The sequence below is a fragment of the Mixophyes fleayi genome, unplaced genomic scaffold, assembly GCF_038048845.1.
Source record: "Mixophyes fleayi isolate aMixFle1 unplaced genomic scaffold, aMixFle1.hap1 Scaffold_28, whole genome shotgun sequence".
In the NCBI taxonomy this organism is placed as follows: Eukaryota; Metazoa; Chordata; class Amphibia; order Anura; family Limnodynastidae; genus Mixophyes; species Mixophyes fleayi.
In genome coordinates, this window is record NW_027446866.1 from 1036012 (window position 1) to 1108100 (window position 72089).

At 39.8% G+C, this 72089-nt stretch overlaps 3 protein-coding genes and 1 non-coding gene across 4 annotated transcripts in view; 3 read left to right on the forward strand and 1 right to left on the reverse strand.

The window, feature by feature from the left end:
- The window catches only part of LOC142126975 (ubiquitin-associated protein 2-like), a 4523-nt gene extending 4132 nt beyond the window's left edge, over positions 1 to 391 (forward strand). The window contains exons 6-7 of the mRNA XM_075194299.1: positions 155 to 222; positions 305 to 391. Of these exons, the coding sequence (XP_075050400.1) occupies positions 155 to 222; positions 305 to 391 (155 nt within the window). The remainder of the gene's footprint in view (positions 1 to 154; positions 223 to 304) is intronic.
- Positions 392 to 8374: 7983 nt separating this feature from the next.
- On the forward strand, positions 8375 to 8483 carry TRNAL-CAA (transfer RNA leucine (anticodon CAA)). The gene is made up of 2 exons: positions 8375 to 8412; positions 8438 to 8483. It is a non-coding gene; the product is annotated as a tRNA-Leu (tRNA).
- Positions 8484 to 23606: 15123 nt separating this feature from the next.
- LOC142126976 (E3 ubiquitin/ISG15 ligase TRIM25-like) lies at positions 23607 to 24545 on the forward strand. Its single transcript, XM_075194300.1, has one exon. The coding sequence runs from the start codon at positions 23607 to 23609 to the stop codon at positions 24543 to 24545; it is 939 nt and encodes a 312-aa protein (XP_075050401.1).
- Positions 24546 to 35425: 10880 nt separating this feature from the next.
- LOC142126978 (protein FAM135A-like) lies at positions 35426 to 39100 on the reverse strand. Its single transcript, XM_075194301.1, has 4 exons — positions 37399 to 39100; positions 36700 to 36797; positions 36165 to 36316; positions 35426 to 35556 (listed from the first exon to the last, which is right to left on the reverse strand). Exons 1-4 carry the CDS (start codon positions 37495 to 37497, stop codon positions 35426 to 35428), a joined length of 480 nt encoding a protein of 159 aa, XP_075050402.1. The 5' UTR covers positions 37498 to 39100.
- Between the last annotated feature and the right edge of the window lie 32989 nt (positions 39101 to 72089).

Below are 72089 nucleotides of genomic sequence, written 5' to 3' on the forward strand. Positions count from 1 at the left end.
AGGTGTCCTCCTAAAGTGTCTTTGTAAAGAATTTAACATGTACAATACAAATTGGTTTTAGCTGGAATTAGGCGGTTATTTTCGCCCTTAATGAAACATTAAAAACTACTCCCAGTGTCGGTGCAGAAACTAGATTTCTCTTTCCTCTGTGCAGGGGTGTCTGTGAGCTCCAGTAACAGCGGAGTGCCCGACATCAGTGGCTCGGTGTACAACAAGACTCAGGTAAGTATTTGTGTGTCGATCACGCCGTAACTTTCTCGGGTCTGGGGATAAACTAATCTCCGTGTTCTGTTCTGTCTTCCAGGCGTTTGACAAGCAGGGATTCCATGCAGCTACACCACCTCCCTTCAGCCTCCCGTCGGCATTTAGCCTGCCAACGTTTTCATATTGACAGGTTAACTGCTGTCCTTTCCTGTGTCACAATTTAGTACCCAACCCGTTTGAACAGAGCTTAAAAATAACTCAAAATCCTCATACATAGACATTAGAAGAAACACCGGCTAAAGACTTAATGGTTAGAAAATGTGCAAGTAATCCTGCCTTCCTTTTAACATCCATCTTCTTGTATGTTCTCAGGGCCATTCCTCTTGTGCAGTCCATTTTAGAGAGTAAATTCTTGCCTTCTTACTCCCTATCTGCTCCTGCTCTGCCCGCTCTAACTGATCGGTGTAACAATGCACTTTATACAAATGTTGCTGTGGCGGATCCAGGGACGATCAGGGCAGTCGCCCCCTCCCCCTAGCAGGGGCTTGCTGCCTGCGGCTGCACAGTATGTGCAGGTCCGTTCAGCAGAGACAGGCAGGAGGAGTGTGCTGCCCGGCTGCTCTGATTGTTTTTTAAAAACAATCGTAGTGGCCGGGCAGCACACTCTCCCTGCCTGTCTCTGCCGAACGGACCTGCACATAGTGTGCAGCCGTAGGCAGCCTTAGCTGTCAGAAAGGGGTGGGGACTAAATCGCCCCCGGTAAAATTATTTTCTAGATCCGCCCCTGAAATGTTGTACCCCAACTTTAAGGGGATGAAAACCAATGGTTTTTTTTAATTGTTAGACTCATAAATTGATTTGTAGAGATCTTCTCTATTTAAAATTGTTTTACACAATGCTTTTTACAGAGGATGTAAAATATTCCCAAATCATTTATTAATAGACTTTTTGTGTAACCAGCAGTTTTGCAGTCTATCCAGTTTGTTATAAAGGGCATATATCTAGTTGAGAATTGCCTGAGAATGTAATTTCCATTTAGCAACATGAAAAATGTGACAACACACTGTATTCATATCTACTGTACAAAGGTTCACTGGGCATGAACAAGACATCCTTCAGATGACCTGTCTGTCACACTGCTATTTGCACATACATGCTGTATAAGTGTGGTTGTGTAATCTAGATGATCATTTTAGATTAACACAAAAAGATAGTGCAGTGAAATAAAAGTGTTCAGAGATGGCATGAATGTGTGGCTACGCTGACGATGTTACGGTTGTCTTGTCGAGTTCCGCAGAAGCTGAGGAGGTAACAACTCTGGTCTGCAGGTATTCCGAGGCCAGTGGCTCGTTAGTAAACCAGGAAAAGAGTAAAGTTTTCTGTATGGGGGAGGAGGGTTGTGAATGCAACCTTCCAGACAGTCTTCCCCGGGCTAGTGAGAAGATCAAAATTTTAGGGATTCATTTCGGCCCTGGCGATTATGCCAAGCAAAATTGGGAGTTAAGGCTGGAGGAAGCTTCCCGGAAGGTAGAGAGCTGGAAGAGGTGGAAACACTCTCTCCGAGAAAGGGTGGACCTGGTCAAGACCTTCCTGATCCCGGTATTCCTGTATATCAGCTATGTGTGCCTCTTGCCAGAGTCTTTATGGTCTAGGGTTTATGCAGTTTTCTTCCAGTTACTCTAGGGGAATAGGCTGAACCTGGTCAAGCGGGCTGTGACCTACCGACTGAGGAAGGATGATGGCCTGGGTATGATTAACCCAGTGCTCTTCTTTATGTCAACTTTTCTGAAGTTACACCTGAGTAGTCTCCTAGTTGAGACCCCTCCTCAGTGGGTGGGGGGCTTCAAGTTATGGGTGGATCCCTTCCTCAGTGCATTGTATGGGGGGGCGCTGTGAAAAGTTTCAGGGTCCGACATGGGTATCTCCCGACCTACGTTTCCTTGGGATTGAAGGTGACAAGACGTTGGGGCCTGGGGGCGGGGGAAGTCGGGAGCTCTAATGTCTCCAACACTGTGCAGGGTCCATTGTAATTTTAATCTGCATCTGACAACAACACTAAGAGTAACTGTCATGACTGTAGACACAACTAAAGTTTAACCATTCCAAAAATGTACACATTGCCAACTCTATCATTATGGTCAGTTGAAGTGACAGTGCTTGTACAATAAATACAAGCAAGCCTGTGTATGCTGGAAAAATGCCCTTTAGAGAAACTTAATTATTAAATAAAACAAATACATTTTTATTATAAAACTTTCTTTATATAAATCTGGTTCCAATATTTAGGTACAAGCTTCATTGTTCTTCTTTGTAGCCCAAAACGGTCTACCATAGCTGTCGTCTCCTAATTAGTAGATTAGTACATGCCTTTGAGACCACAATATATATTAAAAACCCTGAACTTTTATGATTCGCACCAATAAATGTACCTGGACTGCGTAGAGGAGTGGGTCACCACAATATATTAAAAACCCTGAACTTTTATGAATCGCACCAATAAATGTACCTGGACTGCGTAGAGGAGTGGGTCACCACAATATATATTAAAAACCCTGAACTTTTATGATTCGCACCAATAAATGTATCTGGACTGCGTAGAGGAGTGGGTCACCACAATATATATAATAAGAAAACCATCAACTTGTATGATTCGCACCAATAAATGTACCTGGACTGCGTAGAGGAGTGGGTCACCACAATATATATTAAAAACCCTGAACTTTTATGAATCGCACCAATAAATGTACTTGGACTGCGTAGAGGAGTGGGTCACCACAATATATATTAAAAACCCTGAACTTTTATGAATCGCACCAATAAATGTACCTGGACCGCGTAGAGGAGTGGGTCACCACAATATATATTAAAAACCCTGAACTTTTATGATTCGCACCAATAAATGTACCTGGACTGCGTAGAGGAGTGGGTCACCACAATATATTAAAAACCCTGAACTTTTATGAATCGCACCAATAAATGTACCTGGACTGCGTAGAGGAGTGGGTCACCACAATATATATAATAAGAAAACCATCAACTTGTATGATTCGCACCAATAAATGTACCTGGACTGCGTAGAGGAGTGGGTCACCACAATATATATTAAAAACCCTGAACTTTTATGATTCGCACCAATAAATGTACCTGGACTGCGTAGAGGAGTGGGTCACCACAATATATTAAAAACCCTGAACTTTTATGAATCGCACCAATAAATGTACCTGGACTGCGTAGAGCAAAGGTCTGAATTTAAAAAGGTCCCATTATGCTATCCAGGGACTTCCTTAGCAAGCTGCTGCTTTCTATGAATGCAGATAAGAGAATTCTGAGAATAACCCTTTTGCCTTTTATACCTGTTATGCAAATCTGTGCCCAGAATTCCCAAGTGTCGAGCAGAATAAAACAAAGAGCTCCTTGCATTGTAGGAATACCGCATGCTGCAGGACTCGTTAACAACGTCCTTTTGTCTGAGCGGAGCTGAAACTTTCTATGGAGAAAGTCGGTTTCGTGTTTACTGAATCAGACCCCATTGACAAAATACATGTATACCAACAGTCTGCTGTGACTCTGCGTTCTGAGAATCAGCCCTCTCTAACAGCGTCCCAGGCATTTGGTTAGGTTATACCCCTATTGATTTTCTCTTCTTGGCCCAGATCAAGTTTATTTCTGACCGAGTAGAGAAGACTCCCCGTCAAGGTAGGCTACCGCCGTCCTCTGGCCAAAATGCAGGCAGCAGAAAAGCCCAGGACGAAATGTCCCCAGATTAGCCACCCAGGGGTGCCTGAAAATCACCCGGGGGGCTGTATTCACTGTGACAGATTAGGGCACAAAGCAGTGTACCCCTACTTTTTGTGCTTGCACATGTCTCCTTTGGGTTGAGTGGGAAGTATCTATCTGGACCTGGGTTAACACACAGGTTGCCTAGTGGGTAGACTCTGGTATGATAATTGCTTGCATTCGTGCATATTTATGGCAAACCTAATTAGCAAGGATTGATAGAATACTGACTTCAGGTAGCAGCTGAAAATGAATACACTGATAGATGCTGTGTAATGGGCCCAAAGCTGGTACAGGAAAATATCAAACCATGGATGCATGCAGAAAGGGGGGAGGTGGAGGTGTTTCTGTTCATCAGTCTCACAGTGGCTTCCTGGCTTATGTATGGTTCCTAACCATTGCCAGCACTCTATCTTCAGACAGCTAGAAGCAGTTGTGTACCCACCCACCTAGCTTGATAGGTGCCTGTCTGTCTGTTGTCATTGTGTGAAGGAAGCCGCTCCAGTTAGTGACGCAAGGCATGATGGGACAGACAGTTCTTTGCGTGAGAGCAGTTCACAGAGCCTAGTGATGAGAGCAGCTTGATATACAAGTCTCCCAGCCCTCGATGGGGAAGAGCAAATGAGCAAATGGTTTGTCATACATAAAATACAGTTTCTTGTTCAGTGCAAGTTGCTGGATGTATTTGCCACAATAAAAGTGCTGAATAAGATCATCATCATCATTTATTTATATAGCGCCACTGATTCCGCAGCGCTGTACAGAGAACTCACTCACATCAGTTCCTGCCCGATTGGAGCTTACAGTCTAAATTCCCTAACACACACACACACACACACTCACTCACACACAGACAGAAACACAGACTAGGGTCAATTTTGAAAGCAGCCAATTAACCTACCAGTATGTTTTTGGGAGTGTGGGAGGAAACCGGAGCACCCGGAGGAAACCCCATACAAACTCCACACAGATAAGGCCATGGTCGGGAATTGAACTCACGACCCCAGTGCTGAGAAGCAGAAGTGCTAACCACTGAGCCACCGTGGTTCAACAGTATAAAAATGATTCTGCAATGTCCGCTTACTTTTGCTTCCTTGAGCGCATAAAGTCGTAATACAATACCAGAAAAACTGCATTGTGATTGATAATATGTTGACACAATGCATAATACCACATTTTATATTCTACAATAGTGGTCATAGACTTGGGTGACAGCATGCCGACAGAGCGGAGTGGCTTAGTGCAAAGGGGATAAGTCTTAACATTTTGCAAGAGGGGTATAATTGCAAGACAACTGGGGGTGGGAGAGTCAAAACTTGCCCGTGTTTTTGAAGAAGTTTTGCAGCAAAGCCCTGGTATTCGTACACAGTCTGATTTCATATGAGTAACACTGTAATGTAAAATCCAGCTTCAAGGTACCAACAGTCTTGAAAATCAATTGTTCTTTGACTAATTCAAATCATGTTTCAGAGGGCAAAACAAGGCAATGCCATATTATGTCCGAGCAATGGCGGTCTATTTATAAATGCAGCTCTGAGCCACTTTAAACTCCGCCGAACGCTGTAACCAATAGGCCCTTTAAAAAGCATATGTTAAATATTAAGTGCAGATTTTCGGATTTGCACTAAATGCTCTAATAGGGGGATTACTCTTTGTTCCCGGTACATTACGTTTTCTCTGTATTTCATCTGAATTGAAACATGTCTCCGCTGTCTGTCAGGAGCCACTTAAATGGAAGGTGTAGGTCTCTAAAAAGCCAAATTCAAGGCCTGGATTTAAATAGCAATATTTACCATGTGTGCCGTTCAGCACTGCCGAGCGTTAGTAAATCTCAAACATGGGATGTGGGGGTCACAGGAGATTACAGTCACAAGTGCTGGAGGAGAGGGCTGTCTCTCTGCTTCCTATCACACTATGCTCTTCACAATCTCTCTGATGAAGTCACCGCAATGTCTGATTAATTACGTATACACCAGCTCTGTTACCTGTAATCTCAGAGATTCCGCAGACCGTAGATTCTAAGAAATGAGCGGGTGGCGTTTGAGCGGAACACGTCTGATTAGAATCTTTTGTTGCATAGAGATATTTCAAAATTGACAACAGGTAGTTATGAAAATAGTATCATACTGCTCGCAGCATTAATGACAGGAGTTTAGGGTCTCGCACTAACCTAGATTGCAGGCTGTTTTAGTATGAAGAGCTACTGGTACAATTTGCAAATATACTGTACGTGTAAAAGTTTAAGGAACTTATCAGAACTAACGCTTTTTGGGATTGGGAGTAGTATCCGTGGTTGCACGTCTTACTTCCTGTTAGTTGTGCCATTAAAGAACAATACAGAAGACCATTTTATACTAAACTTACTGCTTCCTAAGCAAGGATAATAGTTTGTAGTGAGGTAGATAACAAAGTGGTCATACGTTGTAATACTGCAGACAGGGGACACCAAGAGGGGGGGTGGAGCAGGTATGTCTGGGAGACTCCTGAAATCCGGGTCCGTCTGCCGAACTCCCGGGAGAGCAGGCAAGTCTCCCGCATCCGGCAAATACCTGGGCAAAATAGCGCGATTGGCAGTGAATCGCGTCATTTCGGCCCCGCATCAAAACAACATTCTCACCGCGGGGGTGGAGCCAAAATGACGCCATTGACATGCCCCGCCCCTCACACCCTCTGTCCGGGATCTCCAGTGCTACAGTGCCCAAAAGTAGGCAAGTATGGGTAACAGGGCCTGGGGAGCCTGGGCTGCCTGTGTAATGAGAGGAGTCACCAACCTGGTGTGGCCCCACCCTCTTCAGTGGCTATGGAAGGGGCCCCAAGAAGTTGCTGCATTGGGACCCGGAAAAAAAATAAATATATATATATATATATATATATATATCTATATCTATCTCCCTCTCTCCCTCCCTCCCTCGACTTTAAACAAGAAAATAACCATTTTAAAGTAACTCCCTAATTTTGCTCACCCCCAAAGAACTGCTGCCCTTGACACCTGCCTCTGGTCGCCTCATTGTAGGCACATCCATGTTTGTGGGGTTGCATTCGCTCCCGAACGTTGGTTCAGCAAACAAAATGGCCATCCGCACAAAGTGGTGCAGCTGCCTCCTGGAAAACTGATAGCCTGCGTTTTTTCATTTGCAGTGGCTCAGCAAATAAAATGGCTGCCTCCACTGTGTGTGGAGGGATGGGTGCACCTCTACATTAAACAACTTGCCTAGTATTGTATCATATATAATGTTTTTCCTTTATGCCACTGGTTTTGAATTTATTTTCTTGGCAAAGAAAGGTATATTTAACAAAATATATACATAAAAAGTACATATACCTATATAATATAATATGTGTATACCTGCTACCCAACAGTCCCTATTTTGGCAACGCTGTCCAGACTCTTGGGGATAGATTTATCAAACCTTCTAACATGGAAAAGTAGAGGTGTTGCCCATAGCAACCAATCAGATTCTAGCTATCATGTTCTAGAATGTACTAGATAAATGAGAGCTAGAACGTGATTGGTTGCTATGGGCAACACCTTCACTTTTCCAAAAAAATCTAGCCCTTGTAATCAGAGTAGCATAGTGTGAATGTGGGCGTGGTTTGTACAGATCATGGTGTGTATATTTCCGATTTAAATATATTGCAAAGATCAATTACAGCCAATGGAAACAAGTCGGGCGGTATAATCAGGACGCCAATTAGTAATATTGGGTCTGATTGTTCCAATTACATAAGTATCAGACTCGTGGAGCCTTTATTGCAGTCTGTAATTCAAGTTAAAAAACACTGGTTCGTAGAAAATTCAACATTGTATAAAATTCAGTGTTTCCCTGTGAAGTTCCCTCCAATGTCCCACTGGCACTCGTAGACCCCGAGCCTGAACCTATATAATTAGATGTAGATAAGAACCATGTGAGGTGGAATAAACGTCTATAAATGTCTGTGTCCTTCTGTTTCAGAATCCGTGGATGATTTCATCTTAAACTAATGAAAATTTTCCTTACAACTGCGAAAGATGCAAGGTTGCGTTTTCATAAACTGAAGTTGAGTTGTCTGTAAAAATGGAGTTTGAAGTAGACATTTTTTGAAACACTATCTTTTTGTTAGTAAATAATCAAAAATAGTGAAGAAAAGTTTGATAGGCATGGAGGACAGACTCAGAATCTTGGTCTACTTTTCCATAGTGAGACACCATATCTGTTAGAACAACGGGTCTGTCCTGAGACTAGGTTGAACCCTTAGTACAACGTGGATGCATGAAATACAGACATCCAAGATCGTGTTTTTATTGTTAGTTTTCAAATTCTATATTATGTTTGGCTTTCATAAACTACCAACATTATTATATTTAATAGAATTTACAATATTGTGGAATAGGTTTACATCACAAGAAGAACTTGTCAGGATGGCCGAGCGGTCTAAGGCGCCAGACTCAAGAGTAATGTTTTCCTCTAAATGGGTTTTCTGGTCTCCGTATGGAGGCGTGGGTTCATATCCCACTTCTGACAATTTTGTTCTTTTTCTTAAGTTAAAAAAACACATTCCTCAATGGATAAGTTGTACAGTCAGCTAAGACTGGATGTAAAAGACAGCATTCAGAAGATAGGTTTTCTTTCAATCTTTGCATAGTCTGCCATTAAAATATCAACTTGATCTTATCCTAACATTGTGCAGTTTAGCGAACTAACGAAAATAATTCAACCAAACTTTAAAAAAATATGCACAATGTTAGGATAAGATCAAGTTGATAATTTAACATGCAGTTAAACGCCATGGTACGGTATGTAATTACGTCATATGAACTAGGTGTCATGTGCACTACGTACATACGGTACATGCGGAATGGAGTATGGTATACAACTTGGTTTCCATCCTGGGTGTAATAGTATCTCAGGGAAAGAAAATTGAAAATTATACTCGCTGTTAATTTCCTTTCCCTGAGATACTCCATGGCAGCCCTATATTTTGCCACACTTGTTCTGACCGTTCTGTTAAAGGACGGCTTGGGAAGTTGCGAAAGACACTGAGGAAGAGGAGGAGCTGCCTTATATAGAGGCCAGGTGGGACAACATTCTTCCTGTCTACACTAGCTGATTATGGATTAACCCATTGTAAGGGCTGCCATGGAGTATTTCAAGGAAAGGAAATTTAACAGTGAGTAATATTCTCAATTTTTTTCTTAGTAGCTATCACATCTTCTGGTAATCGTGAAACAGGAATTGATAAGTAGCATAGAAGGTCAGCTTTAAGGGCCTGTTACTACTTACAGGTATTGTGACCCCTTCAAATATTGAATTCATTATGTTAGTTCTAAAACACAGTGCCCATTAAAGGATTGCAGGACAATTTTGTAAAAGTTAGGAACAGAACCTGTATGCTGCATCGCATGTTGTGAACATAGAGGTGGTTTAGCCAAGTATGGGATGCTGCCTCACTAAATTAAAAGGGGTATATTATTATATAGCAACACTACTTACTACTGCTAAAACAAGTACTTACAAAACAAAAAGAAAATCCTACATTTTAGTTCAGCTATAAATTGCATTAAGAAACGAATGCTAACAAAGCATGCAAACAGCAACGTATCAAAATAGATGATCTCTATGGATAGGTTGAGGTCACATTCACATTATATAGTATGCCTTAGTTTATTTGAAGAGTATGTAATATTAGCCTAGATGTGTATCATCTATTTTGAAATATAGTCATAAAATACAGTTGCCTTTGGACTAATATACTGTACAGGTTTGCAGCTAGACCTCAATTCATGCATATACAAAGCTGAGCCTATTCTTCCAGATAACAAGTAACCTTCTGATGGCTAGTGTACAAAACAGATCCCTCTCTGGTGACCAGTATGCAAATTGTACCCATCTGTTATGGCTAGTGTTCAGACAGAGTTGTTTACTGGTGGCAAAATAAGCCTGGTGACCTCTAAAACCACAGTTGGTAAATCAATCCTCTCTGGTGGGATAAGGGCATCTCTATCTAGGGGGTAAATGTATTATGGTCGGATTTTTTTCAACTCCCCGGAAATCGGCGAGTTGACAGCTAAAATTTAAAGCGGCGCTGGCTTGTGAAGGCAAACCTGCCTTTACAAGCAAGCACCGTTTTAAATTTTAGCTGTCAACTCGCCAACTTCCGGCGAGTTGAAAAAATCGGACCATAATACATTTACCCCTTGGTGTTTTGCTGGTTGATAGTGCTCATATTGCCCTCTTACGCTGAATCCGGGCCACTAACCACAATCTAGTGTGTGGAAAGTAATTTGTCGCTGTTTGCCAGTAGTAGGATGTACACAGAAGGTGCATATTTAACGAGACGGATTGTTTGATGCCCTATGACTACCATTTTTTTTATCGTTACCTAGTTAGATGTGTTTTTTATGTTGGGCAGGTATGGTGATGTACTGAATAGATGAAATAAAGTGTTTGCAAATATAAGGGTAGATGTATGTAGGTAATTTTGCTTATTTAATCAAATATGATTGTCAGGGGCGGATCTAGAATTTTATTTTACAGGTGGCGATTTAGGGTGGGTGATATAGTCCCCTCTCCCTTTTTGATGGATAAGGCTGCCTGCGGCTGCACACTATGTGCATGTCTGTTCGGCAGAGACAGGCAGGGAGTGTGCGCTGCCCGGCTGCTAAACACAATCTGAGGAGCTGGGCAGCACACCCTGCCTGTCTCTGCCGAATGGACATGCACATAGTGTGCAGCTGCCGGCAGCAAGCCCCTGCTAGGCGGATCCCTGGATCCGCCACTGGATTTTTATATACATATGTATTGGGTTTTTTGTTTTTTTTTCATTCAAGCAAAATTAGTTGTTTGATTTACATGTAATTGTTTTGTGTTGAATTGCATGTTTATTACTGAGGTATCTGGTGTTTAAGTATTCTGTCTGCAAACAGTTAATTTGGTTTTTGGTATATGTCAAGAGGTTTCAACAAGCCTGCTGACTGGAGGTAAAAATTGAAGTTTAAGTGGAGTCAAAAGTGGTCTGTGGTTTGAAAATATACACATTTTATTTCAGGAATTTACCCCTTTTTATTTCTTTGTAATGGCATAAATATCTGCAAAATCATACTCTTCCAATACTAACACACCCCAGCCTGCTGCTTTATTTAAAATCCAAATTACTCATGCCCATTCAATGCAAGCTCCTCTCAAACATTCTAATATTTCTCCTCCTCCATTTTAATGTTTAAGCTCTCATGCATGCTCTGTCATGTACATACAGTATGTCTATGCTTTTTAAACTGTTCACTACTTCACCTACGGTTTATCCATACTTGTCAACTTCTTCTAGTTGGCGTCCGGGAGCTGCCGGGGGGAGGTTGGCGGGCGGGGCTCCAAAAATCGCGTCATTTTGCACGCGCCTCCTGTGACGTAATGACACAAACGCATCATTTTATAGTGGGGCCAAATGCAGTGATTCCCGGAGAATCGCATATTGGACCGAATTCTGCCCACTTCACAAGGAAGTGGGCAGATGCGGGAAACTGCCATACTCTCGGGAGTCCAGGAGACCCACCCGGAATCCGAAAGTCTCCCGGACATTCCGGGAGAGTTGGCAAGTATGGGTTTATCTTTGTGATATGTTGGACTTCAACACTGCAGATTTTTGCAGACCTCTTATACATATACAATAATATTTATTCCAAATATAGTAGCAAGGTTTTGAGACCTCCTTCAAGCTTTGAGTTTACAATTAATTTTTGATTAGTTACAGGGGGAAGTCACAGCCTGCTATACAGATCTCTAACGGGCTGTTAACAAGATTTATGACATCCTGTAATTGACGTGGAAAAATATTTATGGGCAGGATTTCCACCCCCCATTGCACCCAAGTACCTTGCACCAGACATAGTTTAACGCAGAAGTTGGCCTTTACAACTCATTTGCATGTGAACTTCTGAGCATAAAGTAGAAATATCACGTGAAGGACACATTCTCTCATGAGGCGGCAATGGGAAATTCGCATCGAATCGTCAAAAAAGACACCTGAAAATAGTTTCTTTACATTTTATTTCCATGTATGTCTCTAGCTGCTTCCATGAGATATATAGCTATCTCTGTTTAGAAAGAGTGACTACTTCCATAATTGTGAACAGTGTTTTTTTTATCCTTTCAAAACACAGAAGGCATTTGCTAAGTTACTCTTCCTCTAGATTAGATGACATATAATTATGGCAAGCTGGAAATCATTGTCCCTCAAGATTAAAACTAAAGATGAAATAAAGTATCAAGTTTATGGAATTCCATGGCTAAGCATTGGGACTCGACTGATGGCCATTCTCTGGTTCTGCAAAACCCTCGATCTTTGTTTAATAGACTTTCCATCTTGTAATACACTTCTTGTATTATGTTTATATACACTTTATTAAAATCTAAATTTAAAATTGGGGAAAATCATGTATATGACAGTTCAAGACTAAATGAAAAATATTTCAAATGTGTAGTTTTTAATTCTTTATCTAAATGACAAAATATTAAGAATAGGTATTTTGGTGTAACACTTTAATTCTTAATGTTTATGAGCACTTTAGCATTTTCATGCATTGGTGATTTCAAATGTAGAAAATTAGTACTGTTTTTAAATGAGGCGCAAATAATAGTTCAAATCTGTACTAAAACTATTATAATTTGAAATTTTACGTCCTTAGTGACCAAATTTCCCCACACTAAAATGTTTAGTTTTGGGTGTAGGAAGGTAAGATTAAATGTACTTGCCTCAGTTTGCTGTATTCTAGCTGATACCCTGGTGGTTGTCAGTCCTACATGGATGGATGTTTTTCAAATTCCTAGCAGTGTTGTCCCGTTGCCTCCCCTTCAGCTTCCCATTGGGATGAATGAGGTTATGCATTTGATAGTTTCGAGTGCTACACTTTACCTTATTTTTAGCTTTCCCTTGGAAGCCTTTTCTTAGTAGTCCCCATACATCCATATGAATGTGTATAGTGTGGCTCCAATTAAGTTCGTATTATATTGTGTTGGTGGTTTTTTTTGTTGCTGTTTTTTAATGTACTTTCCGTATTTTCTTGTCTTTAGTACTTAATCCTTCTATGTAACCATTGTAAACTACAGTACAATTACTGTATTTATAGTGTTGATTTAAGCTCCTACATAGGACATGTCGCAAGCATGTAGAGTATAACGTGCTACCTTCATGATAAATCATATAATTTCGATAGGGTGTGGACCCCGTGGTTTTTACTAGAAAGCCTCAGCTGTCTATCCAGTACGGCTTCCCCTCCCACAGATGGAATATAGCTCTTAGGCTGCCTCCGGATCCCCTAGGCTGGATACGGCGTGCTGCTGGTGAGTAACGTTTGTATGCTATTTATCTTTTTTGGTAGATAATGCAATAGTGTGGCCAAGCTTTTCCTAGCAATGTTCCAAGTTTACTTATTTACTTATTAGCGTTATTGTTAACAGTACTCGTGCCTCTCTACCTCCCATCCCTCCTTCCTTTTTCCCACTCCCCTCGCCCCCATCCCCCACCGATATAAATGTATAAAATACAGAGGAGTCACGTTGAATACTAATACTTTTATGTCAAAAATGTTGATAGTATTTTTCCTGTTGTTTCCTCTTTAAATAAAGAGTTTTAAAAAAAAAAAGACAAACCATGGCAGGTAATTTCATGACAAAATATTAAAAAAACTATAGAAAAAAAAAAGTAGAGTGAGGTATACTACTGTTACGCTCAAGAGTACACTCAGTCTAGATTATCACAGGCCAAGCAAGACGCGGAGTCTAAGAGCCCCCTGATCTTCACCAAGAACCACCGCAAGGTGGGATGGGTTTGCTGCTAGGAGACTGCAGGTCATGGCCCTTGGTTCGGTCTCTAGACGTGAGGGGGATAGGTGAAAAAGGCAATTCAGAATATAAATAAAGTAGTACCTTAGGAGGGATGATGTGTAGCAATGCTCGGTACAGCTGGCACTCTGCAGAGGGGTGATTCAGAATGAATAGTCAGGACACCAGCTGGGTACGGTACACAGGTCAGATAGCTGAATAACTGAGGGAGAATCCAAGGAGACTAACAGCAGGCAAGTCGGGTCGGGTACACAGGAAAATGATCAGCACACAGAATGTTCATAGGGACAGACAGAACTTAACTGGAGTCAGAGGAAACTAACATGTTGATCTGACACAGGTTAACGTCAGAGCCACTCTTTAATTAAAACTTCCCGCCGTGGGATCCCCAATGTGGAGTCATGTGACAGTCCCCCAACCAGAACCCAGAAGTGAGTGGCTGACAGAACAGGAGCGTGGAGGGGTTAGAATCCTTACAACTCCATGGTGAAATGTTTAAGCGGAGGTCTGGTAAGCTTTTATGAAAAGGTGGGTTTTCAACGACCGTTTGAAGCTACACAGGCTAGGGGATAGTCTGATAGAATGAGGAATATCGTTCTAGTGGGGGTTGGGCAGCATGGGAGAAATCTTGGATGCAGGAGTTAGATCTGGTTAACAAAGGAGAGGAAAAGCCTCTGTTAGACTCAATAACACCCATGTTTTTGCATTATATTAGTAGAATTCATAACATTTTTCTTTAAAATGAAAGTCTGTGTGGGCTCATCTTTTGCAAAAATTGTTAAAACTTATTGTACCATATAAACTTAAAAACTAGCATATCTGTGTCTTGACAGAAATTATACCTAAGCATCCATTTGAATCTCTAACTGACCTTCTCTGAAAATACTTGGTAATCTTGAAGACCATGCCCAGATTCTACAATAGAGCAAAATAAATAGTACTCGCACTGGGGAGAGAACTTTCCTCATAACAAATAACCCTTAATATAATAAATATGAGTACTATCACTCAATACGTGTTAAATTATTATTGGAGGGGGTGCATCACCAACTCAAACAACAGATCAAGGAGGAGGAAGAGAAACAGAAGTTGGAGTTCAATGAACATGAGGATACTCCAGTTCATAAATCATGATAGTGGTAACATATAACATATAACAGGGCCGTAGCCTTTATTGAAAAAAATATATATGTTAAAAAAAAATTCTTTAGGGCGAAATATATGGATAAAAACAAATAATGAAGAGATGGACAGAAAATATGTTAAAATAAAAGAACAATTCAGTGACTGCCGCTTATTGGTATCTCGAGAGGCAACAGTAATTATAAATGGGACTAGATTGTTCACATTTATAAATCGAAATAGTGACAACTCTATAAGTTAAGGATGACACTAATTTAGAGGCAGAGATTGTATCATTTTGGGTGAGAGTATGAATACTCTAATCTTTAAAGCTCTCAGCCCTGAGTATTCCCCAGACTGAAATTATTATAACTTACTACTGTTCCCATTACTCCTTTCTGACCAACGTCTTGATCTGGTTAACCTGATCTATGGTAAGACAGTCGCTAATTGTCCACAGCTTGTATGATCTCTGGCAAAAATTGTAAGTGCAATTGTTATTTCTGTTTCTCCTGTTAAAGCAAACAGTTGGTCTATGTGACCAGTGCCGGTCCTCCACCCTCACTGCTCTTTACTTTAGCAGATGGAAGGCGGGGGCGTCATCCTCTGCTCCTCAGTGGGAGTGTATCGCTTGTCTGTGACATCACAGCTAAGCACCATACTCTCAGCCAATCACAGACATGGAGTAGCAGCAGCTGGCAGCTTCACAAGTAAAAGCTTCCAGCTGCTTCGGTGGGCAGAGCTCCATGTGGGGGCATCACATGGGCATTCAAAACACTGAATGAGTGACATTATGCCACTCATAGAGTGCTGTAGGCACCTCCTATCCGTTAGGAAGTCTAGTTTCACCTTATGGTAGTGCCGGACATTTGTTTCTTCAGTCTAGCGCTATCCACCATCAATATATTAATCTGTTTTCACCAATATGGAGATGAATCTGTAAGGTAACTCCCTGAAAGGAGTTGTTATACACTATTTTCACACTCGGTGTGCTCATCATAGTCCCCCTGGGTTGAAAATAGAATCATTACAACTAAACAACTCTACTGACTTTCTCTCTTCTCCCCACCCAATACATACTTTTCTCTATTCTGGACATGGTAGCACATATTCACTAATGTCACACCCCTTAAACATAATTACACAACAAATATATAGCGCTGCATCCCACCATTCAAGCGCTCTTATGTGTAATCTGCCACTTGTGCAGTTTATATTACTGAACACTTATCGTCTTGACTTGTAATTTGGCCATGATTGCTATTTGTAGCTGCTTTGTCCTTGTACCTACTTGAAGATTAGTTTCTGTAGCACAACTGTTACATTGGTGACCACATATTCGTAGAGAATTTCAGAGATTTTACTGTAAGGCTACCAAAAAATTTCAAAGTCTCAATTGCACGATATTAACCTTTTGTTATATTTTCATTCCACGTTTCCGACCGCATATTTAAAATTGGTGATAAATTTTAAATTGCTATATGGCAATTATATACCGTCAGTTCTACTTTAGTGAGAACTTGAGCACCGGCACAATGACTGACTGCATATGATGTTACAGGATTAGATGGAAGCTCTGCTGAGGCAGCAAAATGGTTTCACCTCAAGCAGCTTATAGTGACACAAATCCATAACTCTTACAGATCTGTCTATACAGAAGTACTGTGCACAGATAGTCCTTTGTACCTGCTTTAACTGTCATCATCTGATATATCTCATTTTACTACGTGGGAATAATGTGTCTGCATATGGGACACATGTATAAGACGGTTATAATATATAACCCAGTCATATGTTTTCTGCTTCTAGCAGACAAAATAATAATAGATGTTTAATCATGGCCTATATATATGGTGGCTTCACTACATTTTGTTTATCTACTTAGATTGTTTATATCTGTAACCAATCAGCCCTAATCATTCTTCCTTTATAGCAATTGATAGTTTTATATATCTATATATTATAGTTATAATTATATATAGTTATACTGGGTTCATGCATAGTCTTACTTTAATAAGAAATTATCATTCATGAGTTAGGGAGCATGGTGGCACAGTGGTTAGCAGTGTTGCCTCACATCACTGCAGTCATGGGTTCAATTCCAACCAGGGCCCCCATCTGGGTAGAGTTTGTATGGGTTTCCTCTAGGTACCTCTCACAGTCCAAAGACGTTCTGGTAGGTACTAACCTGGTTTCTGTCAAAATTGTCCCTAATGTGTAGTATAGAGCATTTATAATGGAAGCTCCAATAGGGCAGGGACTGATTTGATTGATTAGACATTCTCTGTACAGTGCTGCATAATGTGATTGACACTATATAAATACTAGTAATGGTTTGGTTTTATTTGTCTTAATTCATTTTAAACTACTTTCTACAGATCCTCTCTTCTTTGCAGTATTCCAGTCGCATTTCAGTCATTCCAACCATATGATTTGAATGTTCAGTAAAAAGATAATTGGCACTGGCTGTGCACACATGGTGTATGTATCTAAGTAAATAAATGCTATGTAATCGTGTCTTACAATTATTTTCAACTACAGCCACTAAAATTAATGAAAAAAATGTTTATAGGCTGCACAGAGGTAATATTTAGCGATTCATTTATATAAGGGGTTCAAAGGTGCAAGCACAGAAAATAACACACATCAATAAACATATCCCTATTACCTGTGTGGGGGAAGAGCCTGTTCTTAGCTAGCACCAGGCACACGGATAGTTAGTTGTGTGTGTGTGTTCTGTTTCCGAGATAACTATTAAGCCATTAACAAGGAGCAGAAAGTGGTGCAGACAGCACATGTTCTGTAACCTATAGCAACCAGATACTTGGTTTTATATCTGGTCACTCCAGGTTTGAGCCACTGTTAATTATTTAATAAGAATGGTGCATTATGTACACACATTTGCTGTAACCCACAACAACTAATACAACTAGTACAGTGCGGGAAATAAAAGCAGATCTTTAAATGGTTGTTGTGAGTTAAAATTTGTTTATGCACATAGCACCATAGTCCATTATTTGCAATGTATACTGTGTCCTATGTCTATTAAAAAAGAACTGTTTAAAACTTCCAAGTTTACTACTGAACAATGATTGAAATACTTCTTAGAGAATTATTAAACCATGCTGTGTTTTGTTGGGGTGAGAACAGGACAAGAATATTCTAAAAGGAGCTACTTTCTAAAAGTGTGTATGTTTTATTAGTAAATTATACAGAAGAAAGAACAAGATAACTGAACAACAGGATAGTGACAATTCCCTGAAGAACAATCTATGTAAAACTATGTAAGGGGGTCTGGTGCACAAATCACCAGTAAAATTAGAAAAACATTGTTTTATAATGTGATTTGTGGAATGTCCTTTGAAAAGACAGGACTGTGAGAATTTGCCAGACATTAGTAGGCTGGGAATGTCAAATGCGTGAGGTATTGGGAAGGTGAGTGGGATGGACAATACATTTCCTATAAACTGGTCATAATGGGCAACAGTGGTTACATTTGGTTGAGAAACAGAGGAGTAGAGGAATGTAAAAAAAAGGGTCCTTCTGTACCTGAAACATAACATTAATCTTTAAAGCGAACTGATCCAACTTGCATATGTATTTGTTCTGTTTTTAAGTATGATTTTTTTTTTAATGTATGACCTATTGTCCAGCGCTGCAGAGTTTTGTGATACCTTATAAACAGAGCCGTAGCTTAGAATTATAGCGCCTGGGGCGAGAAAGACAAATGCCGCCCCCCTAGCCCTCAATTTTAACCAAATGAACTTTGCGCCTCCCTTCAGCGTTGCGCCCTGGGCGGTCGCCCCTGTCACACAGCCCTAGTTACGGCCCTGCTTATAAATAGCTGATGATGATGATCCCATACTGATAGTGATCTTACAACCTTACAATAAAATTATGGAAAATTCAGCACATAAGTGTAAGAAAGGTTAAATAACTTATACCATAATGAACTGCACGTGGTAATGAAACTGAAAAAACAAAATGATAAACCATGACTAGATAGTAAATCTCCACATAAACTGTTGAAGTCAAGCCTGTGTTGACCATCTGCTTGAGCTGTATTATGACCAAATTACTTTGAGCAGAAAAGAATGCAGCTCAAACAGAAATCACGTATCCCTATGGTGATCGCAAAGGCCATTGTAATCACCATAAGGATCTATGATCCCTTTTTATAAAATTCTATTTGAGCTATACTCTGTTCACCCATTAATTTTGTGATTATCAGAGTGCTAGTATGTTTTACATGAATGATATGAAACTTTTATAAGGTGCAGGGGCATACATGACAAAAGGTCATGTGTCTGTCTTTAATAACTCTGGATGAAGGTCAACATTTGTAGCTCTATTCATAAATGCCATGAAATCAGCGGCTAATTGACAAACTGCTATGGTACTGTCACCAAAATGAGCTTGAGGCCTGAGAATTTTCCTACTAAAACTGATGTATCATTTTCAGACATGCCTATTAATCTACCAATAGTTGACCACTATTTGCCTTTGTGTTCTTATCCGGCTCTTGTGTGATCAAGACGCACAGCCTGACTGGAAAACGGCGGTCGTGGATCCATTTAGCCCCACACATAGCTGGACAAATTGGGAACTGGTTCTGTTGCTTTGGTCAAATGACACGACCAGCCCCTGTATGACCAGAATAAGGCTATATTTTGGGACACTATTTTTGCAGAAAAACAAACAAAAAACAAGTAGATCAGACCAGAGCTATTGTGAAAGGCAAAAAAGCTGCTATTTGCTTATGCCATCGACTTGACATAATGCTACATTAAAATCACAAACCATTGTTTTGCAATGGAGATCTTGGTATCATCACTTACCCTATGCAAACAGTTTTCACATATCCAGCCACAGTAATGTCTGGTGCTCTGTGCTCACCCCCCTCATCGGCTCTCCTCTGGGACTAAACTGATCTACACCTCCTCAAGGCTCTGGATTTATTAGGCTCAGAAGTAATAGGATTACAGTGCTCTATCTCAAATGGTAATCTGATAGGCCATCTGGGGAGATGGAGAGTGCAGCACTGTGAACAGATATGACCCTTCCCTGTGCTCTACAAGTTGCCAGCACTGTGTTTCTTACAGTGTTACTGATCCTGGATGTTTTCAGTATTTACTTACATTAACAGCATTATAACGTTAAAGGAGAATCACAAACTCATAGATCACTGATATATCATAGTTCATATGTTGTAACATGTCCATTGTTGCAATTCAATTAGGATATCCTGTTTCAGTTGGCTACCCAAATCCCTTGGATTACTGAGCTTGTCAATGCATCATTCACACTAGTGGAAGTAAATCACTGCATAGGCCATATGTACTTTATTATTATTTATTATTATCTTTCATTTATATAACGCCAGCCTGCTCCACAGCATTTTCTGATTGGGAATAAACACAGTAATAAAACAAACTGAGAACCCTGTTTGCAAGCTCAGAATCTATAGGAAAATAGGAGTTTGATACATGAGGTTGAGTGCCACCGATAGAATACTGGTCCAGTCAGTCTGAAATGGGAAAAAGTGCATAGTGAGGCAATATAAGTCATTTTGTTTGGACTTTGGTTTTGTGTCCCTTCTGTTTCATTGTATATATTGGTATTTTTCTGTATACAAAATGTACCACTCTGCAAAATATTGATGTCCCCAAACACTGTTTACACCATCGTTATATAGTACCCAACCCGTGGTATCGCTGACAATATCAGGAAGTTATATAAATAAAGAAATGGAAGTTGCTCAATCAATTTATAGGCTATAGCAGGTGCGTGAAAGGGTGGGGTTATCCTAAAAGGAACAAACACACAGAGATCTCCCAGCACACTGCTATAGCCAGCAACAGATCTGCTATTTCTACTGTAGATAAAAATGCAAAAGTCTCAGTTGCACACATTTGCAAATGTATGTTAAAGCCACCCGCCTCTCCACGGCGCTTTTGCTAATAGGGTGGTCCTAACGCTAAACAATAAGAGTCCCATATATTTGGGCCATACATATGTGTTTTTAAATTGAGAGCCAACTTACCAAAGAGGCACCCCAGAAGCCTCCAACTAGCAATCCAATGTCAGCACCCCCTCTCAGCTACTGACATATCAGGAAGTTGTCACGAAAAATGTTGCAAAATCATTACATCATCTACCAACTGGTCTGTTTTCATAAAACAGAAAAAATCTGGCCATTCAGTCTGGAGACTCATCTAATGCTGACGTACAGAGGATAAAATCTATTCTTGTTAGGCCATCCCTGTGTGGGATCAAATCAGGGCCATCTTTTCCATTGGGCACAATGGGCAGCTGCCCAGGGGCCCCACGGGCAAGGGGGCCCCATAGGCACGGCTCTTAATGAGAGTAAATAATCCTGCAAAAGGAAAAAACCTGCAAAAAAACCCTTCAAGGGTCACTGAGCAAGTACATCTATCTATCTCTATATATCTATATCTATGGGCCCCGGTGCACTGCTTTGCCCGGGGGCCCATGTTGTTAAGATGGCCCTGGATCAAATTGTACAATACAACTGTCTCTCAGTTACTCAAACCAAAAAGCAAGATCGGCCGGTTGGGTGGCTTACTGATGCTATTAATAAAGGAATATTATAATAATAATACAAAGAAATGCTTCCAAACTGCAACTAGCCTCTGTTTCTAAGAACTTCACATGCCATACATTTGTAGTGATTTCTTAAGGGCATTGGGCCCACATTTGGATTGGAAGCCTCATGGGAAAAAATCAATCACATTAATATCAGATCATTTTAAAGGTGCCATCCCACACAGAATTTTTTTTTTGTAAAGAGCACGTTTTGTACTTTTATAACATGAAGCTGATGTGATCATTTTCAAGGCTATCCTCCTATAAGTCTGATTTAGATGGCTGCCACTGCACAAAATCTATCTCACGAATGCAAGGATTTGGCTTCTGCTTCCTCTCCAGAGTCTCTGAGTGACAGCCAGTCAGTTACTGACTTCCTCAGTGGTCAGGTGGTGCAGAGGAAAAAGGGGGGATGTGCCTGCTGAGAAAGGTGATGTTCTAAAGCCTGCTCACTACATGTTATGTGACTGTGGTTGCCATGATAATTGCAGAACAATAAGCAAAATGTAAATTGCTAATTGCAGTTTGAATCAAATCTCAAAAGAAAAATAGACAAAGTAGTGCGTCTTCTTACAGGTAGCCGGAATGATTTATATTCACTACTGGTACATGTTCTATCTATCCAACCATTCTTTTGTGTCTCTACCTGTAGCAATTCCTCCTATCCACTCCCAATATATTTTGGAGATCCACAAGGCACTGTTCTCATGCCTCTGCTATTCTCACTGTACACTTGTTCTCTTGGTAAAACTAATTTTCTAATTTGGTCTATAGTATCATCACTACTGATGACACCCAAATCTACTACTCCTCAACTGATCTCTTTCTGCTATTTCCACATGGATTTCCCAAATCTGATAAACAGAACTTATCATCTACTCATCTCACAGACTCACCACCTTCCCTCACATCTCCTTCACTGTCAACAACACTACAATTTCCTCAGTTTCCCAAGCTCACTGCCTTGGTATCACCCTTGACTCCACCCTCTGCTTTTCTTCTCACATCCTGTCTCTCCCAGTCCTGTTGCATCCACCTTCAAAATACTGTTAAGCTGTGCCCTTTTCTTATTAAACATGCAACCAAAACTATTATATATTCTCTCATCCTCTCCTGCCTCAAGTACTGCAACCTCCTCCTGAATGGCATTCCAATAACAGACGGGAAGGGATCCCTGTGCTAATTTAGATTAGCACCGGCAGGTCAGTGGTGCGGAGTCTAATGAGCTCTCAGGTGTTCACCAAGAACCACCACAAGCGGAATGGGCTTTGCTGCCGAGAGCTCGCAGGTCGCGGTCCACTGGTCTGCCTGTAGAGGTAGGGTTGCGGAAGAAGGACTGACAGGTGACCAATAGATGACAACAAAGAGATTGGTCAGACAGCCGGGTCCGGTACACAAACTGACATGGAAGTACAGAGTCAGCAGGCGAAATGGAGTTAGGACAAGCCAGGGTCTGGTACACAATCTGACAATGGATAACTGAATCAGCAGGCAGGAGCAAGGTCTGGACTAGGTGGGTCTGGTAATACAATCTGGCAGCGGAGTACAGGAACAACAGGCTGAATCAAGGTCAGGGTAGCCAAGGTCTGTAACTCTAAAGCAGATAAAACTGAGACAGCGAGTAGTCAGCAAGCCAAGATCGGTGCACTACCGCAGGAGAGTAGGGAAGGTCAGACAGGCTGGAACTGGTACACAAGGATCAATCAGGATACAAGCAAGGCATCCAGAAACAAAGATACACACAAGTTGCTCTGAAACTGAACGAGTGTCAGAGCAAGGTTTATATACACAATGAATTCAAATTCCCTGCCCCGACATGCGGTCTTGTGACCGCCGATACCTGGAAGCACCTTCCGATGCAGAGAATAAGGAAGGCGCTGGAGCGAAGAGAGGCAAGTGTAACAATTCCGCTCATTCTCCTGTCTCCAATTCAATTTGTCCTAAATGGCAGTTCTAAATCGATTGCACCACTCTGAAAATGCCTACACTAGATTCTCAAATCCTCCAGAATCCAATTATTCAGAGACCAGATGCTAAATACAAATGGCCTTTCACTTTCATATCTCTCTTCTGCTGTCAGCGATGGCGTCTGCTGATCTGAGACAGGAGCTGGACTGTTCCATCTGCCTGAACATTTATACAGATACTGTAACACTGAGATGTGGACACAACTTCTGCCGGGTCTGTATTGATCGTGTGCTGGATACACAGGAGGGGTCTGGAGTTTATACCTGTCCTGAATGCAGAGCAGAGTGTCAGGAGCGTCCTGCACTGATAAGGAACATAACTCTGTGTAACATAGTGGGGAGTTTCCTGTCTACTCGGCCAGATCAGGAGGTGACTGGGATCTTCTGTACTTACTGTATTCACTCTCCTGTACCTGCTGCTAAATCCTGTCTGCATTGTGAAGCTTCTCTGGGTGATAATCACCTGAGAGTACACAGCAAGTCAGCAGAACACGTCTTATCTGATCCCACCACTTCCCTGGGGAGCAGGAAATGCTCCGTCCATAAGAAGATCCTGGAGTATTACTGCTCTGAGGATGCTGCCTGTATCTGTGTGTCCTGCTGTCTGATCGGGGAACACAGAGGACATCAGATGGAGTCACTGAATGAGGCCTCTGAGAAGAAGAAGGAGAAACTGAGAAATGTTCTGCAGAAACTGACCACAAAGAGAGAGGAGGCTGAGAAAAGAGTTCAGAGACTGCAGGAGCGCAGGAGAGAAGATCAGGAAAAAGCAGTTGGTGTAAAAGAGACAGTCACTGCCCTGTTTAGAGACATCAGGAGACAGCTGGATGACCTAGAGAAGAGAGTCCTGAGTGAGATCTCCAGGCAGGAAGAGAGCGTTTCACTCTCAGTCTCTGATCTGATCCAGCAGCTGGAAATAAAGAAGGACGAGCTGTCCAGGAAGATGCGTCACATTGAGGAGCTGTGTAACATGTCTGATCCAGTGACTGTCTTACAGGAACCAGACACAGGTCCGCCAAGCTCTGGTGGTTGCAAGAGAATTTTAAAGACATAATGCACAAATTAAAAGCTTTAAAAACTGGAAAAAAATTTAGGTCACTAGGGGGTATATTTACTAAGCTGCGGGTTTGAAAAAGTGGGGATGTTGCCTATAGCAACCAATCAGATTCTAGCTTTCATTTATTTAGTACTTTCTACAAAATGACAGCTAGAATCTGATTGGTTGCTATAGGCAACATCCCCACTTTTTCAAACCCGCAGCTTAGTAAATCTAGCCCTAGGAGTGAAGAGTGTCCCATATCCCCCCCCCCCCCAAGCAATCGCCCATTTCTCTCATCTATTTAATTTCATAAATGTTATACACAGTGCATTTAGCAAATTTCCTTGTTGGTCTATAAATCTTGTTTATTTATCATTTTCCAAGTGCACATGCAAATTTGCATTTAGTTTTGTGCAGTGTAAAGTCTAAGCAGAAAATATTGCTGTCTTGAAAGGACCAGCAATGATGTGTCTGCACTAGATCAGGATGGGATACTGATCAAACATAAGAGCTTGTACATGAACTGGGTGGAGTAATGAGGTTACATTGGAATAGAAGGGAAATACATCTAGTTTTTAAAGAATCATTTACACCACCATAACCTTTTCCAAACGTTCATATTGTGCAAAAGACGATTTTCCATTAATCAATATGTGATTACACAAGGAACATGGAAAATTCAGTACCAAAAAAAAAATAAAAAAAAATAAGTTAAATTCCATCTTCCTCTCAAACTACAGCCAGGTTTTCTATAACCTCACAGCATAGCAGCCCCCAGGATAGGCCTTCCTCTTCTAATATCCATACTAATTACAGTGGGGGTTCATTATCCCTTACGATATGCAACTTTTCCTAAAGAAAACTAAACTGCCATGATAATGTCGGTTGTTCCTGGTCTTTTTTCACCAAATATTTCGAGACCATTCACACTCCCATGTCGCCTTCTTAGGGGTCTATTTATTAAAACAGTGCGGTGACAAGTACTATGCATCGCTGCAAATTGCAGCCATGCATAATGAAGTATAAATGTAATTTAACATGCTCAGACTGCTCTGGGAGCCTCGGTGAAGTCCCCCTCCAGCACGAGCTGTTTTTACTATTTACTGGCAGTCTAGCACTGCTGGTGAGAGGAGGAAGCACTTCCATGGGTGAGTGGTCCAGAGAAGATGGAGAGGCTTCAGCTGGTTCCCATTGAAAATGACAGGTTACACCATCCCAAGATGAGAAAATCAGAGCTTTTCAAAGAATAAATTGCAGAGCTTCACAGTCCCCATATTAATATATGGGGACTGTGTTAAGAAACATTAATGGATTACGGCAGGAGAAATCTTTAAGATTTCCCATAAACTCTTCATAAATTGCAAGATGGCCATTTTAAAGAGAAAACTGCTGTTTTCTCCATTTTAACGGCTGATCGCACTTTAATAAATAGATCCTGCAATGTTACATAAGAACCAAATTTCTGACATTTTCAATGTATTTCTCCCTCTTCTCTTTCCTGTACCATTTTCCTATACTAACAGGCTCCCAAATTCCTTAGTCCCATCCTATAGCATTGTTTTTTTTCATATAAAATTGTTAACTTTACATATATTAAACTTAAATGCTCTTTAATAATTAAACTATATTCAGATTCTATTTATAATTCCCTCAGCAATGTCCAGTTAGACTTTATGTATCTAGCATTTGAATGCATGTACCCAACCCTCTTGCTCCTTACCACTCTACGTTTTTCTCTGTAATCCTTCCACATTTCCATTGTCTCCTCACTATAGATTCAATAACACTTAAAAAGAAAACTGAGATGACTTGAACCCAAGCCCCCCCACTGAGTGATTGATGTTCCTGTCATTTTTAGTTAAAGCTCTTATCAGCATATTGCAACCTGAGTCCTAACTGACATAGGGTTGTTCTTGTACCTGACTCCAGAGCTAATTCTGCTGCCCAGTTCTTCTGAGCTCTGCTTTTAATACTGCTGTATTGGAAGTTGCTGGCTGCTGCAGTTCCGAGGCCCACTCTCCAGAATCCAGTCGCCTCTCCTGGAATCCTATCCATCTTGTCCCCTCTCTCCTGGGAATAGGCTTATTTTTTTGTTTTAGTGTTTAAAACAAAAAGATAAACGCTAAATTGCAGAAAACCTAATTATAAGTGATGGCAATTGAACTTACCATTTACGCATACGTTATACATATATTAACATTACTTGTTTATTATACGGCTACAAACAAGTTTCATCGGTCATCACTCACTGTAAAGCATAACAGTGATCAGTAACACTTATACATACTAGGGAGCAGGGCCAAAACTAGGGTGGTGCAGCTTGTAGCATCATCCAGGGCACAAAGCTGAGAGGGAACGCCAGCTCAAATCTGAGAGGGGTCTAGTTCAGGGACACTGTCACAGTTTATAATGGGCTTTTTATACTTAGTTATATCCTTCTTTCTGAGTACAATTAAAAATGCTGGGGTATACAGAGCGCTATAGCAGCTTTTTAAATTCCGCCCTAAAAACCCAAACTCTATACCTGGGCTGCCAAGGACCCCTCAGTATTTACAAATTAAGCCCCTAGGAGAGAACCAGGAATACAGAACAAGAGGGAGATGAGAAAACAAAATTCTCCAACAAACAACCAGGTCGCATGCCATAACGCCCAGGAAGCACCCACCTTGTAGAATATGCCCTCCCATTTTTTGGTTGGAGGCTTAACTTCCCCAAAGTAAGCCTGATGAATTAATAAATGAATCCACCTAGAAATGGTCTGCTTAGAATATTATCAACCTCTCTTGTAGGCATCATAGAGGACCTTAATTGAAAGGAGCTCATTCCCCCTGTAGCCAAATAAATTATCTTGTTCACCTCATGGCCAAACAAACCCTCTCCCGTGAAGGACAGGGACTGCAGAGTCCTTTTGGACTCTACGTCTGCCTCCCAGTCCCTAAGCCAGAGGGCATGACATGCAGAGACCGCTGAGGCAGAGATTTTTCCCCAATGAGCCTGTATACATTGAAGCCCTCCCCTAGGTGTTTGGAGGACTTTTATATATGCTCCATTTGAGCAAGCAATTCAGATATGGGTCTACCAGACTACAGATCATCTGCCAACTGTTCCAACCACTTCTCCACTGCCTTACTGACCCAAGTCGATATTAAGATGGGCCTAAGTGAGGCCGCATTGAAAAATCAATTTAAGGATGGCCTCAATTTTCCTATCCGTGCTATCCCTCAGGATAGCAGCATTCCAATGGGAATGGCGGTGGTCTTTGACAGGCGGGTTAGGGGAGCATCTACCTTAGCCAGAAATTCACATTTCACCTGGTCTGTGCTAGAGAGTGGCTAAAGGGGCTGCAACCGATTGATTAAAACCTGTGATCAGGCCTGGTCCATGTCTCACATAAACAGTCGTTGAACTGAGGAGAAGAGTGAAAGAAAACTGTTTCTTCCTCCTCCTTAACAGAGATTTATTGGGAATCTCTTTCCTCTGTCCTGAATAATTAATGCTTGGCAGATAGTTTGAATTGAAGCCTCCATTACCTGCTTCCTGCTGGAGTCCTCGTCGGAGCACAAGGAAACCTCAAGGTAAAAATCTTCAGTCACCATGATTGAAGGACAGACGGAAGCCGATGCTTATGTGGCTGAAGGTGGCAGCAGCGGAATCAAACTTTCTTTCAAAGGAGGAAGAAACCTGCACTAATCGAACCAAACCTTGCGTACAGACCAGATTGTTGTTTTCTGCAGGGGAGGAACCCAAAGGTCCTTGTTCCCAAAGCTCCCTAGAACATGCAATGATCTGTGAGAGCCCCACATTAGCCAGGGCCAAAAATTTTACCCAGGCTGCATATGTCATATCGGTGGGGTCGTCCCCAGAGGCCCTGTAAGCGCTCCCCTTCTCAGACATACAGAGGACAAAGGAAAGAAAGCGAGAATAGCTGCAGTGCACAAGCAAAGGCTATATGTGAATCTGCAAGACAGAGAATGAACAGGAAAAGGGAATAAACCCCAGGAAAAATAGCACCCACAATGTTCACCCACTACTTCCATGTAGAGAAGGGGGTAGAAGGGGAGCTGCTAATGCTTGTGCCTTGCCAGTGTGAAAAGCCAGGCGGAAACATATATAAACAAGGTGTAATTAGGATTAAACAGAAAAACAATTCAGAGCAAAGTGTTGTCTTCACTGTTTATTGTAACTATAGATATATAATGTCTTTGTGAAAAATCATATGATGCTTTGTCCCAGAGCCAGTATTTTAACTCTTTGATCTGTGAAAACTCTGGCTCTGTGAGAAAGCAGCATAAGACTTTTCACGAACGACATTACACATATTTGGTTAAATTGGTGTTTCGAAAGTGGAGGAATTGTGTTTTGGCAATATGCAAGTGTAGGTATTTTTCTTTTACTATACAGTTATTTGTGGTCACAACAGAAAGTGGAAACTAACTATATTATATTTTTTGGGGAATTGGGGCTGATTCGAAGCTCAGTGACGAACTTGCTTTTTGCTGTGAATTACAATGGCTCTTTTTAGTGCATTGTCTGGCACCCTGAATTGGTCTGGGTCTGATAAAAGCATGCATTCCAGGGGGGAGGGGGGGTCAGCGCTCGTTTCCATGTATTAGCTGTAGAGTTACCACAGTTATCCAAAGAACGGTTGGAGCGATCAAATAAACCATGACTGCTTTCATGATCCAAGGACAGTTCCATCTTGCACCACTTTTCTTTTCTGCCACTGCTGTGTGCCAATGATACATGCATGGGTTGGACATAAAGAATGGGGGGTTCAGAGAGACAACAACCAAGTCTCCAGATGCTAGACCATGGCACTGTATGTAGAGATGTTTTACTGGGAGCAGTAGTTCCACAAAGCTCTCATGTCACAGCCAGCAGCCATCCCCTAACCCAGGGACGCCTCCACTCCATGTAGCCACACTGCCTATACGCAGCAACCCCCTCTCACGGTATGGGGGCACTTATCAAGGGGGCTCTACTCCTGCTTCACTGACCATCATCCCTCATATCCAGGGACTTTCTGCCTCAAGGCTCCTGTTAGAGCTCTTCCTATAGTGAGGGTCATCCAGGCAGCTCCCCTTACATCCATCCCTCTATCCGGGGACCACATGGCTGAACACAACTCTATCCTCTCAAATTTCATGTGTACCTTTTCTTACTGCTCCTCACTACTGTGCCCTGTAAAACATCTCTACATACAGTGCCATGGTCTAGCATCTGGAGACTTGGTTGTTGTCTCTCTGAACCCCCCATTCTTTATGCATTGTTCTCCCACACACTCACCCCTATCTGGTGGCTTCTGCTTGGGGACTCCTATGGGGTAACCCTGTTGGTGAGGGACTGCCTGCTACAACCACCCCTCTCAGGGGCTTTTATTTACTGTGACCTTTATGGGGATCTTTTTATGGGTCTCTCTTGATGTGAACTCTTCCCCCAAGCTATTACTATATCCCACACAGCTCTGACACAAACCGGCTCCCGAAATGCCAGGAAGTCCTAGACCTCCTCTTCTGTCCCAGGTCCCTGGCAAGATAGCAGTCACCTCAAACCATGGGAAGCCTGAATCTATTATAGATTGAGGCTCCAACGTCACTCAACCATTCAGCGGCATTAGACAAGTTCATGCCTCGTCACTGACCACAACCCCTCTCCTGGTGATGCGGCTGTACATATCACTGCGCCTGTTCTCATGAGGCCAACACCTCACTCCCGCTCTACCGTCCTGGGGAGCTCATCTGCCATCAATGGGGGTATGGTAACCCAGTGGGTGGTACACACTTACAATAGTGCCTATTGCTGTATATAGCACTTGTGTCAGCATACCTCCCAACTGTCCTGATGTTGGCAGGATAGTCCCAAATCTCAGACCTCAAAAGGGACAGAGCTTAACCAGCAATGGACTGAAGTAAACCAAAATTCCATGTTTTTGGGTATACCGGGGGCAGGGTGTGGGCGGATCTGGGGTTGGAATTATTTTGCCCTGATTCTGCATGTATCAGTGTTGGGAGATGTTAATACATTTTCTATTTACTAATTAATCTCTTAGATGATGAAGATTATGACATAGATATTGTTACAATGCACCAGTGATTGCACAGTCTGCCTGGCCAATTGTATGTTCTGGAATGTTATGTTCACATTATCAACTGCTCATTCATTCACATATATTGTATGCCAGGAATCTTGCACACATGTACACATGACCTTCTTCAATTATTCACATTTAAAAACTCATTTTCTCCGCTACACAAGGCAGATGCCCACATACTTAGCATAGTCCCTCTTACTTTCTAAGATATAAATTAGGTTCAGAAACACAATAAATAGGTATCTTTAGGTTCATTGCTCCACCGAGTGCTCCTTTAACTCTGCAGAAAGACAGTACCAGAGATATGGAACTGGATAATGACATGGGAAAGTGAGTCTACATCTGAGCCACGTCAGGGTGTATTCTGCAACCTAAGTTGCCTCCTTCCCCTGAGCCCCCTAATAATCTATATATACACCCTCCTCAGAATCTCGACTGTAACACTTTCCATAACAATGAAGTACGAAGCGTAGAGTGACAACTTGTCACCATTAGCCTCCTCCTTCTGGGACTATTCCAGTAGTATGGGAATATGTAGTATGGGAGTACCTGCCAGGGATTAGCCTATCACTGTGCACTGCCTCCTACAGTAACTATGGACTTGTTTTATAGTATGATTGCGCCACATAAAAATGCAACTTGCGTACAACTAGTCAGACTGCACAACGCGCGCCCGCATTTTGAGTTGAGCATCGTTGCGCTTGGAGAGGTGGGTCCTGCGCGTTCACATGTAAGTTTAGCACAGTAAGGTGTGGAGATGCAAATCAACCATGACCCTTAGAGATGTGTCTCATTTTGATTTACACATTTCTGTATGATGTGATTTTTAGGATGTGGATGATGGACAAATCTTTGCGATGGACGTATAGATACACTAGATTTAAACTTGCATGTAAAATATCTTAAGTATACAGATGCATTTTTGCATGTAGCCAAAATTGACAAAGTTAGTCCCTATATGGGCAGCACAAGAGTGGAGGCATCAGGGAAGGAGAAGAGATATGCTACGTGCCAGGAGGAGAGGTGTGGGTGGTCTTCGCTACTCATACAATTCTGTCTTCTCAGACAAGGTTCTCACCTCATTTGAGAAGAACAGCCCTGGACATCAGAAATCTAACGGGCACGTTGGTTGGCACCATGGACCTCTGGAAAGAAGTACAATCGTTGCCATGAGTTGCCCACAGGACCCATCCCCCGGGCAAGCCCATTTAGGTGGCAGCTGACCAACTGCCAGAGACAAAATAATTCACAGTCAGGAGCAGGCAGAAGGTCAGGGCGGGCAGCACAGATCTGCAACCAATATAAAAAGCCAAGGACCATCCAACAAGAGTTTAGGCTAAGTCAAGGGAAGTTAGGTCAACGGCAAAAATCAGTAAAACTTGCAAAATACTGAGTAGGGTGAATATTTCCCTATATAGTTTTGAAAATGTTGCTCATCTGTATATATAACTGCAAATGTTTTTATTTCCGTCACGCTTAGTAGGAACTGTGACGGTTCTATTTTTTTTCTTTACATTTCTTTAAGAAAGAACTCATTTCACACTTATTACTTTTATTATACTGCATAATGTGTTCCCGCACTGTATACAATGAACCGTTCTGTCCTTTTTAACATTTTTCCACTATCCCTCATCATGGAGAAAGTTGGACGGATTCCTGTAGCCGATTGACTAACTGCTGCTCTGCTGTTATTCATGTTCAGTGCCCTCCATAAGGCAGAATTGATATTGTTTTGTTAATGCTCTCTATCACATAAACTTCTGGCACAATTTGTCAGGACTGTCCGCCTCTGCTCCACAGACAGCCAGGGCTTCATCTGCCGGAGAATCCGAGCCATCCTTCACCTTAGCGGAGGGCACTGCCTCTAGGTCATACGAACAGTAAAACTCATTCACTGGGCTGCTTTGATATAATCCTCCTCTGGTTTAACGAAGGATTTCAATTTCTGGCCACCCTTCCCCCGGCATAAATATACACCTTATTACATCCATATTAGTGACAATTTACTGTCTGTTGCTGAAAAGTCTTGTCCCAACTGAGGATTCAATTTTCACATTGCCTCAGTATTGGGCGTTAAGACCTTAATCACAGTGGCATTTGGAAGAGCATTCTCCTCGTTAATAAAGATTGAAGGGCTCCCCGGGGAGTGCTGAGCTAGAATCTGGCTCATCGTTCATTGTTCCCACCAGCTTGTTGTTGTGGTTCAGGGAAAGCTGCTGACAGGTGAAGTTTAGACAAACTCACATTTATCCCTTTCTATGCCAGAGCTGGTGTTTAATTGGATAATATCCGTACTTCGTAGCACTTTGTATGTGAGATTTTATTTTACTTAGAATGTATTGTTCTTCTTTTTAAAACTTAGAATATGCATAATTGCATTAATATGACTTTTCATGGGAATACAAAGTACGACAAAGACAAGGAATTTCCTGGGACACTAACATTAAATTTCCTTGCAAGTCTAAATTACTCTGAAGCCTTTGTTAATGGATTTGCATATTTCACACCAGCTTATTCATGAATCCTGCATAGGAAATCCACTTAAAAATGAATATTTGGAACTCCATAGAATATGGATTCCAGGTCCCCAAAATTTAGCACTTCTGCCTCACAGCACTGGAGTCATAAGTTCGATTCCCGACCATGGCCTTATCTGTGTGGAGTTTGTATGTTCTCCCTGTGTTTGCGTGTGTTTCCTGCGGGTGCTCCGGTTTCCTCCCACACTCCAAAATCATACTGGTAGGTTAATTGGTTGCTATCAAAAATTGGCCCTAGTCTCTCCCTCTATCTCTGTCTGTCTGTGTGTCTATATTAGGGAATTTAGACTGTAAGCTCCAATGGGGCAGGGACTGATGTGAGTGAGTACTCTGTACAGCGCTGCGGAATTAGTGGCGCTATATAAATAAATGGTGATGATGATGATAAGTACGTGCCTAATTTGCCTTGTGATACAGGTTATATAAGGGGTCACTTAGCCTAAAATAAATACCCACTTCTATCAAAGACCTATTAGTTATTTTAAATAATATATATATATTCCCATACTGTAACAGAACCTCAGATATATAACATTGTATTTACATATAATGTACAGCTGAATGCAAGCTAATCAGTTTATGGATTGACAGCCTGATTGCAGTGTCCATTAATAGGATTACTAACAGGAAGTCTGATGTGTGTATGAAAATATCTTCCCTCATTTAGAACTTTTTCACAAACATCTTCAAAACACTGTCCTATCCTGGCTTCTTTGGATTTCAGTATCATATTTATGTTGAGGATACCCAAATGTATCTCTCCTCTCCTGACCTCTCTCCATCTGTGTTGTTCCACGTTACTGATTGTCTTTCTGCCATTTTGTCTTGGATCTCCCGTCGACAACTCAAACTCAATCTTTCAAAAGCTAAGCTAATAATATTCACAACTGTCAACAGAAGTTACCTACCTGACGTCTCTATTACAATACAAAACAACAATAAATCCTACCCCTCAAGCTCTCTGCCTAGGTGTCACCTTTGAGAAGTGTTCTTCGTTCCCCACATCCAGTCTATATCCAAATCCTGTTACTTATAATTGTCATATCTCACACAGGACACTACAAAAACTTGTACTCATCATCTCCCTCATTGATTATTGCATTCCCCAAATCAGACTCTCACCCCTACAATCTATTTTGCATGCAGCGGCTAGACTGATTTTCCTTACCAACCGTTTTTCCTCTGCTGAGCCACTCTGTCAGTCTCTACATTGGCTGCCTGTATTTCAACGAATCCAATATAAAATTCTTCTACTAACATACAAGGCCATCAACAAAATTGCACCGACATACATTTCCTCACTTGTCTCGAAATATCTCTCCACTCGACACCTCCATTCTGCACAAGATCTACGTCTCTCCTCCACTCTCATCACATCCTCCCATTCTCGGTTACAGGATTTTTCCGGGCTGCACCCACTTTGTGGAATTCCCTCCCACGCACAATAAGACTTTCCTCTAGTCTTCAACCCTTCAAGCGTTCACTGAAAACCCACCTCTTCAGACAAGGTTATGATATTCCTCAACCACCATCTTAATTTCCCTAGATTACCCTATTACCATCCTCTACACAGCTAACGCAAGACAACAACCCTCTGACCAACATTGCAACACACACAGCCCACTCAATACTTTTACCTTTATGTTCTAGCTGGTCCATTGTGCAATATGATGTAGCACATGCCCTTGTGTTTCTAACTCCCATTGTCCTATAGATTGTAAGCTTGCAAGCAGGGTTCTCTTACCTCTCTGTCTGTATGTATTACCCAGTATTGTTTTATCAATGTTTGTTCCCAATTGTAAAGCGCTACGGAATTTGCTGGCGCTATATAAATAAATGTTGATGATGATGATGATGACTTCTTGGGTGAATGCATGTGACTCAATCTGCCAACATTAAGTGTTGGCAAATTTTGCTATTCAGCAGTCACTTATTTCTCAACATACTTGAATATTTTAACTTATTAGTTAATGGTTTAACTTTCTTGTTGTCTTCCTGTATTTTATACATAAATGCCTAACTTAGTCTCACAGAAATTGTGTATATTAACACACAAAACAGTGACTTACCACAATGTCAGACCTGAAACAAGATAGAATGCTTGTTTTGTTTAAATAAATGCATAAAAAACAACACAATGCAGCACGTAAACCCAAAATGGTCAGGTTTGCACAACATTAGTATAAAACAACGATCTTATTGGTTGCTAGTAACCATACCAACATAGGATTTTAACACATTTTATGTACAATAGATGTGCATCGTTTTTAAACATATAAATAGATACCTTGCTTCTTGCTGAGCTTGTACAGAAATGTTTGACGTGGATCCGAATGGTCTCGACATGTCAGTTGTAATAGGGAACCTGATTTTTTCCACTTTTGCATGAACCACAGGCCTGGAACATAAATAAGAGAACACTGCATCAGAAACCATTTTCAGAAATAAATGTTAGCTTCACAGTTACTATAGTTAGGGCTGTATTTAAAGCCAGTGCTGCTGTAGGCAATCCTGGCTAAAGCGGCGTAAATCAGTAATTGTACACACATGCCGCACTACTGAACAACGCTGATGGGTAAGTCCCAAGATGATGGATTAAATAAATTAAATAAAGAGACCCTGAGAAGTAAAAACAAAGTAATTTCTCTGCTGCCCCAGGACTATATGATAGCTACCACCACACCATAAATAAATGCATAAGGCTGGAGAAAAGACAAAGCCCATTAAGTTCAATCATCCACTCCCAGCTAACTATTGCGTTCGCAGACCATCTAGCAAGAATTAAGTGTCCACATAAAAATATATATATCTTTTGTTTTTTTACATCAAAATGACTAAAGTTTCCTATTCCTAGACAAAAGCAACTTCACATAGAAGTAAAATCACTTGTCATAAAAGATCTAGGATATAAAAGTTTAGATTTTTTTTATTGCTCTATATATTTTTGGGTTTATATCAAAACCTATTAAGGAAATGTCTTCTAAAAGTAATCACAGTTCATCTCACCTGTATTAACAAGAGCACTGCTGTTGTAAAGGGTACCCAGATGTGGACCAGACAAGGAGAGGAATGTGTGCAGCTTGCCAAGGTAACATTTGAATCTGGGTCTTGAGATAACGGACCGTATGATTAAGTTGCCCAAAGAGTGACCTATAAAACTAAAAGTAAAATACCCTGATTACACATACAGAAGTTTAGTTATTGACTATGGCTTACTGTTAAAATCACCTAATACACCTGCAGTTCATGCTATTGGCTATCAGTTAAGTGTATTATGGCATTTTGGGAAAAACACAGCATTGTGAAGACAACATACTACAGCTTCTGGGGATACAGTAAATATCTTGTGGACTATCAGAAACCTAACACCTTACAAACATAACACAATTCAAGCAAAGCAGGCAAAGTATCAATTACAGAGAGCGCCCAATCAGCAGTCAACGCTCAGTGACAAACTGAATGTGAGCCAGTAGTGCGGAGTGTAGGGAGTTAATTCAGCATAAAAAGGGACCGTTTATAGGCTTATTTACATGATTTTTACCTGATCCTGGAGATGGCTAGATTGTAAATTTGAATATACTGTATAATTTCATCTAGAAGACGATCTGTCATTGAATCAAAGTCAGCAAACGTATCATTCTGTGGAGAAAAGTAAAAAAGTATTTCTTGATCTCCATTGATACTTTTATGCATGTCCTCAAACTATCCAAACTGCATTATGGTTTGTTTCATTCGCTTTTCCTACAGCATTATATAACATTTGTTAATATGATCACTGTACATGTAGTTTGTATACTTGTTTTGTGTGTGCAGTAAAATTAGATCCATTTTTGTGCTCTATAAGATCATACTGCCAAAATGTGCAAATACCTCCATATATTAATCGGTGTTCTCCTTTACAATGATTCTACATATGTACTGCTGCTATCAATGAGCGTCCTTCAACTGCAACATCCATTTTACACAGACACTTCAGGTATCACAAACATTCCACATTACATTTCACTAAAGTTACTACAAAGTACACTACACATTTACTTGGGGCTCTCACAATTCCATTGCACCCTCAGTGCACAGAAATAAAAGAAGAACCCAGTGATGTTGGTTCCTTCCAGTGTTGTCATTCATTTGTAAATGAAATCTTTGTATATTAATGCCAAACAGTCAGTAGAAATATAGATTGGTATGTTATCTAAGTAATGGTCATCAATAAACAAAACAAACATGTTTTCAATCACACCTGGTTCCTCTCCGACATAAGGAAGTCTTTGCGTCCACCAGGCAGTCCTAGCTCGATGTATGTTCTTACCAAGCGGAGGTCAGCACTATTGCCTGTCATAAAAACATTTTGTTACAATTTCTGTTTTGCACATTCCTGGAGGGAAACGGTTTCATTTGCACACATCTAACTTGTTTATTTTAAAGAGATTCTAGTTTTCAGTACATTTTTTTTTTATTAACATAATGCCTTGTGCATTATATATCTGTAGTTAAAAAAGTATATTTTAGTATGTGCACTGTATGCACATACACTGTATGTCCTCAGTCTCACAAACATGATGTTAGCAGTGGACTGTGATGTAGGAAGGAAGCCATATGGGACTGAGATCAGTATGCAGCACAACAATGAAGATGAGTTAGGACCTTTGTAAGGCACAAAAGGTGCAGAAAAGAAGGAAGGAAGGGTAGCGCCAACCAGCCATTTACAGTCCCTTCTATACCGGATTATAGGAAGGGGGATGTGACTGTGCAGGTAGATTGTTTCCTATTTATCCACATGGACACACCTTAGTCTTTGACCAAGGCTACATGCACACACTTGGTGGCCTGTATTTCTTTGTTTTCCTGGGTGAAGGAAGCATAGACAACTTTTCTCTATTTTAGCACACATAAGAGTACTATGTAAAAAATACATATTTTAAATACATTTTAAGAAAAATTGACAGGTTTTCTTAAACGTAATAGATTATAATGCCTTCATTCAAACAAGAAAATATTTTATTCAAGTTTAAATGTCTTTGCAATCTGAATCGCAGACCCATATAAGAAAGCTGCCCATCAATGCTTAGGTGCAATACAATGTTACGTGGACAAGGGACTGCATATGTGTATTTGTTTGTTTTTATAAAGAAACATGCTATACAACATTGAAAACAATAAGTTTAGTCTCTAGAAATAAGAGTCAGAACATAAGTAAGCAATTACACAGTGAAAAAGTTATGAAAGGAGAACTCCAAGTGAATATATTTTGCAATAACCACTGAAGTAATAGAAGTGTATGGGTCTTATGGAAATGTTCATCCCAGCTTTCATTTCACCGATGCAGACTAACAGCAGTGTACAATTTGTACATCTATGTGCGCTTAAACCACCCTCCTGAGAGAGAAGAACAGACTGTGGTCATATAAAGGACCGAGAAAATAAATAAATAAAATATACACAACCATATAGATATTATAGTACATTACTTTTCATAGTAGCGCTGGTCTTTACCCCGTGGTCTTATAACCATTGTCCTGAACTTAGCCCTGCTTCTCTGTTGCCATCTCAAGATGTACAAGTGGAACATGATCATATTCACTTCTCAATTCACTTAGGAATGACCTTAAAGACATAGCTTTACAAAACCCAGATTATTTTATATGTTGGTAGTTGTAGTTTAAGAAATGAAGCTGGTTCTCTTTTTTTCTCGTTATCCTGTCGGTTTAGAGTACAGAGAATTTGAGTGCTGAGAGTGCTAACCTACCAGCTGTCGACTCAGCAGAACTTATAAACTCCTTATGTTTGTTAGCAAAAAGTATGTCAATAAGAAGATTTTTGTACATACGTTAAATCTCTTTCTCAGATTCCATCTGGGGCACACTGCTACCATGGGGTTGTATGAGGGCGCATGGAGTTGGCACTTATATAGTTAACTAAGTTTGCTGCTGACTCCTCCCCTCTGCAACCCAACAGACCTCAGTAATACTAAAGTCCCAAGAAAAGGTCAGATGAAATAGTTTGTACACTTTTGTGAGAAGAAGAAGCTATGTTTCCTGGTCAAATTTTCTACTAACTCTCATTGCTTGTTTCTTCATTTTATATGGTAATCCTGTGTGACAACGTTTAATATAAAGTTAATTTAGTGAATCTAATGCTGAAAATGCATCTGCTGCATTGCTTGTGTACGTTTTGACATGATCCCATTTCCAATTAAACGTTATTAAAACAAACATCCATTTTGATGAAGTGATTTTATCACATAAATATGTTATGCATGGCAGAGTGTGCAGTTAAAAAGAAATATGTACCAACCAGTACGAGTGAGCCTTTAAGTTTGTTTCAGAAATATATGCCATTTTCAGTTTGAAGCACAAGAAGAAATTGTAAAATCAGTTTTTGTCTTTTGATCAAAGTGTAAAACTGAAAGAAATGCCAATTTGTAAACACAATTGAAATCACTGTCTTCTCATTCCAATTTTTACTCTGTCTCTTGTGGTGTTCTCCAATTAAAGTGAATATCAATTAAATGAAGCAAAAGTAAAGCACAATTTTCATTCCAGCTGAAAGGCATAAATTAGATTAGTGTGGCATTTGACTTTTTGTAACTCTATATAAAATCTAACGTATTGCATCAAGGTAATAGGTTTACAGTGCTACCCAGCCAAGCATTACGCATTTGTGAAAGGTTTGTACAGTGTGGTCTATAACAATATGTAACACAGACAAATTATATTGTACCCAAAATTTAACACAATCAAGATTCTATGCAATTATCCTAGACCTGTCTTTACTAAGAACTTTAAAATTATTAGCTTCCAGCAAATTCTCAGCATAAATGCGAATTTATGCAACACTAGCTTACAGCAATCACATTTTCTACATTTCTAGCTAAATATCCTTTAATTTGTGAATGAATATGTATGATTTTACTGTTACTTAAAATATAATAATATACCAAACAGTTGTCAACATGATTGCTGTCAGGCTTCCTGTTAGAATTATTCATAATAATACAATGTGCATAGAACACCTGATAGCAAAGAAAATAGTCTTTATTAATGAGAATCACCCTTTATTATTATAACTGTTACTAAGGGAATGGATATTCACATGTATTTATTTATGCATCAGCTTATTTATATTGTGCTACAGTATACCGAGCCCTGTACATAGCACCAGGTAACACTTAGAGATGTGCCAACCCCTCTCCTCTGGAATATACAGCAAAAAATGTATACAAGACAGATCTACAATAGTCACCAAACCTTGGTGTCTACAGGCACTGTATACAAGCTATCAGGGAACGGAATCTGTATTGTACTTGCATACATTATATGAAAGCCACCAGAGGATAGATTTTTGTATTGTACATTAGCCAATGGAAAATAGAATTGTGCATTGTAAATTAGCCACCAATTAATAGGGTCTGCATTGTACACTAGTCATCCAAGAAAGGAGTCTGTATTGTATACTAAAGATGAGCGGGCTCAAATTTCGTAATCCGAGCCCACCCGAACAGTGCGGATCCAACGGGATCCAAGCACTGTTCGGGTATTTCCGGCGCTAAAAAAAATGATACCGAGGCTATGACGCCAAATCCCCGCGTCGGATCTTGCGAGACTCGGTTTGTATATATTCCCCGCTTGTGGCCACCATCTTCAGTCAGGCTCAGATGGATCAGGGAAGAGGGAGGTTGATTTTTTTCCGTCAGGATTTACTCAACTCGCCATGTATAATGTGGAATGCAATACTGAAAACCAGGTAATAACTACTATGTGTGTCACTTCATAAATAGATATAACTAGGGTACACAGTAATGTGAAAACAACAAATATTAGTGTGAATGGTATGGCAAAAAAGATATTGCTAAAAAAGTAAATACTGTGTATTATACACCATCATATTACACTGCCTCATATCTAGCATATTATGATCCCCAGCTTATACAGCCCAAAATGCCCAGAAAATTCAGTCCAAATCAGTATAACCAGCCCCTGTCAGTACAACAGTTCCATGACCACCACATACAGTCCAACTTCAACAACAGCCAGCCTCATTCCTGTATAAATACTCAATGTTTCTATATACAGGCTATCTCCAGCATGACAGTGCTAGGCCTAGTACTTACCCCGAGGAATCGCTGTCACTCTGGTGCTGATTTCACTTACAGACATCAACATTTACTGTCACTTGTTAGAGTGCTCAGGTAGTGCTCCTATCATAAGCTCCAAATCATGGAAATACGTGTAGCTATCATAACCAAACAAGTCGCAAATTGCTCCCTAAAACCAAAATAATGGATTTTAGCACTTTTTATGCTTTTTCTAAAAAAAATCAGAACCCTAAACCGAAATCAGAACCAAAACCTTTCGTGGGGTGTTTTGGCAAAACAAATCAGAACCCAAAACCTCAGGCTAATCAGAACCCAAAACCCAAAATCCCAAAAGTGGCCGGTGCACACCCTTATTGTATACTAGCTTAAACTTGTCCCTACACCTACACACAATAGAGGAAAATCATTTTGTTGGCTGAAACAATATACATTCTATTAATTCACTAGGAAATTGATGCATAAAGCACGCTCTTCCTCCTGTCTCAGTGATGTCACTAGTTTCAAGTGAATCCAAAGGCTGCATTGGTTCAACCCAACAAAATTGCTTCCTCATCTGTGAGTTAGCACTAGGTCCACTGAAGACATTGTCTTAAACAATCATGGAATGGGCTTTATATTGTATATCTGTCATGTGAGAATTGTAAATATTATGTACTAGTCAAAAGAAAAGGGATCTGGATTGAATACTATAGCCGCAGTAAATCACCATGCCACTGTCTTTTGATCTCAGAAACTAGGCTTTTATTACATTTCTGTAGTTCATTTTGCTTTGCTTCTGATGCCAAGGCAGATGGGAGATGTGTTCTGCTGTCAGGTGCCGCACACACCTTCAACTGTAAATGTGGCCGAACTGTCAACGGTCAATGTCAGGGTGCAACTTTCTACGACAAGTTTCTATAATTGTATTGCTATTACACTATGAATATGTTCCTGGCTATTGAAACTGTGAAATTATATTGCATTTCAAACTAGTTCAAAATTTTGGAGTATCTCTAACGATAACCTATTTTTTCAATTGTGTTTTGCCCTACATTTAGAAACTCCATTACAAAGAATAGGATATTGAAATGAATGGGCCATTGACATGAATGCAGTATGCTAATGTGGATAACTATGGGAAACGCAGTCAAATCAATTCACAGCTATTCTGAGGTGGGGCTTTGAGATGACAGTTCATATAGCTATTTGTGGAAAATAATTACTGTGGATTATAAATAAAGAACAAGAAGGAGATTCCTTTTATTGGAAATTAAGGATATTTCCTTTGGATTACAAGAAGAATTTCTTTGGACTGCAAATTTTTCCCACTGGATTATAAAATAAAGTGAACATGAAAAAAAAAGTTACTTAGTGGAACAAGTTTAAACTGTACAGTTTAATAAACAATAAAGCATACCACTTTCCATTCTCCGATGAGAGGAGTTGGACAAATTGAATGGTATTCTTTGCTATGTGCAGAGTAATTTGTAGAGCAATATTATTAAAAAGAAATAGTTTATGGCTTAAATTAATTTGAGCCATGAATGAGGCTAAACCGAGTGGTGTTTTAGCAAAAAAAATGGGAAATGTTTTACTTAATGAAAGTAAGGTTCAAAAGTGGTAGTAGGCTGGACTTTGATGTGACACTTTGATGTGACATTTAAACCTTTTCATTGATTCGTCCGACTGCAAACTTGGGTGCACTTCTTGTTTGTGGTGGCATCTCCCAAAGTCAGAAGTAGGCGTGAAACTTAAATTGCACTGGTAAAAAAACAAAGCTATTTTCAGTATGCATCTAGTGCACTTTGCAAATGAAGTTAAATATGCATATTGCTTATCACATGCTGTTTAATCAATTATTCCATGTCCATAATTAGTGATTTAGTTTAACCAGTAGAATACAGAATGGATGGAAATCTACAGACTGACATTGAACTGACCTGTACAGACATATATTTTCTGTTAGTGTACGCTGTTTATAGAAACGCTTAAGATGTTTCACTCCTAACATTATTTTTCTTTAAAATGCTGCTTTGCTGTCAAAAGTATGAATTTGTGGGTTTTCTTAGTAATGTCTATTATGATATATGAATTGATTGTTTTCACAATCATGGAATAAAAAGACAGCCTCTGTATGGGAGAGGGCAAGGGAATTTTCTTATTGTAATATTCATGTTCATACGCATTTCACACTAATGGATCCATTTTGTAATAAAAGCAAATGTTTTGATCAATCAACACCCAAATTATCTTCTGTGCAATATATTGAAGACAAAGCCTTCTTTGATCTTTTTGCTGTTGATGCGTATATATATTATTATATGCCAAAAAACTCATTGAAATATTTTACAATCTAACTCAACACCTTTTTAGATGCTTAATTGCTCATTCAGTTATTCTCCATCTTAATTTTATTTGCTTAACCATTCAATATATATTCATTGATTATGTAGGGTGGTTTTTATTTATGTAGAAATTGTAGGTTAAAAACAAATGAAGTCAAAGTGAGAAAATAACGATAGTGTGAGCCCTCCAATCATCATCATCATCTATTTATTTATATAGTGCCACTAATTCCGCAGCACTGTACAGAGAACCCATTCACATCATTCTCTGCCCCATTGGAGCTTACAGTCTAAATCCCCTAACTTACACACACACACACACACACACACACACACACACACACAGACTGAGAGAGACTAAGGGCAATTTAATAGCAGCCAATTCATCTACCAGTATGTTTTTGGAGTGTGGAAGGAAACTGGAGCACCCGGAGGAAACCCACGCAAACACGGGGAGAACATACAAACTCCACACAATCCTAACATATAATGAGATGCCAATGGAGATGGTTGTATGTTTGTCAAGCTGTAAAATGGCTGTATTGGACCAGTTTCTGTGAAAATGATCTCAGTCAAATCAGCTTAAATAACAAAAACAACTAATTTCCAATTCAATAGGAACATAGCTTGTGTCAGTAATCAGGGCCGCCAAGAGAAATTTGGGGCTCTGGAACAGCAACTTCTTGGGGCCTCCTCCATAGATGCTTAGGACAGAGTTTGTGTGTGTACCACATCGAAATGGTGATGCGCCACAAAAGTGGTCATGATCACTCATTGTTGGGGGAGTGACTACTCTCTGGCATGGCTGCGTCTCTTTCGGGGTGTACTTAGTGCATGAGAAGCACTAGGCTGCCCCACTACCTCTCTACAAATAAAAAAACTGTATTGCAGCATGCACCATTAGGAGGAAATATGGTAAGCTGAGCAATAAGTGAACACAGTACATAACACAGATCACGCAGTATATAAGACATACATTATAAAATAATATACATTTATTATACACAGTCTGTATAAGCTCACAGGGAAGATCTGTGGTTGCTAGATGATAAGTAGGGGGAGGGCCAGCTGCTTTTGTCTTTGGAGACAAACACAGCAAAGAGGCTCAGGATCTTTTACCAATGCACAAGTAAAAGAAAAATGGCCCATGACCAAGAACTATGCACATGTGATTCATCTTTTATGGGTGTGGTTTTATATGTAGCCAATAAAGTACATGAAAGTGGAGACATTACATTACAGACAACATGGAGGTGGAGACATTGTACTGTACACATAGTGCATGTAAAGACATTAAAATGCATAAGGAATGATGGTGGAGGCATTACAGTGTAGACAGTGTGCAGGTAGAGGCATTATAGTACAAACAGTGTGCAAGTGAAGACATTATAGTGCACACCTAAACAATGAATCACATTCCTGGGAGAGGTGACCCTATTCCCTATATCACAGCATAGTATATGACTGTTTAGGAGTCAGGCACTGTCCTGCATGGAAGACTAAAGGTCACACACCAGGACAGACTCCTCACTCTCTCTCTCTTGACCTTCCTCCACTATTATTGTACATGCCCCCCCTCACTAATTCCTACAGTCACTGTCTCTGTGTCGTGTATATATGATTACTCTGCAGCAGGTGAGTGATCCGGCCATTAACCTGCATAAGCTGTTGGTAGGTAGCTCCACAGCGCCCTGCACTTCCCAGTCCTGCAACCGCAGGCAGAGTAGCTGAAGGTAACAAGGGAAGTGGAGAGTAGAAATTGCAGAGACGGAACAGCCCAGCGCTAGTCAGCATGGCATATGTAGTCAGGTGATGATCCCTGGGGAGGGAGCTGAGGTGTATCCCTCTGCCAGTGCCCTTGTCAGTGCTATAATTACAGATTTTTCTGTTGGTTCAAACTTAATATATAGTAATTGTTTGCTGAGAGAAAGAGAGCAATTATTTCAGCATTAATAATGAGCAGTAAAGTCAATGATTACAGTGGAAGTTAAAAATAGATGAAATACATGTGATAGTATTACAGTGGGGACATGAAAAGATGTAATAATTAATAAATGGGAAACAGTCACCGAATATATTACCTTTACCATAGATCTAAAAAAAAAATAGCTAAATCTAGAAACATGTTTTTTTTTTACAAGCATTTGTGTGTTGCCCTTTCTTATTTCATATGCACTTTTCCACAACTTTTTGCTCTTTGATAACTCTCGCAAAAATATTTGACTGAAAATGTAAAAAAATGCTAACTACTATAACTATTTATTGAGTCATTATTAAATAATATCAAAAGTTACTAAAAATAGAGATTAAGAGCAGCAACTGTGGGAAGGGAAATCAAAAGTTGTTGCACCTTTCAGTTTTGTTCAACTGGGACCAAATGTGTTTTCTTCTATGTATGCAGTGAACCTTCTATAGGGCTTGAGGAAATTTAGAAACCTGTTAAAAAACCACAAGAGCCGGGTATTATTGGTAACCCTTACTTATAAACCGCCAACATATTATGCAGAGCTGTACATTGAAGGGATCATGATACAAATAAATAACATACAATGAAATGAAACAGATTGTCCTGACCAAATGAACTTACTATCTAAGAGAAATGAAGAACAATTAGCATGTAAGTAGTGGAATAACAATTGTAGCTAATGGTAGGGAACGTGAGTATGGCCACTGGAAATAAAAGCATTCTCATCCACCAATATTAAAGCAGCCATTGGTGACTTCCATTTCTGTGTCATTACCAGTGGTGTGGTATAGTTGGAATGAAGAGAGACAGTGTAAGGTGGAGGCTTTAAAGATGAACTAGTCATTGTAGAAATCTTAAGACCGTCAGCTAGTAGCAGCCATGACTGTTCTTCGCCATTTACCTTACCTGAACCTTCTTCCTCATATGGTTCAGGAGAAAGATTTGGCTTTTGTGAGCATCCAAGTGGATATCCACCAGCTCAGATCAGGTTTTTGCCTTTGCATCATTCTCTCTGCTGGACACAGAGTTAGGACACCTGTTTAACAGGTTTGCAAATGTTGTGGTGGCAACTGAGGCTACCAAGGAAACCCCAGAGATCGCTAAATGATCAACAGAGATAGCAATACAATCAAAGCTGAAATATCTGAGTCGAGCACAGAGACATACTTATGGGGGGTTTCCAGTTTCCATATTTTGGGGGGGAAATACGTTTAGTTATTACATGGGAACTAATGATTTAATATTAGGGTTGTTTAGGGAAAATTTATGTATTTGGGGTTAATTAGGGGAAGTAGGTATATTTATTAAATATGAATGCTATTAATTTAATGTCGGGCTGGTTTCAAGTAGGGAGGACTAATTATGACGTAGGTGCTGTTTATTTAACGTCAGACATGGTTTGGGGGAGGTAGGCCTAAATGGTTCACTCAAATAGATATTGACTTCTCAGGCAGCCGTATACAACACCTTCGGATTGACAAGAAAAAACTCTCTCAGGTAGTTATGCTTGGTAAAAACAGTCACTTTCAATTTGAGCAATATTAAACATACCAGGATATTACAGGCAAAGCAAAATTGGGTGCACAATACCACTACTGTTTTATTTGTCTTTAACCCCAAATTTATATTATACTACTATTTTCCTCTAAATAGAGCATGTTTTATCGAAGTAAAACAACTGTAAGAGAAGCACTTAGAAAATTGTTGTATGTCTGTCCTGTGCCTTTTAAACTTCAGGGAAATTGTTTTGTGTGTTGGAAAGACAGCTTTTGAATAGGTTTGGTTCAAGAGAGAGCTGATTTAAGGGTTCCTTGAGTGAATAGAGAAAAGAGCAGGCCTCAGTTCCTGGTGACCAGTTCAGGTCTTCTGGCCTACACCCCAGACAACTGGCTGATTAGCAGTCGCAAGGTCTAAATAAAAGGGTGTGACCCACTACCTGGAGAAAGAAGCAGGGAAGTATTTGCTGAGAGGGACACCTGTTTTTTGTAAGTGGGACAAAACCTGCCTGTATATTTATTGTGTGTATGGGCTGGATACTATGTTCCCCAGAAACAGAAAGTTAGAACTGAACAGGCTAGAACGTATGTATGTTAGTTAGATTTAGACAGGTTAGAACTTATGTATGTTAGTTAGATTTAGACAGGCTAGAACGTATGTATGTTAGCTAGATTTAGACAGGCTAGAACTTATGTATGTTAGTTAGATTTAGACAGGCTAGAACGTATGTATGTTAGCTAGATTTAGACAGGCTAGAACGTATGTATGTTAGCTAGATTTAGACAGGCTAGAACGTATGTATGTTAGCTAGATTTAGACAGGGTAGAACTTATGTATGGGTTTGAGAAGAGAACAGAATCTTGACCTATGTAGCACTCCAGGTGTAAGGTAAATAATCAATTATCAATAATAATAATAATCAATACTAATATTTTATTGGTATGCATTAAAAAGAGTATATATAGGTATACAACCGGTTTTAAAAAAGCGAAATATTTAAAAGTAATAGTGTTGAAAAGAATAGAGTTAAAATTAGTATAACCCATATAACTTATGTATGTTAGTTAGATTTAGACAGGCTAGAACTTATGTATGTTAGAGTTAGACCATATTTGCCTACTCTCCCGGAAATTCTGGGACGCTCCCAAATTTCGGGGAGTCCTCCCGGACTCCCGGAAGAGTAGCCAGCCCTCCCAGATCCTAAAAAATGCCCAAATTCACAGCATTGAATACCGGGGGGTGGGGCTTAATCCAATAATTAAACCCTGGCCCCGCTATTCAATGCTGTGAATTTAGGCAATTTATTGTGGGGGCGTGGCTGTGGTGACGCGAAGACGTCACCATGGCCCCTCCTACCCCTGTCACGTGATCTGTCCTCCCGGAGGACAGAGTCACAAAGTCGGCAACAATGAGTTAGACAAGCTAAAACTAATTTTGTTGTTTTTGCTATTTGCTTATTTATTGCCAAATAAATCTAGTTGCACCAGACTGCTGTGCTTTTGTCTCACTTACTGGCTGCTGTGTTACAAAGAGCCAGAATCTACACCAAGAGAATTCGGTCACACAATATAAACTTATATCTATGTAGTTAGCTCTATTATGGTTGTAACGAAAGACATGGAAAGAAAAGTATTCAAATAAAACATATGTACATAAATAGGCAAAATACAAAATAAGGAATTATTTTTCCCTTTGAGAAAAATGAAATGTCTCTGGGTGTTTTCTTCACCTTCCTCTGGATCTATAGATCAGTAAATGAGAAAACAGATCCCAGCAAGCCCCAACATGACCAAAACAATGAATATTACTACAGAAATACTGGTGAATTGGTCAAAATGACTACACCTAAAAATCTGTGGTCCCATGGGAGCTGGCTGTGTTGGTTAATAAATGAAACTTCAAAAATATTTAAATTGCATCTCTTCATATTTTTAAATGAAATAAAAAATATTTGAAAACAAACTCGGTGTGATTCTTGTTTAAATTAAACTTCACACACTTAAACACAATTATCAAATTAGGCATAACTATGTAACTGGTTGGTTATCAACTTAGTTGGAAGTGTTTACTGGGTAAGGACACATCTGTGGCCCCATCAAAGTCTGAATGTGGGTAGGGAAGAGGGACTGAGAGAATGAATAGCTTCTGGTCTGCATGGCCAACCCACATAAGCCTAGGGGGTGTCCATAAGAAGCACACAATCCTATTGGTGGCCCTGAGTACCACGGATACAGACTACAAGCTGATAATATGGAGGAGGTTTGTTTATAACCAATCAGTGGTTCAGCAGGACGTGAGCCGTTCCCATGCTGCAATACACTGGTGTATTTCATACTTGCCAACTCTCCCAGAATGTCCGGGAGACTCCCGCATTTTGTGAGAGTCTCCTGGACTCCTGGGAGAGTGTGGCAATCCCCCGCATCTGGCATAATTCATAATGCACTTCACTAGGAAGTGGGCAGAATTAGTTGAAAAATGCCGCGATTCACCGGGAATCGCGGCGTTTGGTTCCACCCCTACTGTCAAATGACGTGATTTGTGTCATTACGTCATGGGACAGGGCCAAAATGACGCAAATTTTGGAGCCCCGCCCCATCACGCCCACCTCACCTGGCAGAAGCAAGACTTCAAGAAGTTGGTAAGTATGGTGTATTTTCATTAGGAATTCCAGGAAAGTGGTTGATTCTGCAAAAATATCAGATGGAGGTAAGATTGGAAGGAGGGGTACATGACAACTAGTTAATCATTATGAATACAGGTACAGTTATTGGACATTATACTTAGAAAACCATAACCAGATAATTCTAAAAATCAAAGGAAGAATTAAAAAATTGCTGCCATTTGGTAATAATGTGATATATACAGACATTATCAGAAAGTGTCTCCTTCTTCAGGTACTGCGAGGAGATCTGTTTCAAAACTTTCATGAGGAGAGGAATGCCAGGAGTAGTCGCTGGAAAGACGGGTCATCTTTATTTATAATGTACTATATTTAAGGCAAGTGACAGCGCCGCGGCTATGTCCACCCTTCTCATGATGTACAGTAATTTAATATATACAAATCTGAGTTTTAGAATGATGTAGTGAATATTTCTATACCACCTCCCATAACTTGGCCATAGGTTCAGATTTGGCAAATTTGGTCATTTTCAATCCAGTTTGCTGGTTGATGCACTCCGGTTGGTCTCCTGATGCATCCAAATTCAGTTGAGGTGGGATGGTTTAGATATGATCTGGTTCCTATGAGGTTATGGCCAACTTGAATTGGAGGAGAACAGACTGGACAGATGTAAAGAGTGACCCTGAACGGCGGGATCTCATCTGCTTGGACAAATAGCTTGCAGACCTGAATGTTCAGTGATCGGGGTAAGTAACAGGATTATATTTTGTATAGATCGCTTTACTATCCTGTCACACAAACAGGACAAACTGCTTCATGTGTCTGATCAGTGACTGTCTTGTTGAGGGTTTTATAGATCTGGCATCGCTGAGGACCATTCTACTGGTGTATATCCAGACCGCTCCCCTCACTTGGTGCAGCACTCCAGGGAATGGTGTTATTTGGGGAAAGAGATTAATTTAGGCAGCACTTCCATGTGGCCAAGCACAATGAATATGTCTGTATGTACCTAGCAATCTAACATGATGAAATAATATAGAGTCTAATCTGAATAGTAAGAGATTTGGGAAGTGGCCTGGAAGAGGCATCAATGTGTATAAAATAGATTGTATATAGTAAGTGAAGGTTCTTTCAAATAATAATTATTAGATGCTTGGATAAGGCTGCATGGCATTAGCTGATTTCCTCCCACGCACAATAAGACTTTCCTCTAGTCTTCAAACCTTCAAGCGTTTGCTGAAAACCCACCTCTTCAGACAAGCTTATAATATTCCTCAGCCACCATCTTAATTTCCCTAGATTACCCTATTACCATCCTCTACACAGCTAACGCAAGACAACAACCCTCTGACCAACATTGCAACACACACAGCCCACTCAGTACTTTTACCTTTGCGTTCTAGCTGGTTCATTGTGCAATATAATGTAGCACATGCCCTTGTGTTTCTAACTCCCATTGTCCTATAGATTGTAAGCTTGCGAGCAGGGTTCTCTTACCTCTCTGTCTGTATGTATTACCCAGTATTGTTTTATCAATGTTTGTTCCCAATTGTAAAGCGATACGGAATTTGCTGGCGCTATAGAAATAAATGTTGATGATGATTAGTGGTTTTCAGTGCAGTGTTGTGTATGTTGTGTAGATCGTACAACTAACAATCTTATCTCCTATGGATTCAAATCCCTCTGTCTTTTTTTCCTTCCAGATTGTGCCTTTGCTATGTAGATTTATATGGTTAAACCTCTAACATTGGCTCCTATAGTCATCGGTCTGGTTCATCAATCTTTTTATTGACACTGTATGCTATGTCCTGTTTTATCTCTGTGTGGTGTCTGATGCTGTACACTTCAGTCTGTTATGTGACTTTGTATCAGCTGCAAGTGTGTCAGCGCGTCACAAAATATATTGTTTATTTCTAACAGTTCTTTAGCTTCCTCTTTGGAAGTGGTAAAAACGATGACCGTAGCAAGACTCTTCTTTGTGGACCTTTGGTCGTTTAACGTGCTGGCATAAATAGATTTTAATATTTATTTTGGTTTGACAGTAAAGAAATCTACATGCAGTTTAGCATGAGGTTGGAAGGTGTGATGTGCAAGGACTGGTAATTAAACATTACAGTATAATAAGTCCATGTCATGTTAGTAGATGGTCTTTTTTTGAGGAACGTTTTCTAGCAGAGTTGCATTTAGATGAAGAAAATAGATTCTTCCACAATCTATCACACATACCTTTGGAAAGTGTGCCAGAAGCACTATCCAAGTGAAGTGCTAACAACTTAGCAGTCTTTTCTTAAGGAATATTTTGTAACGAGTTGCTTTTAGATGAAGCAAAAAGATTCAAGATTTAATTTCTTTGATTGATTATGGGAGAACATTATATTGTTCAGCTTTAAGAAATGCCAAAACCTAGATTTGTTACAAGCTTTCACTTAACTGGGTAATAGTTTTACATTCTGTTAAGCAAGCTATAAAATCTACTGAGTGGTTTAGGGCTCTAAGTTTAATGGCAATTCTTCCTGAACATTGGTGATCGGATGTCCTTGTTTTTTCCTGAACTTGAATGTTTTGTTTTCCATCTTGGATGCATGAAACAATATTTTATGGCCTCCATTTGGAGACTTATATTCTTGACCCATTTTTGATCATTTTTTCTAGGGCTCGATGGAAAATACTGTACTCCTCAAAGGATAAATGTGACTATTATAATTAATTGATTCTACAAATTGCACATGACAATTATTCCGAGCTTAGCTCTGCCATAATGTAAAAACCTTGAGTTATGTTGATTTTAAGCCATATGCAGCACACACTAACGTCAGCTATTCAATAAGTTATGAGAGAATATTTTTTTAATTAAAGGAGGATGACTTTTGCTGACCACGAATGGACTAAAATCCTATGACTTGTTTTCAGAAATTATACATCTTGACCAGTTTTTCATAGGATTATGTTTGTGCAAAATAATGTATGAAGGGAAAAACAGAAAGAGTTTTTGCCTTAGCATTAGATAACTCAACATATTGTGCCAATATGCATGTAGACTTTTCAAAGACTTGAGTATGTTCATTGAAATTTTGGTCGAAATCAAGTTTTGAAATGTAAATGTTTTGCAACACCCATGGCCATTTATCCATTGAGCTTCGCCAGAAACGGTTCATGTGTGTTTATCGAGCATCTGTGCCTGCAAGGAGTGTGCATGGATATGGAAAGAATCAGTCCTGTGGAATACTGCAGTCTGTGTGTTCTCAGCAGATAACACTTCACTGGCACTCACTTGGTGCTCCGATTTGCATTAACAGGCATAATACTGCAGTATGCATAGATTTATTTTGCTTTGGTCTCATCCAGTTATGTATGCAGAACATTATTTAAAACACAAACAACCCTCCTTTATAGCTTTTACTAATTGCCAATTTTTGTGAAGTAAATGCATTGATGACACTGGTAAATTATGGTTTTCTTTAGGACAAGAACTGCCTTTAGTCATAAAGAGGTCATAGCTAATAAATCCCATTATATGGTGCCTTATGCCTTAATGATGTCACTGCTTCCTAGTGAATTGATAGGCTCCATTCTCATAAATTTTGGTTTCGATCAAACAATGACTGTTAACAATATTTTTAGATTAAATGTATGCCTCAAGGTCTCCTTGTAAATGTTCATCTAGCTTCTGAGGTTCATATAAGACCCTTAAGTGTCTGCATGCACATGTTTGTTTGCTTGATATAGAGGGGCAGATTCAATTCAGTGCAAGGTGCTGCTGAACATCACCTGTTATGGTAAGAAGTCCCGCTAATTGTTCTGCGTGCACCTGCGGGAAGCAAAAGCTCTGACAAAATGGGCCTGATTCATTAAAGAAAGTAAGGCAAAAAAGTAAGTAAGTTTTTTCCTGGACAAACCATGTTAGAATGCATGGGGTACAAATTGGTTTTGTTTTGCACATAAGTTAAATACTGGATTTTTTTTTATGTAGCACTCAAATAATTGATAACTTTATTTGTACCCTGAAATTTAAAGTTGATCTTGGACATGCCTTACCCAATTATAAATCTGAAGTAAACAAAAAGGAGAGAAAAAAAGAACTGGATCTTAAAGGTGCACTGTGTAATATTAGGTCTCTTATTTGAAATGCACATGTACCAAGTAATTGGAATAAAACACAACGTTTATTAGTAAAAGATAAAAAGTTTGATTCTAAAAAGCAGCGAAATATAAATGTGAAAAAGTGAAAATAAAGTGTCTTAAAAATTGCTGTGCATGACTCTTATTCCTTATTTGTATGTAATAATAGAACACCTTATCTTAAATAATCAGCTTAGTGGGAGTCAACCTCCTAATAAGCAATAATCCATATAAATATGTTGATATTCCAGTAATACTGTCCCATATCAGTAATTGCTGGAAAAAATATATTGGTTTAAATTAATTATTATTTTCTGTGCCTGTTTTTAGTAACTGTGTGTGTGTGTGTGTGTGTGTGTGTGTGTGTGTGTATATATATATATATATATATATATATATATATATATATATATATATATTTATTTAGTGGTATCTAAAAGATTATTTGATAGATATTGCTTTGTGAAGTCTTGGAGGCAGTATTTAAATTTTCCTTGATAATTTAGACATATAGCAGGTCCCACTCAAGTTAACTTTGTACAGATCAGTGATGTGATCATATTAACAGAATTTTAGTTAACTACATGGCTTAGCATGTTGTGTATGAATTATTTATATAAACCCCTGTCCTGATAAGGATGGGTGCACTAGCTGACTGATCATGCAGTTAGTGCACCATCCAGATATTATGGGCCTGAGTCATTAAGGAAAGTAAGGCAAAAAATAGAGTAAGTGTTTTCCAGGACAAACCATGTTACAATGCAAGGGGTGCAAAATAGTTTATTATTTGGCACATAAGAAAAATACTGACTTTTTTTCATCTAGCGCACAAATACTTGATAGCTTTATTTTTACACTGAAATGGAAAGTTGATCTAGGACATGCCCTACCCAACTATAAATCTCTCCCTGCATTTTAAATTTACCTCTCCCTCCAATGCAACATGGTTTTGCCCAGGTGCAAAGTTACTCATTATGTTATGCTTTGCTCTCCTTAATGACTCAGGCCCTCTGACTGCAGAATCGTGCCTCATAAAAGTAGAGATTGACAAGTGCATTCTAATAGTGATTGAGAGTTGTATTGTAGATTAAATTGCTTATGGCATTTAGGATGTTATGTGCGTATTGTCGCTAACCAATAACGATTGTCGAACCTCGAGTTGTGTTTCCAAAGCACAGAGATTTATTCGCAAATAATAGAATATATATATGCTCAAGCGAAGTAATAGTAAATACAGCCGTTACTTATCGCAGGCGCTCTGGATCCAGTGCAGTCATTCAATCCTGTAGTCTGGGGACAAGATGTCTGCACTCTGGATCACAAGCTGCTGCTTATATACACAATCAAATACAGTAATACAATGAAGATGGTATGGCTTGCATCTATTGGTCCGGGTCTCAGGAATGTCCAAGGGGTCGTCAATCATTGGCTGGTTCATCCTAAGGAATCTAAAGGAGGGGGTCATCTCTGCAGGGGGTATGCTCTGCTCTTCCCGCCAGGATTCCTTAGTCTTAAATAGTTCATAATTCCCTATCATTCATAACTTGCGTATGCATTCATGCAGTAACTGTAATGCAGTCTGACTGCCGTGGTTAATATATTTTAGCAGAGACTATGGCTTATTTCTGAAATAACTAAGATTTCAACTCTTACAGCCACATAGTCCCAAAAATAGAGTCTGCCGAGTATAAATGAGAGGGTTTAGATATAGTACAAGTAACCGCGGTGTGTGCAGCATGAGGGGAGCATATGCACATAAATATTTTAGGGATTTTGCAGGAAAAAAGTAAATGATTTATCGTCTCTAAACAGAGAAAAGGCTAAGAGATGCAGAGCTGGTGGAAGTTTGAGACAGTTGAGGTTATGAAGCAAACACATAGTAAAATGATTTATTTTTATTTATTCTCTATTTAGATCTGAACTGTTTCACGTTGTCAAAGCATGGAGCAAAGCCCTGGTGAGCAGGTGTTCTTCCAAATCTTGTGGCTTTCTGGCGTTTGGTTCCTACAGTTCTGTGATTTGGGGGAAGGGGTCATCAGCTAAAAATATTGTTTTGGTGGAGCCTTTAAGAGTTCTACTAATTTATTGACTTATACACCAATGTAAACTAACTTTACAGAAAGTTCTCCTAACATGCATGCAGGAAACATTCTAAATGGTGCCTAAGACGCTATGGTTTGAAAGCCACTCTGACACCAGTATCTATGTGGTAGAGATGGCAGCAGTATAAACTGTTTTTGGCACTGTTTACTTTTGGATTAAGTTTTGTTGTTGCAGCATCATAGCTGACATTAATATATGCAAAAAGACTCAACGTCCAATCAAAGACTGTGATGCAATTTTAATTTTTGTTGGTTTATTAATTGTAAAGTATAAGTGTTATCTTATTATATATTATATGTAACCATCTAACCACTGCATTTTATTTTACTGAAATATTTAAAACTCCAATAGGAAAGTGAACAGATTGTTTTCAAATTGACCATCTGGGGCCTGATTCATTAAGGATCTTAACTTTAGAAACGTCTTATTTCAGTCTCCTGGACAAAACCATGGTACAATGCAAGGGGTGCAAATTAGTTTTCTGTTTTGCACATAAGTTAAATACTGACTGTTTTTTCATGTAGCACACAAATACTTGATAGCTTATTTGTACACTGAAATGTAAAGTTGATATTTGTGTGCTACATGAAAAAACAGTCAGTATTTAACTTCTGTGCAAAACAGAAAACTAATTTGCACCCCTTGCATTGTAACATGGTTTTGTCCAGGAGACTGAAATAAGACGTTTCTAAAGTTAAGATCCTTAATGAATCAGGCCCCTGGTCACTAAATGACTGCAGCAAAAACTATTTGTTTTATTTAAATGGAATCTGCTCCCTCAGATAATTTAGGCTTTAAAGTAAAACATGTTCGGTTTGTTTTATTTGGTTTATTTTAACCTTTTTTTTTTTTTTAAGATCCGTAAAACATAGGAGCATAAGTGATTCAATGCAGCAATCCTAACTTCACTGTATATTTGTATTTATTAGTGTGAGGGGAAAGCTGCCATATTGCTTTTTTTTTTTTGCTGATGTAAAATGAGATCATGGTGGATTGTTTGGCCAAATAACAATATACTTCTCAGAGATGGGCAGCACCTTGTTTGAACTCCGCAAAGAAAGGAATGAAATATATGTATGCGATTGTTAATAAGCCACCCTCCTCCCAACAGTAAAACAGTGGGGGTACAATGCCCAGAATTTGACAGTTCAAAAGCTATTCATGACACCAACGTGGTAATTATTTTTTCTCCAAGCATGAAAGCCTGGGGCTGGTAAACAGGACACAGTGTTGTCAAGCAGGCTTTGTGGGTGTTTACTGCCGGTTTGTTCAGCCACCTCCATCAGAAGTCATTCATTGTATGCGATTTTCTTGCGTACTACTTCAGGCTTTTATGTCTGGACTATATCAAGTATCTGTGGAGACAGGCATGTGTTACTTGTATTTTACTGCTTGGGAGGAGAAGAATTTATTGTGAAATGTATTTATTTGTAGAGTAGTTCCTTAAAATATTTTAAATAGTACGTCATCCATTTGGAATACCTTTAAAGGAGGATTACCTTTAAATAATATATAATCTCTTGCCATACTTTCTTTGGTAACTTATTGAATCTGGTAATTGATAGTAAACTGAAAGGCTTTTCTGGACCTCACTTCTCGTCTAAGGAAGAAATCCAATAACAACTTTTTCTCCTTTTCAGCAACTGTATGATAATCCTCCCAGGATTCTAGAAAAATTATTTTTTGGGTGGAATGATACTTACATATAAAGACTACATTAGGACTGTAGTACCCCAGGACTGTGATAAAAGGTTATATTCCCACAGAAATATTAATGCAAGCACTAGAATCCTAAGATACTATTATACAATGGAAATTAAGCCATGAGTTAGTTTAATAATAAGGGTATTTTTTATTTTACTTTAGGACTGTTTACAGAATATGTAAATATTATGTGTTTCTGTTGTGCTTAAACCTTGTAAGCAGCAATTTTATCCTATTATAAATTGTGTTTTTGATGCTCATCCTGTGTTGTTTTCTATTCCTTTTACATTTTCAATAAATACCTTTTTATAAAAAATATGTATTGGATATTCCTGAATTATACTTGTCACACTGTTAGAAATATACTTTGTTCATAATCAGCATTACGCTTTTTTTCATTAGAAGATAAGACAAAAAAGACAATACCGGCCTGTTCTGTGTATGAAATTTGTTTGATGTCCTGGTCAGTGTGAACTGTGTGTGTGTGTGTGTGTGTGTATGTGTGTGTGTGTGTGCAGCAGTAGAATAGGCCACAAGTTGTTTAACCTCTCCACATAAGTGATTTTGGGCAAAACCTTCTATTTTAGTCGTTGAATCCTTTAGTCTGTGGTAAGCACTAGGATACGGTTTTTATTTTATCTGGTGGTTGAAAGGAAAAAAATATTGACTGCAAAAATGGTGCAGTGGTTTCTATATCTAACACTACTATGGACTGACAGATTGTCAAGATTTTTTGGAAACCAATAGGAGGCCTTACTAGGGCTGCGCGATAGGGGCAACGGCCAAGACTGGGGGGGGTCACTTTTCTTTCTCGCCCCAGGTGCTAAAATGTAAAAGTGACATCTCTGGCCTCATGTAACCACCGTTTGCATTAAAGTTGTGGTGGTGTGTGTGTATGGTGGGGGGCGGGGGGATAGTGGTAGTGTCTTATCCTTAACTCCAACCTTGCTGCACCCTCATTATCTCTCACCTCGGCCTCCTATGGGTTGGCCATTATCAGAAAGGTGTCATGGCACATGGCAGTGTGGTGGCTCAGTGGTTAGCATTTCTGCCTTACAGCACTGGGGTCATGAGTTCAATTCCCAACCATGGCTGTGGAATTAGTGGCACTATATAAACAGCTGAGGTACAGTAATGGTCAGGAGTGCCTATTGCCGATTTAAAAGCATAATTTTCACCCTGGCCAATAGAAGTGATGTAATTTGTCCCTGTAGCTGCGTGAGGAGATACTGCCTATCTATTAATTGGTAAGAAGACATTTTTTTATTCATTTTTTTGCAGACACTGGTCGACCGGATTCAGTGTGAACCCGGTCGACCTGGGAATTTGCCGGGGTGGGATGCTCTGTCATCAGACAATATCCCAGGTTCATATACCCGGTATATAGCCGGTTCAGCAGTGTGAAAAGGGTATTAGTGACTCTTTCGCGGAGTGGAGGAACGTGAATGGAGTGCAGGAGAGGTGGGGAAAATTAAAGAGAGCAATATTACATGCAACAGACCTTTGTATCTAAAGTGTAAGGAAAAGTACAAGGAAAAGGAACCAGTGTGTTTTGCAAAAGAAGAAGCAAATATTGTGAGAGCAAAACAGACAGCCTTCAGGAAATATAAGCAGACTCAGAATAATGAAGACAAAGAGGTGAATCTTGTAGACAGAAGGAGGCTAAGAAGGTAATCAGATGTGCAGAGGCACAAGCTGGATAGAATATGGCCCAGTCAGTAGGTAAAGGGGGTAAAACTTTTTTTAGGTATATAAGTAAAAGAAGAAAAACAAAAGGAGGAATAATAAGACTAAAGACAGAGAGTGAGAGTCTTGTTGAGCCCATCACATCTCCCCACATGACCTTTACATACACATCAGCCTCTTCACACGTCATCCCACACAGACATTGCTATTAGGTTCATTGCCATGAAAGACTTGGGATATTAAAAATGAGAAAAGGGAAAAACAAACACATTGAACAAACAGCTCCAAGGAAAACTAGGCAAATATAAGTAACAAAAATGAGATGGTAATTGGCAAGTCTGGGCAAATCCCAGGAGCCAATATGCCTAAAATAATTACTGCTGACACCAAGCTTTTGGGAGCAAGTCTTAATTCTACATTACTTTGCCTACCCTTGGTAAGTAAATATTTCCAAAAAACAATAAATGTGTACACACAAAATCTGAGTACATCAGCAAACATGAATGTTATTTATGCTACCAGAGACCATTAGCATCCATAAATTGCTATGACCGAAGGTTACCTAAACATCACAGTGCTCTTTGTGAATTTGTCCTTCGCACTTAAGTGGATTCAACAATGTACACAATCGTTTGTTCTGTAAGGAAGAATATATTTTCCAGCATAAAGTAGAATTTTTTCAAGCACCACCATAAGATTTCCTATTAATGGAAAGCTCTAAAAAGACCTCCGCTCCGAGCCCATGGTACAAAGAAGATCTACAATATATATTTATTTGGGTAGGGTTGAGAGGTGGCTTCAATTTTGTTTACTTTCCATGTATGAAACATTAAAATGCTTTTCAAGTTTATAAATATTTTAAAAAAAAGTACCCCAAGCATCAACCCGAAAGATCTAACATTAGTTCAAAGCCACTATGTAAACCTGGAAGTACTGCGCTCTCCCCCAAATTCCAAAGAAGTGCAAGAAAATACCTGACACAGCACAACTTATCCGTAATCATTATGCAGGGTCTGTGTGGTTCTGTGATCTTGTATAAATATGACATATGCAATCTTGGGATCAAGTTACAAATTACTCGTCTATTGCAGAACGGTGTATGTCCATGACCCAGTGGCCTTTTCTTATTTGAGCCTTTGGAATCTGGGGCCTACGTACTTTATTATTCACAATCCTGCTGGTTTCTTTCATCACAAGGGAGCCTTTTGTACCTCCCCGATTGATGGACACCACCGTCGTAGCATTGTCCGACTGAGCCCTTACTGGCTTTTCCTGCAACAGGTGCCCTTGAATTAGAACGTTTAACAGCACACTCCTGTAATTCTAGAGCACTGACCAGATGGCCAATTTCCGCCAGAGACCACAGACCCTGAAACCGGCAATGTACAGCGACCTCTTCCCAGCATCTGGCGTACGTCCTCACAACTGTCCAAAACCCAAATGGCAGAAGAACAGTACCTGTTGAGGTTGTTGACCCTCAACCACCAAAGGAGCGAGACAGCTATATCTGTTGTCTGTTCAGAAGAACATGTGGCTTATGCCATTTCAAAATGAGTTCAATCTGGAAAGCCCATGAATGAAACCGTGTAAACTACATGGTTTCAAAGGTCGAGCACTACCTTGACTTCAGTGCATTGTTTCTAGTACTGTACCCTATTGAAAAACCAAAGACAAATCAAAGCTGATACTTCTCAGCCGTTAGCACCATGGGATTACATAAGCCAGCAATGGTAATTCAATGTTAATCAAGTATATATTATGCCCGGAGCTAAAAGTTATCCCAACAAAATATTGCTCAGTATTTACAGATGTGAATGAGTTCTCTGTACAGCACTGCGGAATTAGTGGCACTATATATATAAATAGATGATGACGATGATGATGATTTGTACTGACATTTGGTAAGGGGTCAGTGACTATTTAAAAATGTAGCCCTTAATAACATATTACTAGCACATAACGTAAAGGATGGATATATGAAAAAAGAAAGGTTATTGTATATACTAATATATTTCTCAAAAGAAATTAAACCATGAGAGTTTTTTTTATTTTGCCAAGCTCAGGAACCCTGGATTTATTACAGATGAAGAGCTTGGATCAAGGTGAGAAATAAAGAGTGTAAAAGAGGAATGTTTTAGGGTGTTTTATTTCAATTAAAATCATTTTTACATTTGTGTTTGCGTTTTATTTACTTTTTCTTGGTGAATTACAACTAGAGATGGTCACTGACCCCCGTGTTTTGGTTTTGGTTTTGGATTCGGTTTTGGATCCGGATTACCGTCATGTTTTGGTTTTGGTTTTGCAAAACCGCCTTTGCATGTTTTGGTTTTGTTTGGTTCTGTTTTGCAATTTGTTAAAAAAATTACATTTATTGGTGCTAAAATAACATAATTTAGGTATTATTTTGTAGCTACATTATTATTAACCTCAGTAACACTTCTTTTTCGCTTCAACACAGTAAATTTTTTTTGGGTTTTGGTTTTATGGACTGATTTCGAAACACTGTGTAGTTTGACATCGCCTTGCCCAGATGACGTACTGGGAACACTAACATCAGGACTGGTGACAGAACCTGGTTGCTCATTCTGATCATATGTGGACTGCTTTGAATCCATTCTGAGCGCAAAGCACTTATAGTGGTAAAAATTATTTGGTAAGATACTGCTGACAAATATGACTTTTGACAGCCAGAAATATTTATGCACAATTATGAGGGACACCCCAAAAGCACTGGGGAGTGCTAAAAATTAGTTGGTAGATACTGCTGACAGATAGTAATTTTGACAGCCAGAAATATTTATGCACAATTAGGGGGGACACCCCAAAAGCACTGGGGAGTGCCAAATATTGAAAAGAAAAAAAACCTCTATCCTCCTCTCTTCTCTAGCGATTTTTGTTACAACAATTGGAATAAGAATATTGGATTCTCTGTCCCTGCTCTAATCAGCCTGTGACTACACCCTGCTCTCTCCCTCTGTCAAATGGCGATGGATTGCTCTGGAGGCGTGTATTTATAATCTTGAAGTATCGCGAGAACCGAGCTCCGAGATCCGACGATGTCACAATGACGTACGGCCTCGATTCGGAGCGGGTGGGAGAGTACCGAGCTACTCAGCTCGGTACTCAGATACCCAAAGTTCGAGTGGGTTCGGTTCTCGGGGAACCGGACCCGCCCATCTCTAATTACAACATTATGAATGTAGACATTTCATTCCCAACCCATCAGAAGACAGTTAATGACAGCAGTATAATTGTTCACCTTTATAGAGGTTCTTGTTAATGTTTCTTTATACAGGGCCACCAAATTGCACAAAACTGTGCAGAAAATATTTGTTATATATACCAGTTCTTGTCCCCTTTTTCATGTCACTTAGATATCTAAATTTGTTCAATAATATATCAGTCCCATCAGTGGTAGAAGTGGACAGGTGGTATGGTGATATGTCATACCGCCACTTCAGCTACAGCCTTCATTGAAAGCTTTTCAAATTCCATGCACTTACATTTTTCATACACACACTTTAATTTTCCTCTTAAACCACTAAGTCCCATGATATGTAAAGTAAACAATAACAATCACCTACTGTTTTGAATAATTATTTAATAAATGCACATGTTAAATTGAAATATTTATCTGACCTTTGAATTCCAAAATCCCATTATTCTCCCTCTCCTATTTAATTATATAGGTAGAAATACATTTTACTTCATGCCTACTAAAGGTTGGGAGCTTTAGTCATCTGGAAGATGAAACTTTTATTAAAAACAAAATACTGGTTTACAATAGCTAAATGTGATTAAATTAACCTATAATAATGTGTAGCTAAACACATAGGACAAAAATGCAATCTTTTCTCCAGTACACCTAAAGTGACATTCTTTTTGCCAATGCTTTTCTGTTTTGTGGGATTATAGACAATTATATAAAGATACTTAGTATTGCAGTTTTTTAAATGTTAACTTTATAATTGCCAACCACAACTCTAAGGGTCTGATTTTGAATTAAGAGCAAAGCAAAGAAAAGGAGCAAATTTGCACCTTGGCAAAATCATGTTGCGTTAGAGGGGAAGATAATTATAAAATGTGGGAACAGATTTATAATTGGGATACGGCATGTAATAGATCAATTTTAATTTCAGTGTGAAAATAAAACTATAAAGTATTTGTGTGCTACATGAAAAAAACAGCCAGTATTTCCTTGTGTGCAAAAAGTAAGTGAATTTGTACCCCTTGCATTGTAACATGGTTTGTCCAGGTGCCAAGTTGCTCCTTTTCTTTGCTTTGCTCCTAATTCAAAATCAGGCCCTAAGAGTGCAAATGAGATGTACAATACAAGAGACACAGCACCGATATTACATGTCAACATTTCAAATTATTAAATGTTAGATAGAGGTATAGATATTTAGGTGGCTTCTGTAATCATTGTTAAACAGGTTTCAATATTATAAGCTGTCTAAAATGAGAATTTTATCAGAAGCAAATGTTAATCTGTAGTGGAATTATTGATGCATTGTTTGTTAAATATTGTCTTATCTACCCCTGTTCCTTATCCATTTCAGAATGGTTCATTTTAAAATGATTTGAAAGTTAATGAGCTTTTTATTGGCATAGTGAGGGGATATGGTTTTCATCCAGTAATATCACAGTCAATTTATTACTTCAATATCTCTACATGGCAGTCACATGTTAAATGAATACTATTGAGGATTTTTTTTATAATTAAATGCAATATATCCTGGGGGTATTTTTTGCATATAGAACACCTTGCATAGATAAAACCGTTGGTAGCAGGCACCTTAATCTACAGAAATCCAATGTTCCTTTATGCTCATGGAGAGGGCATGGTGTGAAGACATGAAGATATGAAGATATGCCCATCCTCTGGTGCAATATCAGCCCAGCATCAAGAGGCTTGAACTGAACAACACAAAAGATATTTTCCCTATTCACCTTATAGATAATAAATTAGATATACTCTCTAGTTTAGCAATGGGATCTTTAACTCCACTTTGTTTGAGAAATGCTCTTTTTGCTGTTATTATTCATGTGCACTGGTGTTCCAGCGCATTTGTGCCTAACTTGCTATTGTGGACCTCTATCAATTATTTTAAGCATATCTACACCTCTTTATATAGACTGTTAATGCAGCTATATTGTACATTGTTTGCTGATTTTCAATATTTAATATTAAATATTCCTCTAAAACAACATCACAAGGCTCTTCAATAGTATAAGTTGCCTTTGACGTCCTTTGCTGCAAATCACAGGTATATTACTGTATGCAATCATTCTGAAAACTACAGTTCCCCAGATTGCCTCTGGGAAGTTAAATGCAAACTTGCATCTGTTATTTTGGGATAGACAAACTGCAGTGAATGAATTAGAAAGTTCCATGAGATTCTTGGGGGAAATGGGAGGAGCCAAAAATGGACTAGCTAGTGAGAGAAGTGATGTGTGACTCCTGGCTAAGCTAATGTAGGATCATCCCACCAAGAGCCACTGAATGCTATGGCTGAATTGTCCTGAGGGATGTTTGCAGCCATCCCAGAAAGAAGCACATTTGCAGTATAGGAAAAGACCTAACTTGCCACTGCCCATGAGATGTTAGCAGGACTCATATGAAGACAGAGAAGTTTATTTTGCTTTGCTATGTTTAAGTTATTTAAGTGAGACATCAAACTATGTTATTAAAACCTCTGACTGGGACTGTAATATTGCTATTGAGAGGTGTTAAAGCACTGGCTAAAGGAAGAGATTGTTTCAGCCAAATTTGCTGTATTTAAAGTTATCTGCAAGCTGACTGAAACTGCCTAAAATGGTTGCCGATGACAGAATTGCAGGTTGTTTAATCCTACAGTTGCAGGGAGAGAGCTCTGCTTATTTCATTAGACGGATTGCTAAGTGGACACTGTCCTTTACACTGGAAATCAATTATTATGCAGAAAAGCTGTTGTTTACGGAGCTCAGGAGTCACGCATGCATCAATTGAATTACTTATTTCACCTTGTACAAGTAAATAAGCTTCATGTGTCAGCTGAAACTTCACTTAAACCTGTGGATTATAATTTACACCCTTGTGTTCTGTATATCATAAAGTGAACTAGAGCAAGCTGGATTAATACTCATTGCATCTCTACTGATTTTTTTCTGATAAGTATAATCGGTATAATTGCACTAAAAGTATTGTGATTGATTGGTCTAAATTATCTGCTGCCGCAGCATTTAGTGTGATGGTCTAATTCACTTGTAGGAACCGGTTGTCTCCTAAAGTATATATCCAATTAAATATATTTCACTGAAGCACAGTGCCTAAATTTCAAGTCTGATATATTTATTCAGTGACCTATGTGTTGTGTCAATTTATGTTTGCATATTGTTAAACCAAGATTCCTAAAATGTTATTTATTTTGCGACATGTCGAATAATATTGGTATCGTGCTATTACTTTTTTTACACTAGTGCTAGTTATCTGCTGCTGTGTTAAAGCCTTACGCCACAAGCAAAGACAATAAGCCCATGAGTTTTTGAAATTTTAGCCCTGTGTTCCTTGTTTTATTGCAACACTGCTGGGGGGACCTTCGCCTCTCTACCAAACCACCGGGCCTGTAGAATCCTTACTTATACTACTTTTGGGTGACAACAAATGTTCCCTCTAATTTTTTGGGAAGCTGGGCGGAAAAAAATAAAGCAAAAATTGACTGAGCGGAACTTGCGGAAGCCACAATAAGTTTTGTTAATTAGTTAGGCATGTAGCAGACTTATTGTATTTGATAAAATACGTATTTGTTGTGTGAAATAACTGTATTAAACAACACAATCATAAATGTCAATTATGTCAATTATGTCATTACAGTTAACGACAATTATGGCATAAGATTAATAGACCCCCTAGGTGGTGACACTTTACCAGAGGATTATTTGTATTTTGTTCCAAATACGTTGTTTGGAATGCAACATGAATTTTCCCTAAATAACCAAAATAGCTGTAATCAGCAGATATGTGTTCTTTCACTAGAGTCACTCTTAGCTTTGTACCTGGTAGAAAAAACTACAGATATGGTCAGTGTATCAGCTCTGGTTTCCCTTAGTAATTGGAAAACGTCTCTGAGAAGTTATTTCCAATTTCGACTGCAAATAGGAACAATTTGCACACAAGGCCGGACGCAAGGTCCCTGATTGAAACCTACAGTAAATTACCCAGTTAACGATCTTGATAACAACAACATTTGCTTTTGGAGGGTATAGAAGACTGTAGTGCACGGAGGCAGCGGATAGGAATCAGCCAACAGTCACGATGATACACTTGATGTTAGAAGTGGTATGGGAACCACAGTAGTAGAAGTGGTTTGGAAACCACAGAGGTAGAAGTGGTTTGGAAACCACAGGAATCAGCAGCGCTGAATACACGAGGAAAACACGGCTCTGTGGGAGGAGGTCGCTCAATACAGACTGCTGACCTCACATGCTTGTCACTGCTGGAAGATCATACATGATGCTATGCTGACCTCATGCTTGTCACTGCTGGAAGATCATATATGATACTATGCTGACCTCATTCTTGTCACTGCTGGAAGATCATATATGATACTATGCTGACCTCATGCTTGTCACTGCTGGAAGATCATACATGATGCTATGCTGACCTCACATGCTTGTCACTGCTGGAAGATCATATATGATACTATGCTGACCTCATGCTTGTCACTGCTGGAAGATCCCCCCCCCCCCCCCCCCGCGAATATATAGGTGTATAGGAACATGAATGTTCAGGTGTATTCTCCAGCATTCAAATTTAGACAGATTGTGCCATTGTCTCTTACCTGTTCTTGCTCTTCTCTCTTGCAACTTTGTTATCCTCTCGCTGGCTTCTGGAAAGTTGGCGTCCTGTTTTGAAAATGCAAAAATATATTAAAATGCAAAATATTAACAAACCCTGAATGATTAGGCCCTTTAGTTAAAACAAAACACTCCATTATGGCCAGCTAAAAGTACCCCATTGGACAGGCATATATAAGCAATATCTGAATATTTGTTGTCAATCAAATACAAACCTCTACCAGCCCCATCTCACTAATATTTAGTATTCTAGTGATTGCTGAGACCACCCATGTGACCACCACACAATCATGAGATTCTGCCCCCAAAGCTGCTCTATTTTTTAAATACCCCCTGCAGCCATTTTCCTTAACTACAACCCCCCCCCCCACAGCCATTTTCCTTAACCCCTGCTGCAGCCATTTTCTTTACCTCCCACCCTGCATCCATCCCCCTTGCAGCTATTTTCCTTACCTCCACTCTGTAGCTATCCCCCCCATCACATCAAAACTCCCAGAGTCACATATATCAGCCCCCCTCCTCTGCCCTCCTTCATACATATCAACCTCTCTCCCTCCCTATAGATTTTCATGGCAGCCCCCCCCCCTCCCACCCTATAGATTTGTATGACAGTCCCCCTCTCCCTCCCTATACATATGCATGACAGTCCCCCCTCTCCCTCTCTATAGATATGCAGGGTAGTCCCCCCCCCTCCCTATAGATATTCAGGGTAGTTTCCCCCCCTCCCTATAGATATGCAGTGTAGTTCCCCCCCTCCCTATAGATATGCAGGGCAGTTCCCCTCCCTTCCTATAGATATGCAGGGCAGTTCCCCCCCTCCCTATAGATATGCAGGGCAGTTCCCCCCCTCCCTATAGATATGCAGGGCAGTTCCCCCCCCCCTCCCTATAGATATGCAGGGCAGTTCCCCCCCGCCCTCCCTATAGATATGCAGGGCAGTTCCCCCCCGCCCTCCCTATAGATATGCAGGGCAGTTCCCCCCCCTCCCTATAGATATGCAGGGCAGTTCCCCCCCCTCCCTATAGATATGCAGGGCAGTTCCCCCCCCCTCCCTATAGATATGCAGGGCAGTTCCCCCCTTCACTTACCTGTAGTTGTGCCAGCGTCGCTCCTCTCCTCAGATCAGCAGATAGGAAGTGAAGACGTCCTGCTTCCTGTCTGCTGCACAGCAACAGGCAGCCTGGCGATTGGCTGTGTGTTGCTAACCACTGACCACCAATGCTTTTGATCGTCGAGCCCTCCACCCCCCGCGGCAACCCCCCTCCCCAACCCCGAAAAAAAAATGAATGAAGAAAAAAAAAAAAAGAATGAAAAAAATAAATAAATACCCGCAGCGCCGCGCCCCCCGGGTCCCAGCGACCCAGGCTGCAGCCTGGTCAGCCTAGTGGTTGATCAGGCCCTGGCCTTGATACATTTGTGTCCCACCCATTTTAGTGGGTCTCAGGGTATTGGATGAAAATAAACCTGTGATATGATTCAATGACAGATCTACATTAACAGGGTCCCAGTACGGTATCAAGCCTTGATATGGTTATTTTTTCTTATTTTATATTTTTAGGTGCATTTGACTAGGGTCAGAGCTAATTTTTGTATTCAGTGTTTATTTCCTGCTTATCTGTTATATCGTTTTGACATTGGATGTGATAGAATAAGCTGCAGCCATTCATCTCATCAGGGTCCTCACAGCAGCATAAAGTATTTTTAATAAATTATTGGGTTGACCTTGGGGAAGGCATGGATGTGTCTAGTAGTGTAATTGTGTTAGCACAGATCTGTACATGACAGCAGCAACGGCATGATGTGAGGATGGGGAATGGAAGCTGGAAGCCATAGACAGAGTTTGATAGTCGAAATAGCAGGGTCTCCCAACAGCACAGAATGGTTGATGTGAGCTCACTGTTAAAATATTCTGCATTGTAGTGCGTTCAGATTAGAGATGGGCGGGTCCGGTTCTCCGAGAACCGAACCCACCCGAACTTTGGGTATCCGAGTACCGAGCTGAGCAGCTCGGTACTCTCCCGCCCATTCCGAATCCAAATCGAGGCCGAACGTCATTGTGACGTCGTCGAATCTCGGGGCTCGGTTCTCGCGATACTTCAACTTTATAAATACACGCCTCCACAGCAATCCATCGCCATTTGACAGAGGGAGAGAGCAGGGTGTAGTCATAGGCTAATTAGAGCAGGGACAGAGAATACAATATTGTTCTTGCAATTGCTCTAACCAAAATCGCTAGTGCAGAGAGGAGGATAGAGGTTTATTATTTTTTCTTCATATTTGGCACTCCCCAGCGCTTTTGGGGTGTCCCCCATAATTGTGCATTAATATTTCTGGCTATCAAAAGTCATATCTGTCAGCAGTATCTACTAAATAATTTGTAGCACACCTCAGTGTTTTTGGGGTGTCCTCCCTAATTGTGCATTAATATTTCTGGCTGTCAAAAGTCATATCTGTCAGCAGTATCTACTAAATAATTTTTAGCACTCCTCAGTGTTTTTGGGGTGTCCTCCCTAATTGTGCATTAATATTTCTGGCTGTCAAAAGTCATATCTGTCAGCAGTATCTACTAAATAATTTTTAGCACTCCTCAGTGTTTTTGGGGTGTCCTCCCTAATTGTGCATTAATATTTCTGGCTGTCAAAAGTCATATCTGTCAGCAGTATCTACTAAATAATTTTTAGCACTCCTCAGTGTTTTTGGGGTGTCCTCCCTAATTGTGCATTAATATTTCTGGCTGTCAAAAGTCATATCTGTCAGCAGTATCTACTAAATAATTTTTAGCACTCCTCAGTGTTTTTGGGGTGTCCTCCCTAATTGTGCATTAATATTTCTGGCTGTCAAAAGTCATATCTGTCAGCAGTATCTACTAAATAATTTTTAGCACTCCTCAGTGTTTTTGGGGTGTCCTCCCTAATTGTGCATTAATATTTCTGGCTGTCAAAAGTCATATCTGTCAGCAGTATCTACTAAATAATTTTTAGCACTCCTCAGTGCTTTTGGGGTGTCCTCCCTAATTGTGCATTAATATTTCTGGCTGTCAAAAGTCATAACTGTCAGCAGAATCTACTAAATAATTTTTAGCACTCCCCAGTGGTTTGCGCTCAGAATGGATTCAAAGCAGTCCACATATGATCTAAATGAGCAACCAGGTTCTGTCACCAGTCCTGATGTTAGTGTTCCCAGTACGTCATCTGGCCAAGGCGATGTCAAACAACAGAGTGTTTTCAAATTAGTGCAAAAAACAAAAACCAAAAAAAAATTTACTGTATTGAAGCGAAAAAGAAGTGTAACTGAGCAAAAGTTAAGTGACGATAAAAAAAAAATTGCAAGCATGCCATTCTACACACGCAGTGGCAAAGAGAGAATGAGGCCTTCACCTTTGGCTATTAGTGGCAGATCCCAAAAAGTTACCCAGCCTACAATTGGTGCACAACTACTGTTACGCGTCAAAGCCGAGCTGCAAGATAACAGTGAGGCATTACAGGAGAATATTTGCTCTGATTCACAAATGACAACAATCCCTGTGGAGAGTCCATCCAACAGTGGGATGTCTAATCGTGAGCATTCTGCTGATGTGTGCCTTAATAGCCCGAGTGTAGCCGGTGATACCCAAATTGAGGATGCCACTTTGGAATTAGAAGAGGATGAGGGGGAGATTTGTGTAGGCGACGAGGGCGCTAATGATGATGTTGATGATTATGATGCAGCCAGATACCAAATTGCCTTTCTCAATTTCTATTTATATTCTAGATTATATAACGGCTGAATAGTTTTCTATTTTACTCCTAGTGGAGAGAGGATCTGATGCAGACAGATACCAAACTGCCTTTGTCCATTTCAATTTATATTGTACAGTATATAACGGCTGAATTTATTAGTATTTTATACAAGTGGAGGGTGGCCTAGAGAGACAAAAACCAAACTGGCTTTCTCCATGTCAATTAATATTGTACAGTCTATAACGGCTGGATTTTTTGGTATTTTATACAAGTGGAGGGGGGCCTAGAGAGACAGAAACCAAACTGGCTTTCTCCATGTCAATTAATATTGTACAGTCTATAATGGCTGAATTTTTTGTTTTTTTAAAAAAGTGGAGGGGGGCCTATAGAGACAGAAAGCAAACTGTCTTTTTCCATTTCTTTACATATTTAACTATAAGTGTAGGGTGTAATATACATTCAAAGACGATGGCTGCATTGCCAATATGCATAGATGGAGAGGAAGACAATCTGTTTTGTGTGTAGAATAAATGAAGGCCTACCAACGAAGAATTAAACAGTTTTTTTGGATGATTTATTACCTCAACAATTAGATTACTTATCTCTAAAACAGTTGGAGCACTAAATTGGGTTATTTTAGGCACAAAAACATGTATTTTCCAACACAATAGCAAAACAAAACCAAACAAAACCAAAACCAAAACCAAAACACGCAATGGCGGTTTTGCAAAACCAAAACCAAAACCAAAACACAACGGTAATCCAGATCCAAAACCGAATCCAAAACCAAAACACGGGGGTCAGTGACCATCTCTAGTTCAGATGCATAAGGGCAAAACTAGTAATAAAGATTTATTGTAGAAGATGCATGTTGTGTGCCTCCTTACTGTCCTCGTTTAAGTGGTGTGGCTATGCTCTCTTTTTGTGCAATAATAAGTCCCGATTTGTATCAGGGAGTTATGCAGTTGCTCCTGTTGTAGTTGTTCCTGTTCCATGGCTGATTGTGTCTGTTTTGAAATAGCTAACCTGACAATCCTTATCCTCAAGCATGATAAATGCCTGCAAAGAAAAAATGTATTATTTATCGCTAACTGATTGTACATGTTGTGAACATTGTTGTTTGTTACTTATACAAATTAGCAGAACATATTTTCAGATGCCCTCTATGGAGCATTTATATTACTTTTGTGACCTCTAGAATTACTTGGTTAGTCATTTTTGGTGTATTGTATTGGAAAACAAGTGGGAAAACATGAATAGAC

What these genes read in the sequence shown, in the direction of transcription:
- LOC142126976 (XM_075194300.1), top strand. Translation starts at nt 23,607, where the DNA reads ATGGCGTCTGCTGATCTGAGACAGGAGCTGGACTGTTCCATCTGCCTG.
- LOC142126978 (XM_075194301.1), bottom strand. Translation starts at nt 37,497, where the DNA reads ATGACAGGCAATAGTGCTGACCTCCGCTTGGTAAGAACATACATCGAG. An exon ending in TTATGTCGGAGAGGAACCAG is followed by an intron (nt 36,798 to 37,398) that starts GTGTGATTGAAA and finishes TTTTCTCCACAG; the next exon opens with AATGATACGTTTGCTGACTT. An exon ending in CAGTGCTCTTGTTAATACAG is followed by an intron (nt 35,557 to 36,164) that starts GTGAGATGAACT and finishes TTTATGTTCCAG; the next exon opens with GCCTGTGGTTCATGCAAAAG.